At 38.4% G+C, this 53,010-nt stretch overlaps 4 protein-coding genes across 6 annotated transcripts in view; all 4 read right to left on the bottom strand.

Moving 5' to 3' along the window:
* Positions 1–3,779: 3,779 nt before the first annotated feature.
* On the bottom strand, positions 3,780–24,787 carry LOC137172234 (microfibril-associated glycoprotein 4-like). Of its 2 annotated transcripts, none has more exons than XM_067576537.1 (6): positions 8,068–8,126; positions 6,022–6,177; positions 5,211–5,249; positions 4,971–5,067; positions 4,703–4,870; positions 3,780–4,205 (listed from the first exon to the last, which is right to left on the bottom strand). In XM_067576537.1, the coding sequence occupies exons 1-6, from the start codon at positions 8,074–8,076 to the stop codon at positions 3,952–3,954; spliced, it is 723 nt and encodes a 240-aa protein (XP_067432638.1). In that variant the 5' UTR covers positions 8,077–8,126; the 3' UTR covers positions 3,780–3,951. The 2 variants fall into 2 exon arrangements, with proteins under 2 accessions (XP_067432638.1, XP_067432637.1); XM_067576536.1 differs by lacking the exon at positions 8,068–8,126 and adding an exon at positions 24,707–24,787 and having other exon boundaries at positions 3,781–4,205.
* LOC137172233 (microfibril-associated glycoprotein 4-like) lies at positions 21,385–35,376 on the bottom strand. 2 transcript variants are annotated; one of them, XM_067576535.1, is made up of 6 exons: positions 35,340–35,376; positions 24,275–24,430; positions 23,782–23,820; positions 23,550–23,646; positions 23,282–23,449; positions 21,385–21,719 (listed from the first exon to the last, which is right to left on the bottom strand). In XM_067576535.1, the coding sequence occupies exons 1-6, from the start codon at positions 35,346–35,348 to the stop codon at positions 21,466–21,468; spliced, it is 723 nt and encodes a 240-aa protein (XP_067432636.1). In that variant the 5' UTR covers positions 35,349–35,376; the 3' UTR covers positions 21,385–21,465. The 2 variants fall into 2 exon arrangements, with proteins under 2 accessions (XP_067432636.1, XP_067432635.1); XM_067576534.1 differs by lacking the exon at positions 35,340–35,376 and adding an exon at positions 24,707–24,796 and having other exon boundaries at positions 21,387–21,719.
* On the bottom strand, positions 31,131–35,384 carry LOC137172235 (microfibril-associated glycoprotein 4-like). Its single transcript, XM_067576538.1, has 6 exons — positions 35,340–35,384; positions 33,260–33,415; positions 32,485–32,523; positions 32,263–32,359; positions 31,995–32,162; positions 31,131–31,497 (listed from the first exon to the last, which is right to left on the bottom strand). Exons 1-6 carry the CDS (start codon positions 35,346–35,348, stop codon positions 31,244–31,246), a joined length of 723 nt encoding a protein of 240 aa, XP_067432639.1. The 5' UTR covers positions 35,349–35,384; the 3' UTR covers positions 31,131–31,243.
* A 14,127-nt stretch (positions 35,385–49,511) lies between these two features.
* LOC137171823 (microfibril-associated glycoprotein 4-like) overlaps positions 49,512–53,010 on the bottom strand; it is a 4,238-nt gene continuing 739 nt past the window's right edge. The window contains exons 2-6 of the mRNA XM_067575975.1: positions 51,622–51,777; positions 50,868–50,906; positions 50,648–50,744; positions 50,380–50,547; positions 49,512–49,881 (exon numbers count right to left, since the gene is read on the bottom strand). Of these exons, the coding sequence (XP_067432076.1) occupies positions 49,625–49,881; positions 50,380–50,547; positions 50,648–50,744; positions 50,868–50,906; positions 51,622–51,777 (717 nt within the window). The 3' untranslated portion in view covers positions 49,512–49,624. The remainder of the gene's footprint in view (positions 49,882–50,379; positions 50,548–50,647; positions 50,745–50,867; positions 50,907–51,621; positions 51,778–53,010) is intronic.

The raw sequence follows: 53,010 nt of genomic DNA, 5'->3' as shown, positions 1-53,010 counted from the left end.
ACATTCTCATACACATACTGATTTATATACATACAAATGTTAGAATTTACACCAAGAATAGGACCCACCGACACAGAAAGACAATAAGATGGAGTCACAGATAACTGGTCTTATCTGACTCTTCATTCAAGCCACTAGGGTGGCGTTTCTCAACGGGGTGGTGCTACCCCCCAGGGGGCAGCTAGAGATTGTTGGGGGCTGCATTTTGCTCTCATTTATGGTCGCTCTAGCTTCTCTGTCCTCTCCTCTGCTGTATTTGCAGGTGTCTGTATTTAGCTTAGTTTGTAACGTCAATTAAAATTTGGCAAATTCCTGTAAACTTATAGCTACTGGCTGAAACAGTCCCTCCTCTCAACCAGCAGCAGAGGGAGGAGGAGGAGGACAGGATGAAGATATTGACTGATGTCCATGTTCTTCAGTCTTTCTAAACTTCACTCATTATTTTAATGTCAGGAATGTTATTTATTTTACTTTATTCTACTGTTGCTGTTGTAAGAAACGATATTTTGTCATATTTAGAATATAAAGCTCTTCTAATCCTGTTCTGAATTTATTATTATTTTTCAAATAATAATTCAAAAACCTCAAATTCTTTAGTAATGAAAAAGAACCGATAAGAGTATTGATAAATATTCTTATTTCTTTCTTCTGGAGTTAAGTTCATTCCACTAACACAGTCAACAAAGCAACATAACTCATCACTATAACGACTGTCTCTACTGTTATCAGATCATTTTAACACCTGCAGATAAAGTCATAATGAAAACTGTTGGTTATGTTACTTTTTTATGCTAAAAAATAATCTGAATCAAGCTGATGAGTGAAGGTGAAATTAATCAGCAGCTTCAACCAGGAAACCAACCAGAAGAATAACAAATATGTAACTGACATCAGGACATTTTTAAGGTCTAAGGATTCACAAACAGTCTCAACTCTCTGTATTCATCTTTAACCTGAAGTGTTCTTTACGGAAATATGATCACAGAACAACAGCTCTGAACTCTGGAATAAAAAACCTGGAACAAAAGTCAAATATTGACAGACAGTATAAAGCTTTATCAGTTGGATCATGAAGTCTGATGTGTTCCTTTTATTCCAACAAGGAAATAAAAAGTGCTGAGATGGCATTAATGCAGTCTGTTGAATATCTGTGATATGTGCAAAACGGGACAAATAAATTGTTTGTGGATAAGATAACGATAAAATTTGAACCATAGTCGTCCCTACAGCTGGCTGGTGGCTCCAGCCTGACTATCACAGTTCAAATCCATTCACTATAAGCCTGTTTTACCAATGTTTGGTGATTGATTATTATTTTTTATGGCACACGATGCATTTTCTTAATGAATACTGTAATGATAATTGTCCAAAATTGTGTGAAAATGCATAGTTTTTAGTCAAATAACGTCAAAATTTCTTGAGAGAGGAACCCCAAACCTCCCAACCAAAACCGCTGTGGGCCAGGCCCTTGAACTGGATATTTTATTTGACTGCTGCAGGTCCAATTATTTAATTAACTGCATAGCATTATAATAAACAACAACAATCATATCATATCAGGAAAATGGCGCAGACCAAGACAAAATGCTACCAGTGGGCTATTCTATCTAATACCTCAGCTATGGATTCATATCCTTCTTTTTTTCCAGTAGCATCAGACTTTTTCCTTAGTAGGCTGTTTTCTGTTGGAATAATTAATAAGAATGCTCTTTGCTTGGCCGGCTGTCAAATTTCTAACTGTTGCTTTTTTTTTAACACTCATAAATATAATTTCTATTCACAAGGTTTATTTGCTCCCTGCATGGGAAACTAATGATAATGATATTCCAATTGTCCACTTCAATCAAATCTGATATCTGGCATCCAATGACATGCCTTTTTAATGATATAACACAAATTAATAATTAACATTAATATTCAGGGGAGACAATCAGCCTACATTTTAATTGATGTGGGGCAGTAAGGGACCTGGATAATGGATAGGGGGGCACTGGCCCAAAAAGGTTAAGAACCACTGCACTAGGGTGCATCGTTTTAAGGTAGAGTATATGCATAATGATAATAACAAAGATGTTAATATTACTCTGGTACTTAGCCTACAGGAACTGCAGTGATGGTGATTCAGTATTTAGTCTGCATTGAACAATATTTCTGACATTAAAAAGCAGCATTTGGTACCAAAGGATCACCAAAACCCAAGAATTGTTTAAAGGATGTTTGATGCAGCTTTTATCTCTGTATATCTTCTGCTGTCTGGACACTGGATCCTCCCTCACAGCCACGGCATTGGCCCATCGAGGTGCACTGATTAGTTCATCAAGTGTCTGATGTCCAATTACAGCCGAATGCAAATAATTTATATAAACTGCAATTACAGCAAGCAATAAAAACCCAGTTACTGCAAAAAAGGAAAGCAATTAAATACAGAAACATTTAAAATATTCAAACCACAGCAAATATATAACACTAATAAAACAAAAATATTAATATCTGCTGTGTGACATGAAGCTTAACTTTGATCTTTAGATAAATGCTGTAAATCAGCTGTATGTTGTTGTGTTGACACAATCAGTAGCTGCACTCTGTGTACATTTACTCAAGTACTGTACTTAAGTACAACTGAGGTACTTATATTTCATTTGAGTATTTCCATGTGATGCTACTGTGTAATTCCACTCCACTACATTTCAGAGAGAAATATTGTACTTTCTACTCCACTACATTTATTTGACAGCTTTAGTTACTTTTCATATGAAGATTTGTTTGCCTGCCAGCTTCACCTGGAGGAGGAACATCTGGAAGGTTCACTGCTGGCTGTGATCCCTCACTGTCTTCCCACCCTGAACACACATTACTGCTGCCAGGAATCGAGCGAGTCTGAAAGAGAACCTGTCAGTCTAACGTCTCATTTTCTAATTTAAATATTTGAGCGTTTTATCTCGTCATCACTAAGATGTCTGGAAACAGACTGTTTAATGTGTGTGTGTACTGTAATGACAGCGTGACCTGTTTACAATCTGCATTGTGTTGTTTTCAGTTTTTGGACTTTTTCTCTAATCTTTGATTTTTGCTGAAATATTGGATCATTTAAACATTTATTGAAATGAAAGCATGTGAGAAGTTTAGAGGGAAAAATCACTATTTGGTGGAGCTGTTAACAACTCATAGACATGTGAAATGTGACCCCGACTACACACTGCTTTTTGTAAGACGTCAAAAGACAAAAAGGTTGGAAACCACTGGTTTCATCTTTAACAATGTGTTGTATTTTAAAAGCTTGTTATATTATCCATTGTGTCAAATCTTCATCTGAAAAGTAACTAAAGCTGTCAAATAAATGTAGTGGAGTAGAAAGTACAATATTTCCCTCTGAAATTTAGAAAGTAGCATCACATGGAAATACTCAAGTAAAGTACAAGTATTTAAAAATTGTTCTTAAGTACAGTACTTGAGTAAATGTAGTCAGTTATTTTCCACCACTGTGTGACAGTGTGAGGGTTCATGTGTAGTTTGTGTCCTGCTGAAAGCTCAGATATACAGTCAGTCTGTGGATACAACTAGATGGAACTAATACAGACAACAGAGACATCTAGTGGTGGAACATGTTCATTTCAGCAGAGTTCAAGCTGCTTTTAGCTCCAATACAAGTCAACTCCATCTGTCATTTGGTTCTTCATCACTTCAGTGATGTCATGTGATGTTTCTGATGGAAGCTGCTCTGTATTTGTTCCTCTGGATCCTCCACTAAGTTCCCCGCCTGTCCAATCATTTCTCTACACCAACAGCTGTTTGACACAAGACTTTACACCCAGCAGCTGCTCACAAACACACTCTACACCTGACTTTTATTGATGCTGGAAATATTTATTTGAAGTATCTGTGAGGTTACAGACTAGAGAGAAAGAAAGAAAGAGATCAACAGATATTCTGCAGATTGTTTGTTCTGGAGGATTACTGCACAGGACGAATCTTCATGCTGATGGTCTTCAGGGAGTAGTTAGCGCCCTTCCAGTGGTTCCACTCCACTCCTATGTGTGCCAGAGTGTCATCAGCCCCCCAGCGATAAACCCCGTTGGGGTTTGCTCTATGACAGTCGTTGTACCAGAACGCCCCCATGAATTTTCTGGCACAGTTACGGCTGCTGGGGTCCTGGTCTTTGTCGAAGGTGGAGAACTTCTGTCCGTTGTGATAACTCAGGGAGTCTCCTACAGAAACACAAGAAAACAACAAGTGTCTGATCACAACACTACTGCTAATGACACCATATTATATAATGTTATATGACTATTAACACTACAACTGTCACTACTAATACAGTACTACTGCTATGGTTACCACTTGTACAAATACTTCTAGTACTACTAGTACTGCATCTGCTGCTGCTACTGTAACATAACAACATACAGTATGTCATGTAGACAAGAACTGCAAAAGGTTGAATGGATATAAACACCTGAAACCTGCTGGTCCTCATTTACATTGTTTCCCTTAAATGTGTTTATAAAAACCAAAGCTTCCATGTAATTAATAAAACATGAGCAGACCACAGATTTGTTGTTACTGACTTGAAAATCTTTGTGAATCTGTCTTTAGCTGAAGGAATCAAACAAATAATCCAATATAAGGACAGAAATCTTCAGTGTCTCCATGAGGAAACTAAACATCAGAAAAACAAAACTACTACCTGCTAACAGTAACTGACCTGCTCCTCCATCAGTGAATCCAGACACATGCAGTCTGTATCCGTTGGACTCTGATTCAATGGAGAACGAGGAGTAACGAGCAGACACTTTGTTTCCACTGAAGTCCTCCATGTCGACCAGCAGCTCGTACTTTTTCCTCAGAGTCAGATGGAAGAGACTCTCAAGACCTGAAAACACACAAACATGAAGTCACGTCAGAGTTTAATGTTTGTTTTTATGAACAGTTTCATGAAGTCACATGACTGTTAGTTTGGTTTCATTTCTCACCGAGCCAGTACTCTCCAGCAGCAATACCAAAGCCCTTCTTGTACTGATCCCAGGGTCTGTAGAAGTTCACCGAGCCATCCATCCTCCTCTGGAACACCTGGGGGGGGGGGAGGGGGGGGGGGTTAACTCGATAAACACAGGATCTCTGACAGCTCATGATTTATTGTGAAGGTCCAACAGGAAGTGTTCATATTGAAAAACACTCAGCTGTGACTTGATGACTTCAGTTCAAACACTCACCATCCAACGTCCTCCGTCTGAGTCCATGTCACAGTACACCTACACACAAACACTCTCATTAGTAAATATGATGCTTTAGTTAAAACTACATTCAATCAATCGGCAGCTGCCACATCTTGAGGCTGAAGTATCTTAAATTGATAAAATAATGATAAAAACATTATTCCAACAATCATTTCCTTTCCTGATGCACTCAATACATACTGTTTGTGATGCATTCAAGAGGTTAGGTGGTTTTAAATTACAAATAATTTTTCTTTATAGGGGGGAGGGGTAGGGGGACCCCTCTCAATTGTGTATCCTTCAAAGTTTTCTCCTCCATTTTAAAACATAACCAGACACCCATGGTGAGGAGCACTGATCTTTCTTATCCTAGGTTTGGAAGAAAAATATATGTACTATCTGGAGTGTATATCAAAAATGCTGCCCAATAAACACAAATTAGCAAAAAGAAAGTCTTATGAAAAATGTGTTGGTTCATAAGGTCAAAGAGAGGTTGAGTGGGTCAGTTGACCACAAATACTGTTACTTTATTATGAAACCTTAGCACAATTTAGCTAAAGTAGCTAACGTTAGCCCATATGTACACAAGCTGCAACTCTGGGCTTCAAACTGGTTTCAAGGCAAACTAATGGGTGACGTCACACCTTGCTACATCCATCTTTATATACAGTCTGTGTATCCAACCAGTAACATGACTTCCACCAGTTATATCTGCTGGTTTAATAGAATCAACCTGAACTGTCTTCACATGGTGACTCATCTTTGAACCAACATCTTCTAACTGAGTCCCAGAGAGGATGAAGTGTACCTGGACAGCAGACGTGGCTCCGATGGGATAGATGGTGTACACTCCACTGGGTTGGGTGTTGTCATGGTTATAGATGTCACTGCAGTCCAGCGGGAGGACGAGAGGTAAGCAGGAGGTCAATACTGGAGCCAGCAGGAGGAGAACCACTGAAACCAGCTGCAACAGAAACACAGCAGCAGACACAAAATGAACTAAAACTAAACTCAGTGGGAAGATTCACTCTCCAATTTAGTTAAAACAACTGACTGTATTTTGGCATTTTGTGGGTTCTTACACAGAATCACAGAGTGAAGCTTTAAAAGTGCAAAATACAGAGAAAATAGAGAAAAGTAAATTGTAAGAAACTCTTGTGTCACCACCATAAGCGGAGCAACTGCTGGGGCAGAGGGGACGGCCGCTCCAGGGCCCACGCTCAGTAGGGGCCCGCTGGGGACGTAGAGCGTGACCCAATTCACAAGCGCAGCAGGAATAGTAGAGTTTAACTCTCTTTACTTTTTCAATTCTTCAGTTCTTATCACTATGGCTTTAATCCCCCCTCCAACCACAATGTGGAGTAGCGCTGTCTGTATTTCTGCTCCCTGCCTCTGCGGGAAATGAAGACTGCAGAAGCATTCATTCAAAGTTTATGACTAACTTCGCTGAAAACTTTAACCAAAATATGAGCTTTTCGTGTCTTTTTATGTGTGTGGTGAATGAAACTTGCAAGACGAAGTTTCAGCCGTCTGAGGCTCATTATGAGCTATTTGTGTTCCTGCATGGATGAGGCCAGACTATCCAACCTCACTGTAATGGACCAAACTTAACTACAGGCTTAGCAGGGACAACAATTGGTGAGTGAAACATGTAATTTCCATAACTTATGGAAATTATGTTATGTACTGGATCTTGTACTGGGACTAACAAGTCATTTTTCCCAGTTTTGCATTTATAAGTGGTTCAGTCACCTGCTGACTGTGTGTGATTTGAGAATGAGCCTGTGTAGAAGCTCTGTCTGCTTGTGTGAGAATTCATTCATGGATATAGAAAACAAGAGTAAGCTGAGTCTTTGATACATGCAGTGATTCTTTTTGACATGAACAAAAACTCTTAAAGAATAAAGAAATTCATATGAGTTACGTATCTACAGTATATGTGCATTGTTTCTTTTTGATGAGAACATAAATACGCTGTCATTCTAGAGTTTTTCTAATTGAATGTAATGTGGTGTAACCTTATTTCTTTATAATGACCTGTCTGACCACACTGCTATTATAAGTGCTTAGTGTCAGACTTAATTTAGCTAATCTTGATAAATGTGTAGGGTCACAAGATGATAAAAAGTGTAAAATAGAAAAAAAGACCAATTTCTGTTCATTTGTTTTTAGATTTTTCTCTGATTGCACTGCTCTTTTCTTGGGAAATTCTGGACATTCTGACCTTTTCAGGGCTCAACAAGGATACAAACATCCATAATTAGTCTTTATTACTTAAATTTTGGTTATGAAGAAATCAGTCATAATGTCAATTTGTTGTTTAACTCCATGTTTACCGCATCTCAGCACCTGTCTGTGTCACTGCCTGTGGTGTTGTAGACTGCTGTGTCTATTTTATGTCTATGTTATTTCTGTGTAAGAAAGACATGTTACTGAGACAGAACACCTGGCCTGTTGCTGTCTGTCAGCGGTGGTGTTGAACCGTCAATCGACACACGTAGAGCGCCACGTTCTGTCGTCAATGCTGAAACATTTGAACGTGACCGGCATCTTGTTTTCTTTTTTGTTCTTCAGAACAAGCTTATCTGACAAAGTGGCTTCACTGTATGTTTTCTTAGACTCAGGCTTGCTTGGCTCAATAAGTTATAATTTGTGTTTATGGACAGGATATATCAGCTATTTTACAGTTGTGAATGTTAAGATGAATTTATCAGAAGGGCCCCTCCAAAATGCTCTGCCCCCTCTGTGCTGAGAGTCTAGCTCTGCCCCTGGTCACCACAGACTGTTTCAGAGAATCTGACAGAAACTACTGATCAATATTAATTCAGTCAGGTGTATAAAGACACAAACTCACCTTCATCATCAGAGTTCTGCTGAGAGGATCTGATGAAAATCTTGATGTCAGTCAGTCAGGATGCTCTGATGTGTCTGAGCTGTATTTGTACCTCAAAGATTAATGAATAACTGAACAGCTGCTGCTTCACACCGATAAAACTATTTACTGAACAAGTGGAAACATAATGTCCTTGAGTGTCTGTGTCTCTGTTTTCATGTTATTTTCATTGATCCTAAATTTAAATTGTCTCCTTGTTTTTCCAACATCCCCTCAAAAAAGATCTGCCTTATAGTCAGTTTCTTATGGATAGACGCATCTGTACAAGAGATGATCATTTTCAAATAGAAGCTCACAAACTGTTTGATCAGTTTCTGATGAGAGGGTATCCACGACATGTCTTGGATCAGGCATTTGCAAAGGTTCATGAAAAAAACAGAAATGAATTAATCACCAAATGTAAACCAAAGCAAAAAAAACTTGCTTGTGTGTTTAATACTACCTGTTCACCACTTGGGTGTGAGATATGTAATGTTGTGAAAAAACACTGGAACATTTTATCTGTTGATGACATTGACAAAGAAATCTTTAACTCTCTTCCTCTTTTCTCTTTTTCAGGAGCAAAGGATGTTCGGGACACTCTGGTACACACAGACACACAAAAACCTCCATCCACCAGGGACGTCTGGACGATGCCACAGGTTTCCTCTCTTGCTGAAATTGTGCTGCATGTTCTAAGTGAAAAAAGGTGAACACTGTTACCAGCTTTGTGACCAAAAAACAATACACAATTTAAAAAAAAAGGATAACATGCAGGTCTAGTAATGTTTTCTACCTTCTAGCATGTACCAAATGTAGAATCCAATATGTTGGAAAAACAAATAGACAACTATCTGCTGAGCTGATCCTAAATCAGCTTTTGCAAGACACTTTGCAGACGGCAATCATTGTATTTGGGATTTGTCATTCTGTGGCACTGACATGATGATTTCTAATCGTCATGGTTGAAATATGGATCAAATTTCACTACAGTGTGAATGCAGATATATCTTCTACCTTAAAACTCTGCATCCTGTGACCATACACAGGCCAGACATATACCAGGTTTTGACCTTTGACCTTTGTCTTGTTTATAATAACACAGACTTTATTATCGTAATGCCTTGCTCTATAATAATAAATACAAACTGTAAACTAATTGTGTGACTGTGATTATTTTCATAAAATATTGGTTAAAATAAATTTTTATTGACACACTTTTTACTTTTATTTAACTACATTTTTACACGAGTAATAGTACTTTTACTTGAGTAAAATCTATTATTTGTTACATTTGGATAAAAATGAAGTCAAAAGTCTTCAAGTCAAATGTTAAAACATGATTCATTGGATCAAAGAACACAAAATGTCAGAGCTGCAGCTGCTGCTTCACACCAATAAGACCAGTTCTAGATGTGTAAATATCTGTGTGTGTGTGTGTGTGTGTGTATTGACACTGCAGGATCAAAATGTTTTAATTTCAGCTTTCTTCAGTTATTAAGTTTCTCCTCATTTTACATGCTTCTGTCTTTTTTTGTTCTTAAAGTTTTAATGTTTATGGGATGTTTTATCAGTGACCTTAGCATTTCCACAGCTACAGCAGTTTTTGGCTGTTTGTTTTCACAGCTGGAAGGTTCCCATTAAAGTCAGTTATCCTTAAAAAAAGGTCAATTTAATCAGGTCTTAATCAGAATCACTCACACTTCTTTTTTCTGTAATGTTCCTCGATAGAACTGAAAAATTAAAGACAAACTAGCTCAGAAGGCATATTTATGCTCAATCTACATTTAATGTTATAATTCTGATTATAAATCAGAAGCTGTGTTTGGTTCTGTTCATGCTCGGCAGTTTTTCACTAACAGTCATTCAATGTATTTACATTCTGTAATTATCTCTTTATAGTTTTTATTGTTCTGCTGTTCCAAAGGTGGTGAGAGCAGACCCCCAGCCTGCAGGACTGACCTTTGTAACCCTCTGAATGGGGTTGATCAGTGATACTCAACTCAAAAAGACCTTTTAAGAGAACATTTCTGATTAAACATCCAAAAATTATGGCCTGAACTAAAGGCCGGAGAAAGACTAATTAATCATATATAGATAAACACATTAGATAGAAAGTCACCTTGAATGCTTGAAGTTACAGACATAACTGTTGAATTTATATTTGTTCATCTGGTTTGATTTCCAAAGCTTTACTGTTCAGTCAGTTTTTGCACGACAGCCACCAAACCCTCACTGAGTGGCACTTTTACCCCCACTTGCCTTTTTGTCACATTCTAATTTGAAAGAAAATGTTCTCTGTGTTTTGAAATAACTGACTTGACCTTTTGTTCTTTATAATCATATTGAGTATATGTTTGCAAAACAGGGGATGACCAGGATTAGGTCTTTAACACTGGATTTGGAAATGTTTGTTAGAGACTCCATCTGTGTCACTACAAGGCTAATAGCCATTTGTCCATGTTGGTATTGAAGCTAAGGGTGGGTGGGTGGTGGTGCTGGACTGGGTGTGGATGATGGGCCCAATTTGGAAAACTTTGTCCTCTAGTCCATAATTCCTAATGGCTGACCCAGACTGGGAGGACTTTGTCTGTGCTGGAGGGACCATTGTGGTTGATTTTAGTGTGAATTCATATCTGAAGGTCTTGGACTGGAGGTTGCGTCTTTTTGGGGGCTCTGATCTAAATCTTTTGGGGCTTCAGTCTAAAATTTTGCCTAGGGCAACAACATATTCAGGGTTGGCCCTGTACCCCTTTAAGATGTTTAATTTCTTTTTTTGTTCAGTAAGTGCATAATGTAAACCTTTTTGACTCAGTGTATTCAGGAAAGTTTATTCTGCATGGATCCGAAAGATCACAAAGGACTCAACCCTGAATCCCAGCTGGCACGGTGGTTTACAAGAAGCCACTGGAAGCCCAACTGGACCTCTGCTCGTCTGTGACCCGAAGCCAGATGTTCACTCTGGACTTGTTAAAGCTTCACTTGCTCAGTGACTCCTTGCTCACTGTTGCTTGGGAGTCACTGATTGCACAACAGTCTGATCCAGGACTGATCCACCTACCTGCTGTCTGAGGGACAGTGACGACCCTCCAAGCTCACAACCACAACCTGATCTGTACTCTGTTACTGCTGAGACCCACAGTGAACTCCTGGCTGCCTACTAACAGCCAACTGCCGGCCCAACATGACGCCCCAGACCTGCCAAGACGACCACATACTCAACATCATAATGATATAAATAACACAAAACCAAGTACTCAAGTACTGTACTTAAGTACAATTTTGATGTACTTGTGCTTTAATTGAGTATTTACAACACATATCATCCACAAGTGACTATCAATTACAGCCCCACAAAATTAAAAAAAGAAAAAAAGGGGACCCAGTCTACAAATACACACAAATAAGGTTAAATCGAGTCCAGATATTGCAAAAAAGGACCCCAAGATTCTTCCCATTTATGTAGACATTTTAAACTTTTAAATCACAGTTTCTCCATATGGATAACCAAAGCAAGTTCATGCAGCCAGTTTTTAAAGCATAGTGGAGTTGATGTCGTCCAGTCTTTGAGAATAAGTTTTTTTGCTATTATGATGCCCATCAATAAAGCTGTTTGAATGTGTAAAGGGAAAGTCAACGAGTCCTCTGAGCATCCAAAGAGAGCCAAGTCCCTGCCAGGTGAGAAGGTCCTGTGGTAAACCCCAGAAAAAAAATAATAAATTCTTGACCAACATGGATAAATTAACGGACAGTCCCAAAATAAATGCAACAATGTGCCATCATTCAATTTACATTTATCACAAATTGTAGAAACAGAGGGCTAAAATTTATGTAACATGACCTTAGAGTAATGAAAACAGTGAATCACTTTGAACTGAATTAACCTATGTCTGCTGTTTATTGAACAACTATGAACACAGGAAAGTGCAGTACTCTATATTCTATCAGTCAACACAACATTGATTTCCCTCTCCCAAGCCGTCTTGATAGAGTTGACAGATACAGAGTCCTTAGAAAAAAAAACTCACAAATTTAGTCATAAGTTTCTCACTCTCTGGTAAAAGAGAAAGTAATTCCAACAAAAAAAATTTGAGTGAGGTAAATTGTACTTTATGCTAAACCGAGCAAAAGATGCAAACTTGTTGTCTAAATAGAAGTCCTTTATGCTCTTAAGCCCTTTTACACACCATGTAGCAAAAGTGTTATCTAGCAATGCTAGAGTAAAGGCATGGTTATAGCAGAATGGTGTATATATCGAAAAATTAGGGACTTTGTACATATGTTTGATTTGAGTAAGAATCTTCAGTGAATTTCTGACAACAAAACTATGACTTACTGATTTAATAGCAGATATATCTCAGCTCTAATTTTAGCCACAAGGGGGCAGAATTGAGTAATTCATGATCTGGAGAACCCCATTTCCAGTATGCCAGTGCCCAATAGTAATATTTAAATACCGGTCGACCCAAACCTCCATCCAGAGTGGGTCGAAATAAATGTTGTTTTGATAATCTATGTTTTTTATAACCCTAAATAAATTCTAAAATAATTGTCTAAATTTTTTTAAAAAGTCAGCTGAGAGAAATTTTACTGAATGATTTAATGTATTGAAAAAGATGAGGAATACTCACTTCAGGATTAATTAAGGTAACAAGTAGATCATCAGCATACAGCGAAACAAGAAACCAGCTGTAATACCCTCGATGTAAGGATGACTTCTTAACCCAAATGCCAAAGGTTCTAATTCTATATTAAATAACAGAGGGGACAGACAGTCTCCCTGTCTCACTCCCTGATGTAGACTAAATGGCTCTGATGAGATATTATTTGTTGTGACAGAGCATTTAGAGAGCGATAAATAATTTCAATCCAGAGGCTCTCTGGGCGTCCAATGTCATAATAGCAGCTCGAGTGTTTGTGTCCCAATCAGAATACAAAATATTTAACAAGTGACGCCTGCCTTTTGTCCACTCTACTGCTGTGTTTTTTAGATATATATTGTATAGTCTGAATATACGTTCATATTTCTATCTCCAGTGGATTGGAAATGTGTTTTACTACTTTAGGGGAGATGTCAATCAAAGACAGTCTATACAGGCTCACACACTGCTAAGTAGAGGGGCCTCTAGGGGCCTTTAAACTGGGAGAAGCAGAAGAATTTAAAAATGTATTGTTACTATATGTACAGCTGCTCTGGATGGCATTACCCTGGCCTCCAGCACCACCGTAAGGAATCTGGGAGTTATCTTTGATCAGGATATGTCCTTTAACTCCCACATAAATCAAATTTCAAGGACTGCCTTTTTTCACTTACGTAATATCACAAAAATCAGGCACATCCTGTCCCTAAAAGATGCAGAAAAACTAGTTCACGCATTTGTTACTTCTAGGCTGGATTATTGCAATTCCTTATTATCAGGCTGCCCTAACAAGTCTCTAAAGACTCTCCAGCTGGTCCAGAACGCAGCTGCACGTGTATTGACTAAAACTAGAAAAAGAGACCACATTTCTCCCATTTTAGCTTCACTACATTGGTTTCCTGTAAAATCTAGAATAAAATTTAAAATCCTTCTCCTAACTTACAAAGCCCTTAATGGTCAGGCACCATCATATCTTGAAGAGCTCATAATACCGTATTATCCCACTAGAACACTGCGCTCCCAGTATGCAGGCTTACTGGTGGTCCCTACAGTCTTTAAAAGTAGAATGGGAGGCAGAGCCTTCAGCTATCAGGCTCCTCTTCTATGGAACCATCTACCAGATTCAGTCCGGGGTGCAGACACACTCTCTATGTTTAAGAGTAGGCTTAAAACTTTCCTTTTTGATAAAGCTTATAGTTAGGGCCGACCAGGCTCGCCTTGGATCAGCCCTTAGTTATGCTGCTATAGGCCTAGACTGCTGGGGGACTTCCCATGATGCACTGAGCTCCTCTCTCCTCCTCCTCCTCTCCATCTGTATGCATTCATGTAACATCAATGCATGTCAATAACTTTACGTCTTCCCCGGAGTTTTTTGTGCTTTCTCATCTCACAGAAAAACCTGACTCCCGGGCTGAACCTTCGCGGTCCTTCACAGTCCTGATGGCATCCTTCCCTGGCTGTTGCTGCTTGTGCTTGTTGTTGTTTGTTGTTGTCATTGTTTTTCTTCTGTCCCCCCTCCCCCTTTCCCTCTCTCTTTCTCTCTCTCAACCCAACCGGTCAAAGCAGATGGCCGCCCACCAAGAGCCGGGGTCTGCTTGAGGTTTCTACCCGTTAAAGGGGAGTATTTCCTTACCGCTGTCGCCAAGTGCTGCTCATGGGGGAACTGTTGGGTCTCTGTAAATTAAAGAGTACGGTCTTGACCTGCTCTATGTGAAAAGTGCCTTGAGATGACTTCTGTTGTGATATGGCGCTATATAAATAAAGATTGATTGATTGATTGATTGATTGATTGATTGATATGTGTATGTATATATATATATATATATATGTATATATATATATATATATATATATATATATATATATACACACTCAAGGGATTTTGCAGCCTTTAAATGTTTATTTCATAGTTGTGGTTTCAGGATGAGTTAAAAGCAAAACAACAAACAAAAGGGAACTAAAGCTAATCAACCTAAAATTACCTATTTAAACATAAAGAAACAAAAATCACTGACATAACTCCTAACTTAACAGAAACAGGAGGAAAGATATTTTAAAAAATGCCATCCACCCCTACAGAAACTGGGCTGTTAAATATATCTACAAAGTTATTTACCATACTATACACAGTGGGTCAGAGACGCAGAACAACAACAGCAACAACAATAACAACAATAGATACATGACTAGCAACAGCAGGAGAAGGACATCCCCACGTCAGTGTGGTCCATGGGGTTTCCTGAGATGAGAAAGTACAAAGAACTCCGGGGAAGAAGTCAAGTTAGTAACATGCATTAATGGTAAATTAATACATACAGATGGAGAGGAGGAGAGAGGAGCTCAGTGCATCAATGGAAGTCCCCCGGCAGTCTAGGCCTATAGCAGCATAACTAAGCCTACTCTTAGAGAGGGTAGAGAGGGTGTCTGCCCCCCGGACTGAATCTGGAAGATGGTTCCACAAGAGAGGAGCCTGATAGCTGAAGGCTCTGCCTCCCATTCTACTTTTGGAGACTGTAGGAACCACCAGTAAGCTGCACACTGGGAGCGCAGTTTTCTAGTGGGGTAATAGGGTACTATGAGCTCTCAATAATTACAGAGATCAATAGCATAGAACCAACAGCAAGCATGCCAAAAGTAGTTACAAAAAATGACCAGCAGGTGTCGCACTGAGTGAACCTCCTCATCAGTAGGTTTGTACACTCAGTGTCTCAAAAAATAAATAGAAATGTGGATATGTTGACAGCTAGACAAAAAACAGGCATCTATAGATAGGCATTTATGCAGCGACTAATCTACACAGACAGTGAACATCATATGAAGCAGTGAATCAGTTTGGGACATCTGATCCAGTTAGCAGCAGTTAGAATCAAGCTCTCACTGGACAGTGGCCTCCATCAGCTGTGATCATGTGGAGCCACTTGATAACTGGCAAAACACACTCAATGTAATTCTGAAGACCGGTTGGAGACTCATCCTACCTGATAGGAAGGGACCGCTTTACGGCTATTATGGAGATAGGACGAATAATTTCCGCCCACTATTAACTTTGTCAATATACATTTGACATTTGAATATTGTATTGAGATAGACTTGAAAAAGTCCAAACCTATCCTTGAATCTACTTAAATTTTGAGAATGCTACAGGAGGCGTTCAAGTTCGTTTCCCATACAATATGTTATGTCAACACTGTACTGATAGATGTTGACATTTCTGTGAGTGTACTGAGAAGTTACACTGCTGGTCTTGAAGAACTCAGAGACGCCTCGCAGTGATACACCGGAACACTACAAAGGGCCAGAGTGCATCTCATTTTCATGAACATTTTGTTCCTACACTGAACATGAAAAAGTAATAATTATTACATAAATAATTATACATCACACAAACATCAAGCACAAAACAGCGTAACAGTTCGACTAATGTAATTTCCAAAAAATAATATAATTAAGATGGTTCTATTTTTTTTTAAACTTTTTTTTTTTTTAAAACAACCATTGTTGCCCAAGCCAGTGTTTGAGAATTATATATATATAAATGTTTCAGCTCATGTTTCCAGACTTTACAAACTTGCAAGGGTTACAAAATACTGACTTGCAGTATTATAAAGTGCTATGCAGTGTTTTGGCATCTGAATAGTCTCAAAACGTATCGATCTATCCCTCGAACTGGACTTCTTGTATCATATTTCATCATCTCACTGCTACCTGAAGCAACATGCCAACACTAATACAGACCATTTTTGGTCTGAACAGGGTTCAGACAGATATTCAGTCTGGTAATAGCTCAGTACATAAAAAGCACCAAGTCTACATATTTTTGAATAATTCAATACAGATGTACTCCTCCTGATGCAGAGAAAATCAATGTCACTCATTCAGTTTGATCCTGCAGGAACAGATTTATCAAAAAATATGAAATAATTTGTGTTACAGTCCTAATTGCTAATTATTCAGTTATACAGTTAACAAGGACTTCACAATGAAATGCTTAAGTGACTTTTTAAATACAAAATGTAAATATTTATCTGACTTACCAATACAATAGCTGCTTTCTGGTGAGTGAGTGATTTAGTCCTAGATGTGCACAAAACACATGAATATGAGCTTTTGGAGGCACTGAACCACTTCCTGATTTTAAGATCTTGCTGACATCACCAGTGATGTCATGGGTTAGACCAAGTGTGAGGGAATTTATTTTATTAAGTTAAATATTTGGTTTTGTATTTATGTTATTTGTACTTATTTTGGTTTACGATAAGGAACAATGCTGTTGTTGATGTGTGTGTAAACAATGTTAAGTGATACAAGTGACACTGTCATTCACCAGTTATTGGTCTAAGGGAAAGGACACCCCTGATAGAAATATGGTTCTGCCTAGACAGATTTCAGGGCCTATTTAAAGGGAGAGATGTTAGTTTGGGAGAGAGCAGAAACCAAAGAGGATGTCAGCTTAGCTGTGTGAAGGTAAGTTTGATTTTGCTTGTTTTCATTTGGTAGTCTCTGAGTCTGTCACTTATCACCTACTCTGACAAAGCTTCCTCACAGGTAAAACTTTATTTCACAGTAAAACAGCAAATAATTGTACAAAGCCAGAAAGGGTTGCAGAAATGTTTCGTTTTTCTTGTTTCCTATCTTGTCAATTGTCTTTTTGATCCAAAATCCTTTAGGATTTAATTTAACGTTTAAATTGTATTACATGCAAATGAAGAGATTTGCTTTTTGCCCATTATCTATTCATATAAGAAAATAAACAGAACACTAGTGGGTCAAAAAATGAGGGAGGGAAAGGGAGAGGAGGGGTGAGAGACAGACAGTGATCAGTAGATGCTGAGTGAGAGGGAACAGGCAGCTTTACATTACGGTGCTGTAATATCTCTTAACTACAGTCCTTTCATCCCCATGTCCAAACTGTGTGAGTGTCAGCATGTGTGTATGTAATACTGTAAGTCAAGGCTGATAATTAGTGTGATTACTGCAAGCGATCACACTATTGTAGCAGCTCGCAACAGTAGAGTTGGCACATGTGCACCTGGACAGCGGCGTATGACTTTGTTTTTTTTTCCTCACCCATCTTCATCCAGCAAATCACTAGTTGAGTTCCTTTTTGTTTGGCTTGGTAGCATTGTCAAAATACATTACATTTCCAATCAGTTTGAATTGTGCTATATGCCCTTGCTTTTGGTATTTGGTACCGTGTCATCCAATCACAACATCAAACAAAAAGCTATTTTGTGTATATATTTTTTACTCAAATTGTTTTCCTGAAGTGAATTTAATTCTGTTGAAATGTAAAAGGCATAGGACTGAAGATGCAGGAATTAAGTTTTGAAATCAGTTTTGCTAACTACTACATCTGTACTGTTGCTAAAATAATGTCTTGTTTCAGCAGCAAGTCAACATTTCTGGGAGCGGAGCTGGACTTGTGATTCTGATGTTCCAAATTACACAGTGAGTTTAATTTTACTTTGTTTTATATGACAACATGCCCAAATAACTTAATTCTATGTTGATAATATCCCATCACTGTCTGTGTAGTGTTGAGTACTTGTAGATTTATTACTCTAGTGGCCTATATGAAACACATCAGCAATCTGCAGCAATATCCCAGTCCTTCAGTGTTGCATTCCTGGACAGATGCAACACTGAAGTGTGCTATTTATACTACTACAGTCTATGATACACATTGTTTTTGTTTTTCAGGTGGTTCACAGGGATGTAAACTTGATAAACACACAAAATCTCTGATAGCTCATGATTTATTGTGAAGGTTAGGGTTCTACATACGTTCACCTACACTCACCTTTCCTAACAAACAGACAGAATTATGTGCTAAAAGGACTTAAAATGTTCTGTTAGAAAACTTGTTGTCTGGTCTTTATGTTTATAAATCTCTAAAATCAAATCGATGGTCTCTTCTAACGTCTCTCAGCTGTTCTGCATCAGTGTCTCCCAACAAATGACAAGATAATATTTGTCTCCGCAGTGTTTCTGCTTCGAGGAGCAGCGTCTGAACCCTCACGAGGTGGTCGACATGCCCGTCTTCTTCTACATCGACCCGGAGTTCGACGAGGACCCGAGGATGGCCCGAGTGGACACCATCACTCTGTCCTACACCTTCTTCGAGGCCAAGGAGGGTCAGAAGCTCCCTCTGCCGGGATACAGCTACAACTGACAGAGAGGACGCCGAAAAACTCAACCGGGACCTGTTTGTGGGGTTATTATTAGAGTCCGAGCAACAGAAAAGCAGAGAAAAATAATCCAAGACTCTTTTCTTTCTTTGAAATGGAAATATCTTCAGTAACAGTTAGTCAATTCATAGATTAGTTGCCAACTAGTAAATTAATCTGCAAAATGCGACCGGATGCAGCAGGACATTCTGGTGTTTTTAGCATCTTTTTCTGGCATATTAAATAGTCTGGTAGTCTGGATACTGGAACGCACCCAGCGAGCGACATTTTTCAGCATTTTCTTACATTTTATAGACCAAACGACTAATTGATTAATTGATAAAACTAAAAAACAACATTTGTTTTCAGCCTCTGAGACTTATTTTGTGTAGAAGAAGAAAAAGACAAATCCTGCATTGTCTCTTTTGTTCACAGAAATTTAAAAATCTCTGGAAAATCCTGAAAAAAAGTGATCTGTGATTCATATACAGATAAATTAAACTCGCTCTTATTTTACACGAGTTCACAATGTTTTTAGGCCTTAATAAAAGACAAAATGATTCTTTTGTGAGATCTGATAAAAACTAAACCTGTTTTTGGATTCTAATACATGCCGAGCAAACGCCAAATGTAAAAACAAAACTTTTCTTTCTTTGAAATGAATATAATCTTTAATACATCAGCTACTAAAAAAAGATGTTTACGCTGAAAAATATTTGTTTTCATTAGGTTTCTTATTTTGCTTAAAACAAGAAAAAGTTGCACCATAATGCGTCTTTTCAAAGAGCAGCGTCTCTTTTGTACAGATTTTATCCCAGAAAGTAATTCATGGAAAATTCCCTAAAAACAAAACAAACATGTGTTTGTGTGTCGATTCTAGAAAACTCTTGAAAGAACTTAAAAGAATTAGAAACAGATAAATTAATCTCACTTTTATTTTACAAGTTGAAAAGGTTCTCAGACTTTAATAAAAGGTAAAATATTTCTTTGTAGGTGTAACATTTCTAAGAGAAGAGAACCTGGATTATTTTTCTACATTTCACTTGCAGATGTTTGTTTTTCACGTCGCTTGTGGTCGAAGTGACGAGTCGACTGTTCAGGATGAAACTTCAGGAGTCGATGCTGCGATGGACAAAAGTTCAGAGACCGAACTGTTTCAAACTGTCGGTGTGTGTGTGTGTGTGTGTGTGTGTGTGTGTGTGTGAGTGAATGTATATAAATCAGAACATTTATAATTTAACAGCTACTGTTTCTTCTGATAAACAGTTATAATTAATTGTTCTTTAAACTGAAAAGAAATCAATAAATTATGACAAATTAAAGCTGGTCTTGAACTGTTAAACTGTTTTTTTGTTTATTTAACAAGCTGTGATCTATTATTTCCTTTAATTTTAATTTGAAAGAGTGACATGAAACATGTATTAAAGACACAACAGAAAAAGGGAGAAAAACAAAGTAATTACAGTAATAGAATAACTGCATGTTAGAGGAAGGAAATAGAGCTTCATTATTTGACTTCAGTGCTGGATCGACTGGTGTCATTATGTCTGTTACTGTCCAGGATATTTAATCAATTGTTTCTAATTTCATGGTAAAAAAATAAGACAAAGGAATTTGTTTCCCCAAAACAAATTCCTTTGGGTGAGAATTTTACCTGGTCTGGGTCAATATGGCACCAATGCAAGATTAGGTCAACTTTGTCAAGTACCAGTCTGTAATTTTGACCTGTAATTTATTTTGTGTTAATTAATTTTGTGTTCCACACAACGAGTTCAGTTCGACTCAAACTGGGTAAATTTTGACCCAGTGATATTAAGAGTGCACACATAAAGAACTTGAAAACTTTATTGAATATGTATTTGCTAATAATGGTGGAAGAAGTATTCAGATCCTTTACTGCAGTAAAACTACCAAAAAAACAATGTAAAAATACTCCATTACAAGTAAAAGTCCTGCATGAAAAATCCTCCTACAGTAAAAGTACATAAGTATTATGAGCTTGATGTAGTTAAAGTATTGCAGTAAAAGTAGTGGTTTGGTCCCTCTGACTGATATATTATTATATATGACATCATTAGATTATTAATAGTGAAGCATCAGTGTTAGAGCAGCATGTTACTGTTGTAGCTGCTGGAGACTGAAAGCTCAGATATACAGTCAGTCTGTGGATACAACTAGATGGAACTAATACAGACAACAGAGACATCTAGTGGTGGAACGTGTCCATTTCAGCAGAGTTCAAACTGCTTTCAGCTCCAATACAAGTCAACTCCATCTGTCATTTGGTTCTTCATCACTTCAGTGATGTCATGTGATGTTTCTGATGGAAGCTGCTCTGTATTTGTTCCTCTGGATCCTCCACTAAGTTCCCCACCTGTCCAATCATTTCTCTACACCAACAGCTGTTTGACACAAGACTTTACACCCAGCAGCTGCTCACAAACACACTCTACACCTGACTTTAATTGATGCTGGAAATATTTATTTGAAGTATGTATGAGGTTACAGACTAGATCAGAGAGAAAGAAAGAAAGAGATCAACAGATATTCTGCTGTTTGTTCGTTCTGGAGAATTACTGCACAGGACGAATCTTCATGCTGATGGCCTTCAGGGAGTAGTCATGACTCTTCCAGCGGTACCACTCCACTCCTACAGCATAGATAGTCCCATCAGCCCCCCAGCGATAAACCCCGTTGGGGTTTGCATCGTGACAGCCGTTGTACCAGAACGCCCCCAGGTATTTTCTGGCACAGTTACGGCTGTCGGAGTCCTGGTCTTTGTCGAAGGTGGAGAACTTCTGTCCGTCGTGAGTGTCCAGGCTGTTTCCTACAGAAACACAAGAAAACAACAAGTGTGTGATCATAACACTACTGCTAATGACACCATACTATATTGTTGGCCTTGGCTACAAGTTTGGCTATCAGCAATAATTCATGATTATCAAGATAATTATTAATTATTAAAATCAATAAAATTATCAATAAGAATTAATAATAATGGGGCACCACCCTGGACTCAGGGAAAAAGATAGCCAATTCAGTCTCAAAGTGTACTAATCTATGAATTTGGAACTTTGATTAATAATTAACTTAATAACTATAAACTAAATTACCATATCAATAGCTAGTTAAGGTTGAAGGAGTTTTGAGTTCTTTACACAAGGTTACACATGTTGGCAAAACTCATTCTTGTGCAACATTAAAACAGACAACAGGTATATCCAAAAGCATTTATTTAACAAAACACACAATACAAGTCTAGGTAAGTGTACCTATATACAAGTGTGTGTGTGTGTGTGTGTGTGTGTGTGTGTGGAAGACAATGGCAAGATGGCTGCAGTCACCTGGTGACTGAGCACATGGCATACCGACAATATGACTGACAAAGGGAACTACAGAGATAAAAGGCCAGACCATGTGGCGTCTTGAACCACATGTGCTGCTTGAACCAAAGTTTGCAAAACTAGGTTTTGAACCTCTTAACTGTGTGGTTCTCTATTCAAGACCAATTGATGTAGGATCAAGGTGCCAGGTTAGGGAGAGGTTAGTTGCATGCAAGGCCTACTTACTGGATGTAACACGTGTTAAGCATGCTATCATTAACCTAGCGGTGTGGCTATGCAATAACCTGACTATGAACAAGGACATCACAACAATAGTTCAATGAATAACCTTAGCCAAATCAATATATGTGCAGTACATTGATTAAATTAAACATTCTTGCTTAACTGTGCTATGCTTCACTATGTTGCAAAGCTATGCCCAGTTGAGGGGAGGAGCTGAGAGCTGCTCCGTCAGCAGCTGGAGGTGAAAAAGAGCAAGGAGCTGAATCTCTAGTTGTGATAACCTGGATCCATGGGTGGAGCTTCACACTTTAGGTGCGAACCCCCAGGGCTCAGGTTTCTTGGAGTCTTGAAACATGTAGTAAACTGTGGTCCACATGTAGTCCCAACAATATAATGTTATGTTACTATTAACACTACAATTCTCACTACTAATACAGTACTACTGCTATGGCTGCCACTTGTACAAATACTTCTAGTACTACTAGTACTGCATCTGCTACTGCTACTGTAACATAACAACATACAGTATGTCATGTAGACAAGAACTGCAAAAGGTTGAAGGGATATAAACACCTGAAACCTGCTGGGCCTCATTTACATAGTTTACCTTTAAATGTGTTTATAAAAACCAAAGCTTCCATGTAATTAATAAAACATGAGCAGACCACAGATTTGTTGTTACTGATTTGAAAATCTTTGTGAATCTGTCTTTAGCTGAAGGAATCAAACAAATAATCCAATATAAGGACAGAAATCTTCAGTGTCTCCATGTAGAAACTAAACATCATAAAAACAAAACTACTACCTGCTAACAGTAACTGACCTGCTCCTCCATCAGTGAATCCAGACACATGCAGTTTGTATCCGTCAGACTCTGATTCGATGGAGAACGAGGAGTAACGAGCAGACACTTTGTTTCCACTGAAGTCCTCCATGTCGACCAGCAGCTCGACCTTCTTCCTCTGTGTCAGATGGAAGAGACTCTCAAGACCTGAAAACACACAAACATGAAGTCACATCAGAGTTTAATGTTTGTTTTTATGAACAGTTTTATGAAGTCACATGACTGTTAGTTTGGTTTCATTTCTCACCGAGCCAGTACTCTCCAGCAGCGATACCAAAGCCCTTCTTGTAGTGATCCCAGGGCCTGTAGAAGTTCACCGAGCCGTCCATCCTCCTCTGGAACACCTGGGGGAGGGGGGGTTAACTCGATAAACACACAAGATCTCTGACAGCTCATGATTTATTGTGAAGGTCCAACAGGAAGTGTTCATACTGAAAAACACTCAGCTGTGACTTGATGACTTCAGTTCAAAAACTCACCGTCCAACGTCCTCCGTCTGAGTCCATGTCACAGTACACCTACACACAAACACTCTCATTAGTAAATATGATGCTTTAGTTAAAACTACATTCAATCAATCAGCAGCTGCCACGTCTTGAGTCTGAAGTATCTTAAATTGATAAAATAATGATAAAATGCTGCCCAGTAAACACAAATCACCAAAAAGGGTTGTTGGTTCATTTGACCACGAGTACTGTTACTTGATTTTGAAACCTGCCCTGTTAGCACAATTTAGCTAAAGTAGCTAACGTTAGCCCATATGTACACAAGCTGCAACTCTGGGCTTCAAACTGGTTTGATGTCACACTTGGCGACATCCTTCTTTATATACAGTCTGTGTATCCAACCAGTAACATGACTTCCACCAGTTATATCTGCTGGTTTAGTAGAATCAACCTGAACTGTCATCACATGGTGACTCATCTTTGAACCAACATCTTCTAACTGTGTCCCAGAGAGGATGAAGTGTACCTGGACAGCAGACGTGGCTCCGATGGGATAGATGGTGTACACTCCGCTGGGTTGGGTGTTGTCATGTTTATAGATGTCACTGCAGTCTGATGGGAGTTCAAGAGGTAAGCAGGAGATCAATACTGGAGCCAGCAGGAGGAGAACCACTGAAACCAGCTGCAACAGAAACACAGCAGCAGACACAAAATAAGCTAAAACTAAACTCAGTGGGAAGATTCACTCTCCAATTTAGTTAAAACAAGTGACTGTATTTTGGCATTTTGTGGGTTCTTAAACAGAAACCCAGAGTGAAGCTTTAAAAGTGCAAAATACAGAGAAAATAGAGAAAAGTTAATTGTAAGAAACTCTTGTCACCACAGACTATTTCAGAGAATCTGACAGAAACTACTGATCAATATTAATTCAGTCAGGTGTATAAAATCACAAACTCACCTTCATCATCAGAGTTCTGCAGAGGTGATATGATGAAAATCTTGATGTCAGTCAGTCTGGACGCTCTGACGTGTCTGAGCTGTATTTATATCCCAAAGATTAATAAATGACTGAACAGTTGCTGCTCCACACCAATAAAACTATTTCCTGAAGGAGTGGAAACATAATGTCCTTGAGTGTCTGTGTCTCTGTTTATATGACTTTGTTTGGATCCAAACCGGACATCCACCTACATTGTGAGAACTCTGCTCCATTAACTTAAGATAAAATTTGATTTTAGGGTTGAGTTCAGCCACTTGGGCAGCATCATCTCCTCTGACACCAACATTGACAAAGACATGGACAGCAGACAAGCCACCTAAAGTCAACGTGTACCATGCCATCGTGCTGACCACCCTCTTGTATGGTGCTGAGTCGTGGGTCCTGTACTTGAACGTTTCCATCTGCTCCATCCTCAACACCCATTGAAGTGATTACATCACTGATGTTGAGGTGCTGCAAACAGCAGGGCTCACCAGCATTGAGGCTGTGTGGGCCATATCTTTAGCATGGATGGTCACCGCCTCCCCAAGGTCCTCGTCCTGTACAGTGAACTGTCTAGTGGCCACAGTGACAGAGGGGATCCACACAAATGCTATGAAGATACTCTCCAAAGGTCCTTCACCAATTGCAATATTGGTCCATCGCTACGGATCAGGCTAGGTGGCGTCTGTAAACCCTCCAAGACTCTACCAGTTTTGGAGGTAGCCGCAGGGCCATCCCAGAGGAGGAGGCAAAAGAGAAAGAACGGGAAGTAAGACCCATTAGAACCCCCTGTAGGCCTGACGTTCAACCATAGCTGCTGTAGGAGGCCCTGCCCATCTCAGATAGGCTTAGTCAGCCACAAGTCAACATCCTTCCTCATCTTCATTCAGCAACACCATACAGTGCAAACATTTCAGTCCATGTTGGACTTTCCTCAGTGCAAAACGAGGCATACATGATGAATCAGCCTGTATGTAGGTTACTCTACAGGTGCATTAATCAATGATCAAGGACTGATTGAACACCCATGAAGCCAATTGTCAGCAGATCAGGTCATTACAAACAAATTAGGATAATAGCAACAACACATTCTCATACACATACTGACTTATATACATACAAATGTAAAAATTTACACAGAGAATAGGACCCACCGGCACCGAAAAAAAAAAGATGGAGTCACAGATAACTGGTCTTATCTGACTCTTCTTTCAAGCCACTAGGGTAGCGTTTCTCAACGGGGCGGTGCTATCCCCCAGGGGGCAGTTAGAGAATGTTGGGGGCTGAATTTTGCTTTCATTTATGGTCGCTCTAGCTTCTCTGTCCTCTCCTCTGCTGTATTTGTAGGTGTTTGTGTTTAGCTTAGTTTGTAACGTCTATTAAATTTTGTTAAATTCCTGTAAACTTATGATGTCTATGTTCTTAATTCTTTCTAAACCTCACTCGGTATTTTAATGTCAGGAATGTTATTTTATTTACTTTATTTATATGGTGATTTTGCTGATAAAAAATACTGTTGCTGTTGTAAGAAACAATATTTTGTCATATTTAAAATATAAATCTATTCTAACCGTGTTCTAATTTTTTTTTCTTTTTTTTCTTTGGTTATGAAAAAGAACCGATAAGAGTATTGATAAATATTCTTACTTCTTTCTTCTGGAGTTAAATTCATTCCATGAATGCAGTCAACAAAGCAACATAACACATCCCTATAACGACCATCTCTACTGTTATCAGATCATTTTAACACCTGAAGACACAAACATGATGAAAACTGTTGGTTACGTTTCTTTTTTATGCTAAAAAATAATCTGAATCAAGCTGATGAGTGAAGGTGAAATTAATCAGCAGCTTCAACCAGGAAACCAACCAGAAGAAGAACAAATATGTAACTGACAGCAGGAAGTTTTTAAGGTCTAAGGATTCACAAACAGTCTCAACTCTCTGTATTCATCTTTAACCTGAAGTGTTCTTTAAGGAAATCTGATCACAGAACAACAGCTCTGAACTCTGGAATAAAAAACCTGGAGCAAAAGTCAAATATTGACAGACAGTATAAAGCTTTATCAGTTGGATCATGAAGTCTGATGTGTTCCTTTTATTCCAACAAGGAAATAAAAGGTGCTGAGATGGCATTAATGCAGTCTGTTGAATATCTGTGATATGTGCAAAACGGGACAAATAAATTGTTTGTGGATAAGATAACGATAAAATTTGAACTATAGTTGTCCCTACAGCTGGCTGGTGGCTCCAGCCTGACTATCACAGTTCAAATCCATTCACTATAAGCCTGTTTTACCAATGTTTGGTTATTGATTATTATTTTTTACGGCACACGATTCATTTTCTTAATGATAATGTGCGAAAATGCATAGTTTTTAGTCAAATAACATCAAAATTTCTTGGGGGAGGAACCCCAAACCTCCCAACCAAAACCGCTGTGGGCCAGGCCCTTGAACTGGATATTTTATTTGACTGCTGCAGGTCCAATTATTTAATTAACTGGATAGCATTATAATAAACAACAACAATCATATCATATCAGGAAAATGGCGCAGACCAAGACAAAATGCTACCAGTAGGCTATTCTATCTAATACCTCAGCTATGGATTCATATCCTTCTTTTTTTCCAGTAGCATCAGACTTTTTCCTTAGTATGCTGTTTTCTGTTGGAATAATTAATAGAATGCTCTTTGCTTGGCCGGCTGTTGACTGTCAAATTTCTAACTGTTGCTTTTTTTTTAACTCATAAATATAATTTCTATTCACAAGGTTTATTTGCTCCCTGCATGGGAAACTAATGATAATGATATTCCAATTGTCCACTTCAATCAAATCTGATATTTGGCATCCAATGACATGTATTTTTATGATATAACACAAACTAATAATCAACATTAATATTCAGGGGAGACAATCAGCCTACATTTTAATTGATGGGGGGCAGTAAGGGACCTGGATAATGGATAGGGGGGCACTGGCCCAAAAAGGTTAAGAACCACTGCACTAGGGTGCATCGTTTTAAGGTAGAGTATATGCATAATGATAATAACAAAGATGTTAATATTACTCTGGTACTTAGCCTACAGGAACTCCAGTGATGGTGATTCAGTATTTAGTCTGCATTGAACAATATTTCTGACATTAAAAAGCAGCACTTGGTACCAAAGGATCACCAAAACCCAAGAATTGTTTAAAGGATGTTTGATGCAGCTTTTATCTCTGTATATCTTCTGCTGTCTGGACACTGGATCCTCCCTCACAGCCACGGCATTGGCCCATCGAGGTGCACTGATTAGTTCATCAAGTGTCTGATGTCCAATTAAAGCCACATGCAAATAATTTATATAAACTGCAATTACAGCAAGCAATAAAAACCCAGTTACTGCAAAAAAGGAAAGCAATTAAATACAGAAACATTTAAAATATTCAAACCACAGCAAATATATAACACTAATAAAACAAAAATATTAATATCTGCTGTGTGACATGAAGCTTAACTTTGATCTTTAGATAAATGCTGTAAATCAGCTGTATGTTGTTTTGTTGACACAATCAGTAGCTGCACTCTGTATACATTTACTCAAGTACTGTACTTAAGTACAACTGAGGTACTTATATTTCATTTGAGTATTTCCATGTGATGCTACTGTGTAATTCCACTCCACTACATTTCAGAGGGAAATATTGTACTTTCTACTCCACTACATTTATTTGACAGCTTTAGTTACTTTTCATATAAAGATTTGTTTGCCTGCCAGCTTCACCTGGAGGAGGAACATCTGGAAGGTTCACTGCTGGCTGTGATCCCTCACTGTCTTCCCACCCTGAACACACATTACTGCTGCCAGGAGTCGAACCGAGCGAGTCTGAAAGAGAACCTGTCAGTCTAATGTCTCATTTTCTAATTTATCTCGTCATCACTAAGATGTCTGGAAACAGACTGTTTAATGTGTGTGTGTACTGTAATGACAGTGTGGCCTGTTTACTGTTTAATCTCCTCTCCTGTGGAGTTGAAGAAAGAGCTGGTCTGTTGTTGGAGGCTTGTGTTGTCAGCCTTAGAAACATGCAGGGACTTTACATGTTTCACAAAGCAGAAATTTTATCCGCTCAGAACCAGGCCTTGCAACACTTTGATGCATGTTGTGACCGAGCAGTAAAAACTGAACGCTGACATTTACTTTGGGATGTTAGCTGAGTCCTAACGAGCCAAAACATGTGAGCGTTCTACTATCAAACTATGTTTTGTCTCAACATACCCCTGTATTAATGTAACTCCATGTAGTTTAGTTGTGCCTCTGTGTTGAAGTACTAACACTGATTGTTTTCAACAGGCTAGCATGTTAGCATTAGCTTGAGTGCACCCTGGTCATTTTCAGTAATGTTTTGAGACTTCCAGCTTCAGCAATAGTTGGTGTACTGAGATTTTAGATTTGAGCATGATGTGTTTGATGTTTCTGAAACAGTAAGATTTAGACGATGCGTGTCATGCTCATTGTATAGCTGGGATGCTAGCGCTAACCGGAAGAACGAATACAATTGTGTTCGAATTGGAAGAGAAAAAATGGGCGAGTTCAGTCTGCTGCTGTTACCTGCAACAAAAGCACAAATCAACTTTCATCCTGACTAAAGAGAGCCGGCTTTTTAACAACGTCAGCGCTGCTGTTTGTCTCTTTTGGCTGCATTCATTTTTTCTGACAGCCTGTCAGAGCGAGTGAAAGCTCTCCAGCCGCTTTAATGAGTTTTTAAAACAAGGACTCGCTGTCAAACAGTCGAGTGGATGCAAATCAATTTTTTCTTTTAAGTGCTTCTGTGTTTAGAGCAACAAAGACAGAAAGCAGTGTAACTGGAGCAGGTTTTCTGTCATTATTACAGTCAATAGCCTCAAATTAACCCAGTTCAGAGTCACACTTACAGACTAATAGCCTGCAGGGAGATTCAGAGCCTCTGATGACATTATTTTATCATTTATCTCTCTCTGTATAAAACCAAGTGTAACACTGATCCACTGGTCCTTTCCATCGCTCGTATCTTAGGGGAAACATCATGTGTTGAAGACAGACAACAGGCGTCTTTCCAAACTCTGCAAGCTGCTTCTGTGACACTGTTGGTCACGTGGAAGCCTTTTATACTGAGAGCTTAATGCACTACAACTTAGAAATATGAAGCACATTTAAAAAAAATATTTTCAGCAATTCAACAACTTAATATAGAAAACACAAACTACAGCTCCCATTAAAAGAACTACAAGCACAGCAGCATGAGAACTTACCCAACCGTAACTTGGTTTTTTTCATATCTTCTCTAATCTTTGATTTTTGCTGAAATATTGGATCATTTAGGCTGCTCTTTGCTGGTTCTTCTTGCTTTTGTCTTTGTCTTCTTGCTTTCTGCTATGCTGGTGGAAAACTTGCATTTTGCTAATTAGAAGATGTGATTCAGAACAATAGGAGGTGAAACCTCAAAAGTCTAGAGTCATGAGTTGAGGGTCAAGCCTAGGAGAGCATGAACCAGGAGCTCTCTTCCAATGGGAACTTTTCAAATCCGGACCGGCCAACTTACTCATCATTACAAGATCCAGACTCCAGGTTCTCACCCCTGCACATCAAACTCCATTCTCCACAAGCTGAAATATTGGATCATTTGAACATTTATTGAAATGAAAGCATGTGAGAATTTTAGAGGGAAAAATCACTATTTGGTGGAGCTGTTAACAACTCATAGACATGTGAAATGTGACCCCGACTACACACTGCTTTTTGTAAGACGTCAAAAGCCAAAAAGGTTGGAAACCACTGGTTTCATCTTTAACAATGTGTTGTATTTTAAAAGCTTGTTATATTATCCATTGTGTCAAATCTTCATCTGAAAAGTAACTAAAGCTGTCAAATAAATGTAGTGGAGTAGAAAGTACAATATTTCCCTCTGAGATGTAGAAAGTAGCATCACATGGAAATACTCAAGTAAAGTACAAGTATTTAAAAATTGTTCTTAAGTACAGTACTTGAGTAAATGTAGTCAGTTATTTTCCACCACTGTGTGACAGTGTGAGGGTTCATGTGTAGTTTGTGTCCTGCTGAAAGCTCAGATATACAGTCAGTCTGTGGATACAACTAGATGGAACTAATACAGACAACAGAGACATCTAGTGGTGGAACGTGTTCATTTCAGCAGAGTTCAAGCTGCTTTTAGCTCCAATACAAGTCAACTCCATCTGTCATTTGGTTCTTCATCACTTCAGTGATGTCATGTGATGTTTCTGATGGAAGCTGCTCTGTATTTGTTCCTCTGGATCCTCCACTAAGTTCCCCACCTGTCCAATCATTTCTCTACACCAACAGCTGTTTGACACAAGACTTTACACCCAGCAGCTGCTCACAAACACACTCTACATCTGACTTTTATTGATGCTGGAAATATTTATTGGAAGTATATATGAGGTTACAGACTAGATCAGAGAGAAAGAAAGAAAGAGATCAACAGATATTCTGCAGATTGTTTGTTCTGGAGGATTACTGCACAGGACGAATCTTCATGCTGATGGTCTTCAGGGAGTAGTCATGACCCTTCCACTGGTACCAATCCACTCCTACAGCAAAGATAGTCCCATCAGCCCCCCAGCGATAAACCCCGTTGGGGTTTGCATGGTGACAGTTGTTGTACCAGAACGCCCCCAGGTATTGTTTGGCACAGTTACTGCTGCTGGGGTCCTGGTCTTTGTCGAAGGTGGAGAACTTCTGTCCGTTGTGATAACTCAGGGAGTCTCCTACAGAAACACAAGAAAACAACAAGTGTCTGATCACAACACTACTGCTAATGACACCATACTATATAATGTTATATGACTATTAACACTACAACTGTCACTACTAATACAGTACTACTGCTATGGCTACCACCTGTACAAATACTTCTAGTACTACTAGTACTGCATCTGCTGCTGCTACTGTAACATAACAACATACAGTATGTCATGTAGACAAGAACTGCAAAAGGCTGAAGGGATATAAACACCTGAAACCTGCTGGGCCTCATTTACATTGTTTCCCTTAAATGTGTTTATAAAAACCAAAGCTTCCATGTAATTAATAAAACATGAGCAGACCACAGATTTGTTGTTACTGACTTGAAAATCTTTGTGAATCTGTCTTTAGCTGAAGGAATCAAACAAATAATCCAATATAAGGACAGAAATCTTCAGTGTCTCCATGTGGAAACTAAACATCAGAAAAACAAAACTACTGCCTGCTAACAGTAACTGACCTGCTCCTCCATCAGTGAATCCAGACACATGCAGTTTGTATCCGTCAGACTCTGGATCGATGGAGAACGAGGAGTAACGAGCAGACACTTTGTTTCCACTGAAGTCCTCCATGTCGACCAGCAGCTCGTATTTTTTCCTCAGAGTCAGATGGAAGAGACTCTCAAGACCTGAAAACACACAAACATGAAGTCACGTCAGAGTTTAATGTTTGTTTTTATGAACAGTTTCATGAAGTCACATGACTGTTAGTTTGGTTTCATTTCTCACCGAGCCAGTACTCTCCAGCAGCGATACCAAAGCCCTTCTTGTACTGATCCCAGGACCTGTAGAAGTTCACCGAGCCATCCATCCTCCTCTGGAAAACCTGGAACACAACTCGATAAACACAGGATCTCTGACAGCTCATGATTTATTGTGAAGGTCCAACAGGAAGTGTTCATATTGAAAAACACTCAGCTGTGACTTGATGACTTCAGTTCAAAAACTCACCATCCAATGTCCTCCGTCTGAGTCCATGTCACAGTACACCTACACACAAACACTCTCATTAGTAAATATGATGCTTTACTTAAAACTACATTCAATCAATCAGCAGCTGCCACGTCTTGAGTCTGAAGTATCTTAAATTGATAAAATAATGATAAAAACATTATTCCAACAATCATTTCACTCAATTATATACTGTTTGTGATGCATTCAAGAGGTTAGGTGGTTTTAAATTACAAATACCCCTCTCAATTGTGTATCCTTCAAAGTTTTCTCCTCCATTTTAAAACATAACCAGACACCCATGGTGAGGAGCACTGATCTTTCTTATCCTATGTTTAGAAGAAAAATATATGTACTATCTGGAGTGTATATCAAAAATGCTGCCCAATAAACAAAAAATAGCAAAAAGAAAGTCTTATGAAAAATGTGTTGGTTCATAAGGTCAAAGAGAGGTTGAGTGGGTCAGTTGACCACAAATACTGTTACTTTATTATGAAACCTTAGCACTTAGCACAGTTTAGCTAAAGTAGCTAACGTTAGCCCATATGTACACAAGCTGCAACTCTGGGCTTCAAACTGGTTTCAAGGCAAACTAATGGGTGACGTCACACCTCGCTACATCCATCTTTATATACAGTCTGTGTATCCAACCAGTAACATGACTTCCACCAGTTATATCTGCTGGTTTAATAGAATCAACCTGAACTGTCTTCACATGGTGACTCATCTTTGAACCAACATCTTCTAACTGTGTCCCAGAGAGGATGAAGTGTACCTGGACAGCAGACGTGGCTCCGATGGGATAGATGGTGTACACTCCACTGGGTCGGGTGTTGTCATGGTGATAGATGTCACTGCAGTCCAGCGGGAGGACGAGAGGTAAGCAGGAGGTCAACGCTGGAGCCAGCAGGAGGAGAACCACTGAAACCAGCTGCAACAGAAACACAGCAGCAGACACAAAATAAACTAAAACTAAACTCAGTGGGAAGATTCACTCTCCAATTTAGTTAAAACAACTAATTGTATTTTGGCATTTTGTGGGTTCTTACACAGAATCACAGAGTGAAGCTTTAACAGTGCAAAAATACAGAGAAAATAGAGAAAATTAAATTGTAAGAAACTCTTGTGTCACCACCATAAGCAGAGCAACCGCTGGGGCAGAGGGGGCAGAGGGGGCGGCCGCTCCAGGGCCCACGCTCAGTAGGGGCCCGCTGGGGACGTAGAGCGTGACCCAATTCGCAAGCGCAGCAGGAATAGTAGAGTTTAACTCTCTTTACTTTTTCAATTCTTCAGTTCTTATCACTATGGCTTTAATCCCCCCTCCAACCACAATGTGGAGTAGCGCTGTCTGTATTTCTGCTCCCTGCCTCTGCGGGAAATGAAGACTGCAGAAGCATTCATTCAAAGTTTATGACTAACTTCGCTGAAAACTTTAACCAAAATATGAGCTTTTCATGTCTTTTTATGTGTGTGGTGAATGAAACTTGCAAGATGAAGTTTCAGCCGTCTGAAGCTCATTATGAGCTATTTGTGTTCCTGCATGGATGAGGCCAGACTATCCAACCTCACTGTAATGGACCAAACTTAACTACAGGCTTAGCAGGGACAACAATTGGTGAGTGAAACATGTAATTTCCATAACTTATGGAAATTATGTTATGTACTGGATCTTGTACTGGGACTAACAAGTCAGCTGAGGCTTTGAATACGGTGGATTTTCCCCAGTTTTGCATTTATAAGTGGTTCAGTCACCTGCTGACTGTGTGTGATTTGAGAATGAGCCTGTGTAGAAGTTCTGTCTGCTTGTCTGAGAATTCATTCATGGATATAGAAAACAAGAGTAAGCTGAGTCTTTGATACATGCAGTGATTCTTTTTGACATGAACAAAAACTCTTAAAGAATAAAGAAATTCATATGAGTTACGTATCTACAGTATATGTGCATTGTTTCTTTTTGATGAGAACATAAATACGCTGTCATTCTAGAGTTTATTCTAATTGAATGTAATGTGGTGTAACCTTATTTCTTTATAATGACCTGTCTGACCACACTGCTATTATAAGTGCTTAGTGTCAGACTTAATTTAGCTAATCTTGATAAATGTGTAGGGTCACAAGATGATAAAAAGTATAAAATAGAAAAAAAGACCAATTTCTGTTCATTTTTTTTTAGATTTTTCTCTGATTGCACTGCTCTTTTCTTGGGAAATTCTGGACATTCTGACCTTTTCAGGGCTCAACAAAGATACAAACATCCATAATTAGTCTTTATTACTTAAATTTTGGTTATGAAGAAATCAGTCATAATGTCAATTTGTTGTTTAACTCCATGTTTACCGCATCTCAGCACCTGTCTGTGTCACTGCCTGTGGTGTTGTAGACTGCTGTGTCTATTTTATGTCTATGTTATTTCTGTGTAAGAAAGACATGTTACTGAGACAGAACACCTGGCCTGTTGCTGTCTGTCAGCGGTGGTGCTGAACCGTCAATCAACACATGTAGAGCACCACGTTCTGTCCTCAATGCTGAAACATTTGAACGTGACCGGCATCTTGTTTTCTTTTTTGTTCTTCAGAACAAGCTTGTCTGACAAAGTGGCTTCACTGTATGTTTTCTTAGACTCAGGCTCGCTTGGCTCAATAAGTTATAATTTGTGTTTATAAACAGGATATATCAGCTATTTTACAGTTGTGAATGTTAAAATGAATTTATCAGAAGGGCCCCTCCAAAATGCTCTGCCCCCTCTGTGCTGAGAGTCTAGCTCTGCCCCTGGTCACCACAGACTGTTTCAGAGAATCTGACAGAAACTACTGATCAATATTAATTCAGTCAGGTGTATAAAGACACAAACTCACCTTCATCATCAGAGTTCTGCTGAGAGGATCTGATGAAAATCTTGATGTCAGTCAGTCTGGACGCTCTGATGTGTCTGAGCTGTATTTGTACCCCAAAGATTAATAAATAACTGAACAGCTGCTGCTTCACACCGATAAAACTATTTACTGAACAAGTGGAAACATAATGTCCTTGAGTGTCTGTGTCTCTGTTTTCATGTTATTTTCATTGATCCTAAATTTAAGTTGTCTCCTTGTTTTTCCAACATCCCCTCAAAAAAGATCTGCCTTATAGTCAGTTTCTTATGGATAGACGCATCTGTACAAGAGATGATCATTTTCAAATAGAAGCTCACAAACTGTTTGATCAGTTTCTGATGAGAGGGTATCCACGACATGTCTTGGTTCAGGCATTTGCAAAGGTTCATGAAAAAAACAGAAATGAATTAATCACCAAATGTAAACCAAAGCAAAAAAAACTTGCTTGTGTGTTTAATACTACCTGTTCACCACTTGGGTGTGAGATATGTAATGTTGTGAAAAAACACTGGAACATTTTATCTGTTGATGACATTGACAAAGAAATCTTTAACTCTCTTCCTCTTTTCTCTTTTTCAGGAGCAAAGGATGTTCGGGACACTCTGGTACACACAGACACACAAAAACCTCCATCCACCAGGGACGTCTGGACGATGCCACAGGTTTCCTCTCTTGCTGAAATTGTGCTGCATGTTCTAAGTGAAAAAAGGTGAACACTGTTACCAGCTTTGTGACCAAAAAACAATACACAATTTTAAAAAAAAGGATAACATGCAGGTCTAGTAATGTTTTCTACCTTCTAGCATGTACCAAATGTAGAATCCAATATGTTGGAAAAACAAATAGACAACTATCTGCTGAGCTGATCCTAAATCAGCTTTTGCAAGACACTTTGCAGACGGCAATCATTGTATTTGGGATTTGTCATTCTGTGGCACTGACATGATGATTTCTAATCGTCATGGTTGAAATATGGATCAAATTTCACTACAGTGTGAATGCAGATATATCTTCTACCTTAAAACTCTGCATCCTGTGACCATACACAGGCCAGACATATACCAGGTTTTGACCTTTGACCTTTGTCTTGTTTATAATAACACAGACTTTATTATCGTAATGCCTTGCTCTATAATAATAAATACAAACTGTAAACTAATTGTGTGACTGTGATTATTTTCATAAAATATTGGTTAAAATAAATTTTTATTGACACACTTTTTACTTTTATTTAACTACATTTTTACACGAGTAATAGTACTTTTCCTTGAGTAAAATCTATTATTTGTTACATTTGGATAAAAATGAAGTCAAAAGTCTTCAAGTCAAATGTTAAAACATGATTCATTGGATCAAAGAACACAAAATGTCAGAGCTGCAGCTGCTGCTTCACACCAATAAGACCAGTTCTAGATGTATAAATATCTCTGTGTGTGTGTGTGTGTGTGTGTAATGACACTGCAGGATCAAAATGTTTTAATTTCAGCTTTCTTCAGTTATTAAGTTTCTCTTCATTTTACATGCTTCTGTCTTTTTTTGTTCTTAAAGTTTTAATGTTTATGGGATGTTTTATCAGTGACCTTAGCGTTTCCACAGTTACAGCAGTTTTTGGCTGTTTGTTTTCACAGCTGGAAGGTTCCCATTAAAGTCAGTTATCCTTAAAAAAAGGTCAATTTAATCAGGTCTTAAACAGAATCACTCACACTTCTTTTTTCTGTAATGTTCCTCGATAGAACTGAAAGATTAAAGACAAACTAGCTCAGAAGGCATATTTATGCTCAGTCTACATTTAATGTTATAATTCTGATTATAAATCAGAAGCTGTGTTTGGTTCTGTTCATGCTCGGCAGTTTTTCACTAACAGTCATTCAATGTATTTACGTTCTGTAATTATCTCTTTATAGTTTTTATTGTTCTGCTGTTCCAAAGGTGGTGAGAGCAGACCCCCAGCCTGCAGGACTGACCTTTGTAACCCTCTAAATGGGGTTGATCAGTGATACTCAACTCAAAAAGACCTTTTAAGAGAACATTTCTGATTAAACATCCAAAAATTATGGCCTGAACTAAAGGCCAGAGAAAGACTAATTAATCATATATAGATAAACACATTAGATAGAAAGTCACCTTGAATGCTTGAAGTTACAGACATAACTGTTGAATTTATATTTGTTCATCTGGTTTGATTTCCAAAGCTTTACTGTTCAGTCAGTTTTTGCACGACAGCCACCAAACCCTCACTGAGTGGCACTTTTACCCCCACTTGCCTTTTTGTCACATTCTAATTTGAAAGAAAATGTTCTCTGTGTTTTGAAATAACTGACTTGACCTTTTGTTCTTTATAATCATATTGAGTATATGTTTGCAAAACAGGGGATGACCAGGATTAGGTCTTTAACACTGGATTTGGAAATGTTTGTTAGAGACTCCATCTGTGTCACTACAAGGCTAATAGCCATTTGTCCATGTTGGTATTGAAGCTAAGGGTGGGTGGGTGGTGGTGCTGGACTGGGTGTGGATGATGGGCCCAATTTGGAAAACTTTGTCCTCTAGTCCATAATTCCTAATGGCTGACCCAGACTGGGAGGACTTTGTCTGTGCTGGAGGGACCATTGTGGTTGATTTTAGTGTGAATTCATATCTGAAGGTCTTGGACTGGAGGTTGCGTCTTTTTGGGGGCTCTGATCTAAATCTTTTGGGGCTTCAGTCTAAAATTTTGCCTAGGGCACCGACATATTCAGGGTCGGCCCTGTACCCTTTTAAGATGTTTAATTTTTTTTTTTGTTCAGTAAGTGCATAATGTAAACCTTTTTGACTCAGTGTATGCAGGAAAGTTTATTCTGCATGGATCCGAAAGATCACAAAGGACTCAACCCTGAATCCCAGCTGGCACGGTGGTTTACAAGAAGCCACTGGAAGCCCAACTGGACCTCTGCTCGTCTGTGACCCGAAGCCAGATGTTCACTCTGGACTTGTTAAAGCTTCACTTGCTCAGTGACTCCTTGCTCACTGTTGCTTGGGAGTCACTGATTGCACAACAGTCTGATCCAGGACTGATCCACCTACCTGCTGTCTGAGGGACAGTGACGACCCTCCAAGCATACAACCACAACCTGATTTGTGCTCTGTTACTGCTGAGACCCACAGTGAACTCCTGGCTGCCTACTAACAGCCAACTGCCGGCCCAACATGACGCCCCAGACCTGCCAAGACGACTACATACTCAAGTACTGTACTTAAGTACAATTTTGATGTACTTGTACTTTACTTGAGTATTTACATTTGATGCTACTTTATACTTCCACTTCACAACATTTCATGTCTGGAAACAGTTTTTTTGTGTGTGTTATTTTTATTGACACATTATACATAGTAACATGTATGTTGCTATGAAATCAATACCCAAAACCAGTAAAAGTAAGTAAGAAAAGTTCATCCTGGCCATGTGTCGAGGACACAAAAGCACATAACAACACATATCATCCACAAGTGACTATCAATTACAGCCCCACAAAATTAAAAAAAGAAAAAAAGGGGACCCAATCTACAAATACACACAAATAAGGTTAAATTGAGTCCAGATATTGCAAAAAAGGACCCCAAGATTCTTCCCATTTATGTAGACCTTTTAAACTTTTAAATCACAGTTTCTCCATATGGATAACCAAAGCAAGTTCATGCAGCCAGTTTTTAAAGCATAGTGGAGTTGATGTCGTCCAGTCTTTGAGAATAAGTTTTTTTGCTATTATGATGCCCATCAATAAAGCTGTTTGAATGTGTAAAGGGAAAGTCAACGAGTCCTCTGAACATCCAAAGAGAGCCAAGTCCCTGCCAGGTGAGAAGGTCCTGTGGTAAACCCCAGAAAAAAAAAAAAAAATCTTGACCAACATGGATAAATTAACGGACAGTCCCAAAATAAACAATGTGCCATCATTCAATTTACATTTATCACAAATTGTAGAAACAGAGGGCTAAAATTTATGTAACATGACCTTAGAGTAATGAAAACAGTGAATCACTTTGAACTGAATTAACCTATGTCTGCTGTTTATTGAACAACTATGAACACAGGAAAGTGCAGTACTCTATATTCTATCAGTCAACACAACATTGATTTCCCTCTCCCAAGCCATCTTGATAGAGTTGACAGATACAGAGTCCTTAGAAAAAAAACTCACAAATTTAGTCATAAGTTTCTCACTCTCTGGTAAAAGAGAAAGCAATTCCAACAAAAAAAATCTGAGTGAGGTAAATTGTACTTTATGCTAAACCGAGCAAAAGATGCAAACTTGTTGTCTAAATAGAAGTCCTTTATGCTCTTAAGCCCTTTTACACACCATGTAGCAAAAGTGTTATCTAGCAATGCTAGAGTAAAGGCATGGTTATAGCAGAATGGTGTATATATCGAAAAATTAGGGACTTTGTACATATGTTTGATTTGAGTAAGAATCTTCAGTGAATTTCTGACAACAAAACTATGACTTACTGATTTAATAGCAGATATATCTCAGCTCTAATTTTAGCCATAAGGGAGCAGAATTGAGTAATTCATGATCTGGAGAACCCCATTTCCAGTATGCCAGTGCCCAATAGTAATATTTAAATACCGGTCGACCCAAACCTCCATCCAGAGTGGGTCTAAATAAATGTTGTTTTGATAATCTATGTTTTTTTATAACCCTAAATAAATTCTAAAATAATTGTCTAACTTTTTTAAATAGTCAGCTGAGAGAAATTTTACTGAATGATTTAATGTATTGAAAAAGATGAGGAATACTCACTTCAGGATTCATTAAGGTAACAAGTAGATCATCAGCATACAGCGAAACAAGAAACCAGCTGGAATACCCTCGATGTAAGGATGACTTCTTAACCCAAATGCCAAAGGTTCTAATTCTATATTAAATAACAGAGGGGACAGACAGTCTCCCTGTCTCACTCCCTGATGTAGACTAAATGGCTCTGATGAGATATTATTTGTTATGACAGAGCATTTAGGAGAGCGATAAATAATTTCAATCCAGTCCACAAACGTCTTCCCAAATCCAAACCTCCTTAAAGTTTCAAATGAATAAGGCCATTCGATAGAGTCAAAGGCTCTCTGGGCGTCCAATGTCATAACAGCAGCTCGAGTGTTTGTGTCCCAATCAGAATACAAAATATTTAACAAGTGACGCACATTAAAAAAGGAAAGCCTGCCTTTTGTCCACTCTACTGCTGTGTTTTTTTAGATATATATTGTATAGTCTGAATATACGTTCATATTTCTATCTCCGGTGGATTGGAAATGTGTTTTACTACTTTAGGGGAGATGTCAATCAAAGACAGTCTATACAGGCTCACACACTGCTAAGTAGAGGGGCCTCTAGGGGCCTTTAAACTGGGAGAAGCAGAAGAATTTAAAAATGTATTGTTACTATATGTGTATATATATATATATATATATATATATATATATATATATATATATATATATATATATATATATATATATATATATATATATATACATACACACATATATATACACACAAGGGATTTTGCAGCCTTTAAATGTTTATTTCATAGTTGTGGTTTCAGGATGAGTTAAAAGCAAAACAACAAACAAAAGGGAACTAAAGCTAATCAACCTAAAATTACCTATTTAAACATAAAGAAACAAAAATCACTGACATAACTCCTAACTTAACAGAAACAGGAGGAAAGATATTTTAAAAAATGCCATCCACCCCTACAGAAACTGGGCTGTTAAATATATCTACAAAGTTATTTACCATACTGTACACAGTGGGTCAGAGACGCAGAACAACAACAGCAACAACAATAACAACAATAGATACATGACTAGCAACAGCAGGAGAAGGACATCCCCACGTCAGTGTGGTCCATGGGGTTTCCTGAGATGAGAAAGTACAAAGAACTCCGGGGAAGAAGTCAAGTTAGTAACATGCATTAATGGTAAATTAATACATACAGACGGAGAGGAGGAGAGAGGAGCTCAGTGCATCAATGGAAGTCCCCCGGCAGTCTAGGCCTATAGCAGCATAACTAAGCCTACTCTTAGAGAGGGTAGAGAGGGTGTCTGCCCCCCGGACCGAATCTGGAAGATGGTTCCACAAGAGAGGAGCCTGATAGCTGAAGGCTCTGCCTCCCATTCTACTTTTGGAGACTGTAGGAACCACCAGTAAGCTGCATACTGGGAGCGCAGTTTTCTAGTGGGGTAATAGGGTACTATGAGCTCTCAATAATTACAGAGATCAATAGCATAGAACCAACAGCAAGCATGCCAAAAGTAGTTACAAAAAATGACCAGCAGGTGTCGCACTGAGTGAACCTCCTCATCATTAGGTTTGTACACTCAGTGTCTCAAAAAATAAATAGAAATGTGGACATGTTGACAGCTAGACAAAAAACAGGCATCTATAGATAGGCATTTATGCAGCGACTAATCTACACAGACAGTGAACATCATATGAAGCAGTAAATCAGTTTGGGACATCTGATCCAGGTAGCATCAGTTAGAATCAAGCTCTCACTGGACAGTGGCCTCCATCAGCTGTGATCATGTGGAGCCACTTGATAACTGGCAAAACACACTCAATGTAATTCTGAAGACCGGTTAGAGACTCATCCTACCTGATAGGAAGGGACTGCTTTACGGCTATTATGGATATAGGACGAATAATTTCCGCCCACTATTAACTTTGTCGATATACATTTGACATTTGAATATTGTATTGAGATAGACTTGAAAAAGTCCAAACCTATCCTTGAATCTACTTAAATTTTGAGAATGCTACAGGAGGCGTTCAAGTTCGTTTCCCATACAATATGTTATGTCAACACTGTACTGATAGATGTTGACATTTCTGTGAGTGTACTGAGAAGTTACACTGCTGGTCTTGAAGAACTCAGAGACGCCTCGCAGTGATACACCGGAACACTACAAAGGGCCAGAGTGCATCTCATGTTCATGAACAATTTGTTCCTAGACTGAAAATGAAAAAGTAATAATTATTACACAAATAATTATACATCACACAAACATCAAGCACAAAACAGCGTAACAGTTCGACTAATGAAATTTCCAAAAAATAATATAATTAAGATGGTTCTATTTTTTTTAAAACTTTTTTTTTTTTTTAAAACAACCATCGTTGCCCAAGCCAGTGTTTGAGAATTATATATATATAAATGTTTCAGCTCATGTTTCCAGACTTTACAAACTTGCCAGGGTTACAAAATACTGACTTGCAGTATTATAAAGTGCTATGCAGTGTTTTGGCATCTGAATAGTCTAAAAACGTATCGATCTATCCCTCGAACTGGACTTCTTGTATCATATTTCATCATCTCACTGCTACCTGAACCAACATGCCAACACTAATACAGACCATTTTTGGTCTGAACAGGGTTCAGACAGATATTCAGTCTGGTAATAGCTCAGTACATAAAAAGCACCAAGTCTACATATTTTTGAATAATTCAATACAAATATACAAATATACTGCTCCTGATGCAGAGAAAATCAATGTCACTCAGTCAGTTTGATCCTGCAGGAACAGATTTATCAAAAAATATGAAATAATTTGTGTTACAGTCCTAATTGCTAATTATTCAGTTATACAGTTAACAAGGACTTCACAATGAAATGCTTAAGTGACTTTTTAAATACAAAATGTAAATATTTATCTGACTTACCAATACAATAGCTGCTTTCTGGTGAGTGAGTGATTTAGTCCTAGATGTGCACAAAACACATGAATATGAACTTTTGGAGGCACTGAACCACTTCCTGATTTTAAGATCTTGCTGACATCACCAGTGATGTCATGGGTTAGACCAAGTGTGAGGGAATTTATTTTATTAAGTTAAATATTTGGTTTTGTATTTATGTTATTTGTACTTATTTTGGTTTACGATAAGGAACAATGCTGTTGTTGATGTCTGTGTAAACAATGTTAACTGATACAAGTGACACTGTCATTCACCAGTTATTGGTCTAAGGGAAAGGACACCCCTGATAGAAATATGGTTCTGCCTAGACAGATTTCAGGGCCTATTTAAAGGGAGAGATGTTAGTTTGGGAGAAAGCAGAAACCAAAGAGGATGTCAGCGTAGCTGCGTGAAGGTAAGTTTGATTTTGCTTGTTTTCATTTGGTAGCCTCTGAGTCTGTCACTTATCACCTACTCTGGCAAAGCTTCCTCACAGGTAAAACTTTATTTCACAGTAAAACAGCAAATAATTGTACAAAGCCAGAAAGGGTTGCAGAAATGTTTCTTTTTTCTTGTTTCCTATCTTGTCGATTGTCTTTTTGATCCAAAATCCTTTAGGATTTAATTTAACGTTTAAATTGTATTACATGCAAATGAAGAGATTTGCTTTTTGCCCATTATCTATTCATATAAGAAAATAAACAGAACACTAGTGGGTCAAAAAATGAGGGAGGGAAAGGGAGAGGAGGGGTGAGAGACAGACAGTGATCAGTAGATGCTGAGTGAGAGGGAACAGGCAGCTTTACATTACGGTGCTGTAATATCTCTTAACTACAGTCCTTTCATCCCCACGTCCAAACTGTGTGAGTGTCAGCATGTGTGTATGTAATACTGTAGGTCAAGGCTGAGAATTAGTGTGATTACTGCAAGCGATCACACTATTGTAGCAGCTCGCAACAGTAGAGTTGGCACATGTGCACTTGGACAGCGGCGTATGACTTTGTTTTTTTTTTCTCACCCATCTTCATCCAGCAAATCACCAGGTGAGTTCCTTTTTGTTTGGCTTGGTAGCATTGTCAAAATACATTACGTTTCCAATCAGTTTGAATTGTGCTATATGCCCTTGCTTTTGGTATTTGGTACCGTGTCATCCAATCACAACATCAAACAAAAAGCTATTTTGTGTATATATTTTTTACTCAAATTATTTTCCTGAAGTGAATTTAATTCCATTGAAATGTAAAAGGCATAGGACTGAAGATGCAGGAATTAAGTTTTGAAATCAGTTTTGCTAACTATTACATCTGTACTGTTGCTAAAATAATGTCTTGTTTCAGCAGCAAGTCAACATTTCTGGGAGCGGAGCTGGACTTGTGATTCTGATGCTCCAAATTACACAGTGAGTTTCATTTTTACTTTGTTTTATATGACAACATGTCCAAATAACTTAATTCTATGTTGATAATATCCCATCACTGTCTGTGTAGTGTTGTGTACTTGTAGATTTATTACTCTAGTGGCCTATATGAAACACATCAGCAATCTGCAGCAATATCCCAGTCCTTCAGTGTTGCATTCCTGGACAGATGCAACACTGAAGTGTGCTATTTATACTACTACAGTCTATGATACACATTGTTTTTGTTTTTCAGGTGGTTCACAGGGATGTAAACTTGATAAACACACAAAATCTCTGATAGCTCATGATTTATTGTGAAGGTCCAACAGGAAGTGTTCATACTGAAAAACACTCAGCTGTGACTTGATGACTTCAGTTCAAACACTCACCGTCCACCGTCCTCCGTCTGAGTCCATGTCACAGTACACCTACACACAAAAACTCAATTATTTGTCTCAACAAGACCTACAAATCATACACTGACATCCCTGACCTAAATCCAACAGGAAGTCCACAATTCACTCATGAAGGTATGACTTTGTGCCAATTTTGGACCCCCAAGAAACACTATCTCCTTCTAGGGCGTTAATGGTATCGGCTTCAAACCTTACTACATGACTTATCACACTGTGCTGAACAACAGTTATTAAAAACTTTGTAATAACTCAAACGGTTTAGATTTTAAAAGCCCTGAAAGTTGGAGTGCCACATCGCACGTTACAATGTAAACCAATGGGGAGGCAATCTCTAGGCATGGACTTTGTGTCAAACTGAGGCTTCTGACGTCTAAACTATAAGTCTGACCACTTTCAAACCTGTATCAATGGATTCACGACGAAAATTCCTACTAAAATGTGATTTTCAATAAGATTTGGCCAAAGTAATGGGATTTATGAAGATATTTCCACTAGAAGACTGCTCTGAAATCCTGCTCTCAATCTGACAGGGAGAAGGAGGAAAGAAAGGCGGGGGATGGGTGTGACAGTTGAATGTAGCTCAGTTTTATAGGATATAGCAGAAAGGTCTATATACTTATAGTACATTATATACAAACTTTGTATGAGGTTTGGGGTTATTATCATTTATTTTACAATAATTGTAGGTCTTATATGTATTATTAATAGTGAGGATGACCTATGAAGGGAAAAAATGGAGTGAGAGTGACAGTTTGGTGATAAAGTGCTGCAGAAAAATAAAATCAAAACTAAAATTTGTAGCTCTGAGCTGCAGTTTTTCCTTCATCAAAGTACGACTTTGTGCCAACTTTGGACCCCGAACAAACCCTATCTCCTCCAAGGGTATTGATGGTATCGACTTTGAAACTTTGATCCATGACTTATGACACTGTGCTGAACAAAAGTTGTTAAAAACTTTGTAATAACTCGAACGGTTCAGATTTTATAAGCCCTGAGAGTTGCAGCGTCACATCACACCTTACAATGTAAACCAATGGGGAGGCAATCTCTGGGCATGAACTTTATGTCAAACTGAGGCTTCTGACGTCTAAACTATGAGTCTGACCACTTTCAAACCTGTATCAATGGACTTGCGGCGAAAAACAAAAAAATGTGATTTTTAATGTAAGATTTGGCCAAAGTCATGGGATTTAGGAAGATATTTCACATGAAGAGTACTCTGAAATCCTGCTCTACAACTGCTCCTGGTGATGTCACTCCCTCAGTGCTGTAACACATGACACAATACACACTCATTATCAAATCAGAGGAGAAAGAAAAGACTTTAAAACTCACACTCTAATATCTCCAAAACAGTAAAAGATAGAAAAAACATGTAAATTCAAGATTTGTAGGTCAACGTCTCGTGACTCATTTAAAGTTCAAATGAAGTTTGTATCCAAAACTATGTGGAAGCAGTAAATGATCAAAAAAGTGTGAGTTTGCTCACACTCTCCATTCAAATATATGAGTATTTTTCTGTGTCCAGCTGCAGTTACTTATTGTCTCTACACACCTGACAGTACACATGTCAGGTGTCAAACACAATCAAACTTTGACCAGGTCATGTGGGATAAAAGTCTGTACTTTTCTAAAAATAGACTTGATGAAAATGAGGAAATTAATTTCTTTTACAACCAAACTCATCAAGAGTTTTCAATTTACTAATTGAAATTCAAGTGAAAGGGTCAAAAACTTGCTTAATTTTGACGCCACAGGTGTGAGCAAGACAGAAATGTCTCACCCTGCAGAAAATTCTCATCCTCATACCGTTGAGGTTTGATGTTTCACTATGACAGAGGAAGTTGCTATAACTTTATTGTAAATGCTCCAGTCTGCACCAAACTTTACATGTTTGATAAGAGTCCCGGCCTGAACACGTCTACATGACAATATTCCATCAGTGATGCAAACTGGATGAATAACACCCTCTACAAAATTTCAGTGAAGCAGCCCCAGCAGCAGGCAAAATAGTGGCCAAAGGAAGTGATGTTTATCTCCTTCTTGCACTGTCTGAAAACAGCCCGGGTCTGAAGACATCTACATGCCCGTGACAGAAGCCCTTCGACTGCGCCACGGCCCGATTTGCACGGAGGCACGAGGGCCCGTTCAACGCTACTTGCAGCTTTAACTTCATTTATTATTATTTATTATCTATATTATTTATTATTTCCATAGTTTTGTTTATATAAGGCTTCATACAGAAACACATCAGCAGCTTTCTCTCTTCATTAGTTGAAAACAAGCAGTGGTGGAAGAAGTACTTAGATTCTTTTCCAAGTAAAAGTAGAAATATCACCATGTAAAAATACTTACTTAGGAGTAAAAGTCCTGCATTTAAAATCCTACTTAAGTAAAAGTACAAATTTATTACCAGGTAAATTTACTCAAATGTAAAAGTGCTCATTTTGCAGAAAATCTGGCTGTGAATATATTAAATACATTGAATAAAGTAGGGGAGACTGGGGATGGTTGCAACAAGTCTTATTCCTCCAATCAGAGTCATGCTAGAGTGATGACACTCATGCTGCACGCGCTCAGTTAGACCCTCTCCCCACCAGGAAGACAGAAGATACTTTCAAAATCTGTTTCTGCATTTACTGAAAAAAACGTGAAAGTATTTTTTTTCATGAGCTCACCTTTTGTATGAAATAATCAAAGCTTAGTTTGAATCATTGTTTTGTTGACTTCTGAGTGACACGGTTATCATGTGTCTGGGTCAGCGTGTCTAGCTAGCACATGATGTTTTGTCATGGCTGACATGGTTGCAACCGTCCCCAAACTAAGCAGCCATATTAAAACAGACCACACAACAGTATTTTTAAACATAAACAAATCATTGTGATGAACATAATCATTGGAGTTAATAACGCAATCATTTCATTATTTCATATTAATGTAATCTTACAGTAATGGTCCAATAGCAAATAGTAAGCCATTATTATTATTATTAGTCTTTATTAAACAAGGACCATGCACAAAAAACATTAATCTCAAAATGAGAAGAGATGATTTATGCCAGATTTAGCTATTAGCTAATTTCCATCTGCAGTTCCTGGACAGGTTCACTGAACAATCAACAGATAATATAAACATTCATTTACATGCATCCGTTACATACAGTAGTCTCTATCACACTAACAGTTCTACAGACAAATCTAAAATCACACATCGACATATAAATACCAGCACGTTCATCCAGTACAACTATAGAATTACAATTCATTACAATTTAAAATCTGAATCACTGTAAAATGAATGTTGACATGACTGGTTGCTCAGTATTCATTTTTGTTTTTTTGCACCATGGGAAAAAGAATGAAAGTCTGTGCAGGTTTTCAGCTCAGCTGGAAGCATATTACAATGTTTAATGGTTGTAAATGAAAAAGCTGATTGTGCAGAGGGATGTTTAAGTCTGAGTTTAGAACAGATCGAGAGGTCCTGCTCATTTGCTCAAATTGTTTGTAATTCAGTGAATAAATAAAATAAAAGTAGAAATAGTATTCTGTTTGTTTTTCAGTATGCCAAGAGTGAGCGAGACGGTTACTAACAGAGGGTTTCCCAAATATTACTGAATAAATAAATAATACTATTGTTGTAAAACAATATATATTTTCAGAATACTGTGCTTATTGAGACCAAAAGCTGAAGTTAATTAGTTAAATTTGATGTATTTTTAACATGCAGCTGTCCCCAGGTTTGTGGTCAGTTGCAACATCTAAGTTCTTCCATTCAAATAAATATTGTGAACGATATGTCATATGTAATCATCTTTAAGCTATTAGCTTAAAATAAGCTTAAAATAAGCTAATAGCTTGTAATATTGGATCATTTGAACATTTATTGAAATGAAAGCATGTGAGAAGTTTAGAGGGAAAAATCACTATTTGGTGGAGCTGTTAACAACTCATAGACATGTGAAATGTGACCCCGACTACACACTGCTTTTTGTAAGACGTCAAAAGCCAAAAAGGTTGGAAACCACTGGTTTCATCTTTAACAATGTGTTGTATTTTAAAAGCTTGTTATATTATCCATTGTGTCAAATCTTCATCTGAAAAGTAACTAAAGCTGTCAAATAAATGTAGTGGAGTAGAAAGTACAATATTTCCCTCTGAGATGTAGAAAGTAGCATCACATGGAAATACTTAATAAAGTACAAGTACTTCAAAATCATACTTAAGTACAATACTTGAGTAACTGTAGTCAGTTACTTTCCACCACTGTGTGACAGTGTGAGGGTTCATGTGTAGTTTGTGTCCTGCTGAAAGCTCAGATATACAGTCAGTCTGTGGATACAACTAGATGGAACTAATACAGACAACAGAGACATCTAGTGGTGGAACGTGTTCATTTCAGCAGAGTTCAAGCTGCTTTTAGCTCCAATACAAGTCAACTCCGTCTGTCGTTTGGTTCTTCATCACTTCAGTGATGTCATGTGATGTTCCTGATGGAAGCTGCTCTGTATTTGTTCCTCTGGATCCTCCACTAAGTTCCCCACCTGTCCAATCATTTCTCTACACCAACAGCTGTTTGACACAAGACTTTACACCCAGCAGCTGCTCACAAACACACTCTACACCTGACTTTAACTGATGCTGGAAATATTTATTTGAAGTATCTGTGAAGTTACAGACTAGATCAGAGAGAAAGAAAGAAAGAGATCAACAGATATTCTGCTGTTTGTGCGTTCTGGAGAATTACTGCACAGGACGAATCTTCATGTTGAAGGTCTTCAGGGAGTAATTAACGCCTTTCCATGGGCCCCACTCCACTCCTACAGCAAAGATAGTGTCATCAGCCCCCCAGCGATAAACCCCATTGGGGTTTGCTTCGTAACAGTTTTTGTACCAGAACGCCCCCAGGTATTTTCTGGCACAGTTCCCGTCTGTCCTGGAGTCCTGGTCTTTGTCGAAGGTGGTGAACTTCTGTCCGTTGTGATAACTCATGCCATCTCCTACAGAAACACAAGAAAACAACAAGTGTCTGATCACAACACTACTGCTAATGACACCATACTATATAATGTTATATAACTATTATCACTACAAATGTCACTACCAATACAGTACTACTGCTATGGTTACCATCTGTACAAATACTTCTAGTACTACTAGTACTGCATCTGCTGCTGCTACTGTAACATAACAACATACAGTATGTCATGTAGACAAGAACTGCAAAAGGTTGAAGGGATATAAACGCCTGAAACCTGCTGGGCCTCATTTACATTGTTTCCCTTTAAATGTGTTTATAAAAACCAAAGCTTCCATGTAATTAATAAAACATGAACAGACCACAGATTTGTTGTTACTGACTTGAAAATCTTTGTGAATCTGTCTTTAGCTGAAGGAATCACACAAATAATCCAATATAAGGACAGAAATCTTCAGTGTCTCCATGTGGAAACTAAACATCAGAAAAACAAAACTATTACCTGCTAACAGTAACTGACCTGCTCCTCCATCAGTGAATCCAGACACATGCAGTGTGTATCCATAGGACTCTGGATCAATGGAGAACGAGGAGTAACGAGCAGACGCTTTGTTTCCACTGAAGTCCTCCATGTCGACCAGCAGCTCGTACTTTTTCCTCAGAGTCAGATGGAAGAGACTCTCAAGACCTGAAAACACACAAACATGAAGTCACGTCAGAGTTTAATGTTTGTTTTTATGAACAGTTTCATGAAGTCACATGACTGTTAGTTTGGTTTAATTTCTCACCGAGCCAGTACTCTCCAGCAGCGATACCAAAGCCCTCCTTGTAGTGATCCCAGGGCCTGTAGAAGTTCACCGAGCCGTCCATCCTCCTCTGGAACACCTGAAGTGTTGATAAACATACAAGATCTCTGACAGCTCATGATTTATTGTGAAGGTCCAACAGGAAGTGTTCATACTGAAAAACACTCAGCTGTGACTTGATGACTTCAGTTCAAAAACTCACCATCCAACGTCCTCCGTCTGAGTCCATGTCACAGTACACCTACACACAAACACTCTCATTAGTAAATATGATCCTTTACTTAAAACTACATTCAATCAATCAGCAGCTGCCACGTCTTGAATCTGAAGTATCTTAAATTGATAAAATAATGATAAAAACATTATTCCAACAATCATTTCACTCAATTATATACTGTTTGTGATGCATTCAAGAGGTTAGGTGGTTTTAAATTACAAATAATTTTTCTTTATAGGGGATAGGGGTAGGGGGACCCCTCTCAATTATGTATCCTTCAAAGTTTTCTCCTCCATTTTAAAACATAACCAGACACCCATGGTGAGGAGCACTGATCTTTCTTATCCTAGGTTTGGAAGAAAAATATATGTACTATCTGGAGTGTATATCAAAAATGCTGCCCAATAAACACAAATTAGCAAATAGAAAGTCTTATGAAAAATGTGTTGGTTCATAAGGTCAAAGAGAGGTTGAGTGAGTCAGTTGACCACAAATATTGTTACTTTATTATGAAACCTTAGCACAATTTAGCTAAAGTAGCTAACGTTAGCCCATATGTACACAAGCTGCAACTCTGGGCTTCAAACTGGTTTCAGTGGAAACTGTGTATCCAACCAGTAACACAACTACCTCCACTTATATCTGCTGGTTTAGTAGAATCAACCTGAACTGTCTTCACATGGTGACTCATCTTTGAACCAACATCTTCTAACTGTGTCCCAGAGAGGATGAAGTGTACCTGGACAGCAGACGTGGCTCCGATAGGATAGATGGTGTACACTCCGCTGGGTCGGGTGTTGTCATGGTTATAGATGTCACTGCAGTCCAGCGGGAGGACGAGAGGTAAGCAGGAGGTCAATACTGGAGCCAGCAGGAGGAGAACCACTGAAACCAGCTGCAACAGAAACACAGCAGCAGACACAAAATAAACTAAAACTAAACTCAGTGGGAAGATGCACTCTCCAATTTAGTTAAAACAACTGACTGTATTTTGGCATTTTGTGGGTTCTTACACAGAAACCCAGAGTGAAGCTTTAAAAGTGCAAAATACAGAGAAAATAGAGAAAAGTAAACTGTAAGAAACTCTTGTGTCACCACCATAAGCGGAGCAACCGCTGGGGCAGAGGGGGCAGAGGGGGCGGCCGCTCCAGGGCCCACGCTCAGTAGGGGCCCGCTGGGGACGTAGAGCGTGACCCAATTCACAAGCGCAGCAGGAATAGTAGAGTTTAACTCTCTTTACTTTTTCAATTCTTCAGTTCTTATCACTATGGCTTTAATCCCCCCTCCAACCACAATGTGGAGTAGCGCTGTCTGTATTTCTGCTCCCTGCCTCCGCGGGAAATGAAGACTGCAGAAGCATTCATTCAAAGTTTATGACTAACTTCGCTGAAAACTTTAACCAAAATATGAGCTCTTTATGTCTTTTTATGTGTGTGGTGAATGAAACTTGCAAGACGAAGTTTCAGCCGTCTGAAGCTCATTATGAGCTATTTGTGTTCCTGCATGGATGAGGCCAGACTATCCAACCTCACTGTAATGGACCAAACTAAACTACAGGCTTAGCAGGGACAACAATTGGTGAGTGAAACATGTAATTTCCATAACTTATGGAAATTATGTTATGTACTGGATCTTGTACTGGGACTAAGAAGTCATTTTTCCCAGTTTTGCATTTATAAGTGGTTCAGTCACCTGCTGACTGTGTGTGATTTGAGAATGAGCCTGTGTAGAAGCTCTGTCTGCTTGTCTGAGAATTCATTCATGGATATAGAAAACAAGAGTAAGCTGAGTCTTTGATACATGCAGTGATTCTTTTTGACATGAACAAAAACTCTTAAAGAATAAAGAAATTCATATGAGTTACGTATCTACAGTATATGTGCATTGTTTCTTTTTGATGAGAACATAAATACGCTGTCATTCTAGAGTTTTTCTAATTGAATGTAATGTGGTGTAACCTTATTTCTTTATAATGACCTGTCTGACCACACTGCTATTATAAGTGCTTAGTGTCAGACTTAATTTAGCTAATCTTGATAAATGTGTAGGGTCACAAGATGATAAAAAGTATAAAATAGAAAAAAAGACCAATTTCTGTTCATTTGTTTTTAGATTTTTCTCTGATTGC

This window comes from Thunnus thynnus, chromosome 20 (assembly GCF_963924715.1).
Source record: "Thunnus thynnus chromosome 20, fThuThy2.1, whole genome shotgun sequence".
NCBI classification, from domain to species: Eukaryota; Metazoa; Chordata; class Actinopteri; order Scombriformes; family Scombridae; genus Thunnus; species Thunnus thynnus.
Note: the sequence above shows the minus strand (reverse complement) of the source record. Positions and strands in the feature narration are given on the sequence as shown.

What these genes read in the sequence shown, in the direction of transcription:
- LOC137172234 (XM_067576536.1), bottom strand. An exon ending in GAGCCACGTCTGCTGTCCAG is followed by an intron (nt 5,250 to 6,021) that starts GTACACTTCATC and finishes GTTTGTGTGTAG; the next exon opens with GTGTACTGTGACATGGACTC. An exon ending in ATTCACTGATGGAGGAGCAG is followed by an intron (nt 4,206 to 4,702) that starts GTCAGTTACTGT and finishes GTGTTTCTGTAG; the next exon opens with GAGACTCCCTGAGTTATCAC.
- LOC137172233 (XM_067576535.1), bottom strand. An exon ending in GAGCCACGTCTGCTGTCCAG is followed by an intron (nt 23,821 to 24,274) that starts GTACACTTCATC and finishes GTTTGTGTGTAG; the next exon opens with GTGTACTGTGACATGGACTC. An exon ending in TGCTGGAGAGTACTGGCTCG is followed by an intron (nt 23,450 to 23,549) that starts GTGAGAAATGAA and finishes GTGTGTTTTCAG; the next exon opens with GTCTTGAGAGTCTCTTCCAT.
- LOC137172235 (XM_067576538.1), bottom strand. An exon ending in GAGCCACGTCTGCTGTCCAG is followed by an intron (nt 32,524 to 33,259) that starts GTACACTTCATC and finishes GTTTGTGTGTAG; the next exon opens with GTGTACTGTGACATGGACTC. An exon ending in CAGACGGAGGACATTGGATG is followed by an intron (nt 32,360 to 32,484) that starts GTGAGTTTTTGA and finishes GTTGTGTTCCAG; the next exon opens with GTTTTCCAGAGGAGGATGGA.